The 55,949-nt window shown below is 34.7% G+C and overlaps 1 protein-coding gene and 1 pseudogene across 6 annotated transcripts; both read right to left on the reverse strand.

Moving 5' to 3' along the window:
* Positions 1-613: 613 nt before the first annotated feature.
* Positions 614-11,417, reverse strand: LOC131409247 (UDP-glucuronosyltransferase 2B31-like; annotated as a pseudogene).
* Positions 11,418-22,762: 11,345 nt separating this feature from the next.
* On the reverse strand, positions 22,763-48,515 carry LOC131409325 (UDP-glucuronosyltransferase 2B31-like). Of its 6 annotated transcripts, XM_058546416.1 has the most exons (7): positions 48,171-48,515; positions 47,792-47,825; positions 45,989-46,137; positions 29,989-30,120; positions 27,956-28,043; positions 26,847-27,066; positions 22,763-23,042 (listed from the first exon to the last, which is right to left on the reverse strand). In XM_058546416.1, exons 1-7 carry the CDS (start codon positions 48,513-48,515, stop codon positions 22,763-22,765), a joined length of 1,248 nt encoding a protein of 415 aa, XP_058402399.1. The 6 variants fall into 6 exon arrangements, with proteins under 6 accessions (XP_058402399.1, XP_058402398.1, XP_058402394.1 ...); XM_058546415.1 differs by lacking the exon at positions 47,792-47,825 and having other exon boundaries at positions 48,044-48,515; XM_058546411.1 differs by having other exon boundaries at positions 47,792-48,515.
* Between the last annotated feature and the right edge of the window lie 7,434 nt (positions 48,516-55,949).

A 55,949-nucleotide genomic window follows, 5' to 3' on the forward strand; every position in this document is an offset into this window, starting at 1 on the left:
GTTGTTATATTTCTAAATCCATGTACATTCCACTGAGAAATGAGTTAATTTGGCTGATGGCAAAGATCTTGCCTTGTCTTTAGGTAAGGAGTGGTGCCAAGGCTGGATGCACAGTAAAAGCCAAGTAGCGTTAGTGGTGTCCCAAAAGAAAATGAAAGGGTGAATCATTTTACACAATTCTAACTATTGAATAGTTTCTTCAGGAAAGAGAAAACCACAAAATCTGCACCAATATGAAGTTAAATTATTCTGAGTATTTGCACACAAATATTGATATTGTGAATAGATAACTTAATGTTATTGTGTCCATGTGCAATGTTGAAACACAGTTAAGTTCAATATTTTTTTTTTTGGTATAACTTTTGTTTTCGAGTAATAAATTTCAATATACCCATATAGTTTTGTTTTTATTTTTTCACCTCTTTTTCTTTTTGGCATGATATATTTCTAACTCTTAAGTAGGCAAAAAAATCAATTGAAAACACATTTTGATCTGAGATGCTAAGTATGAAAGTTTGTTTCGTCACAAAAGAGAGAGATCTTTACAACACAACTTATTTTTACTGAAATTAACCGGAGGAGTCCCAATTATGAAGCATACCAGCTTCAGTCCTCAGATACAACTACTCCCTTTTTCCTTTCTTCCTGTTTTAGAAAACTTCTGGTAACAAAACAGACAGCATTTTGTGCTGACAAATATAGCAGTTCCCACACAGGCCGGCAGGAATCCAGGCACATCCAAAGAGTGGTACTGGAACCAGGTAAGATCATGGGAGGCTGGCCGCAGGTGTTTGGCTCCTTTGTGGCACGTGACAAACTCACTCCAGAAAACAGCTCGATCTAGAGGCTTCACTGGTTGATCATGATGAATTCTTGATAATTTCATAGCATTCTGTTTATATCTAAAGGAGAAACACAAAGATAGCAACAATGAAAGGAAGTTAATTTGCCTAAGTATATAATTTCCATGAAAAGTTTTTGAAGTGTCATAATATGTTTTGAATTATATGTCCTAGAATTGCAGAAGAAGTATATTTTTGTTTACTTCTTCATAGATAGTTTGGTTTTTAAATTGGAATTTTCTGATGACAAATATTTTACAAAGTGAAGAAGAAGATAAGGTGAGAAAGTTAAATCTTTTCTTCGGGGGAAATGATAAGAACCATTCAAAGGCTATAAGTCAGATGATGGATGCAATTTTAGGATGATGCTCTTGAAGTTTTTGAAGAGGAATTGTGTCAACCTGGGTAAAATGCCTCCTAACCAGTCCCTGTGCTTGTACTCTCCTCTTCTTAACTCTACTGTCTATTTTCCATCCAGTAGCCAGAATAATTTTTTTCAGACACAGGTAGCTTATAACCCTTCCCGCTTAAAATTTCCATCCCTGCTTAAAATTTCCATCTGTCTTCTCATCCCACGTAGAATAAATTCCAAATCATCACTTTGGCCTCAGGACCTACATGCAGAGACTCCTGGCAACCTCCTTTCCAAGCATTTTGTCCCCGGCACACTCTGTTGTAGCCACATTGGCCACGTAGCTGTTTGTTGAAGCTGCCAAATGTGTCCCCACTTCAGCACCTTTGCACTTCCCGCCCCTCTGTCCGTGTCCTGGAGTGCCATTCCCTGTGACACCCCAAGGCTGCTTCTAACCCCCGATGGAGGCTTTGGCTTCAGAGTCACTTCGCAGAGAGGCTTTTCCTGGCCATACTAATACCACCCCTCAACATTGCTTCTACAGTTTTAATTTGTTTTTTGTATTTGATTTCTAGATTTATAAATACAATACATTTTGTAAAATATTTCTTTTTTTTTTTGTGAGGAAGATCAGCCCTGAGCTAACATCTGATGCCAATCCTTCTCTCTCTCTCTCTCTTTTTTTTTTTTTTGCTGAGGAAGATTGGCCCTGAGCTAACATCTGTGCCCAGCTTCCTCTACTTTATATGGGACGCCGCCACAGCATAGCTCGACAAGCAGTGCATCGGTGCACACCTGGAATCTGGACCGGCTAACCCCGGGCCACTGCAGCAGAGTGCGCGCAATTAACTGCTTGCACCACCAGGCCAGCCCTAATATATATCTTTTATTTAAGTATAAATACGTTAGAAAGATGCACATGTCCTAAGGGAACAGCTCAAAATTTCATAATCAGCTAGAAAATTGTCATGAAGTGAATATACCAACGTACCTACTACCTACATATTGATATAGGATCTCACAAGCTACTAGGAGCTCCCCATTTTCCTGGACCTTTTAGTCACTAATCCCTTCTAGAAATTAACTACTATCATTACTTTTAACAACATAGATTGTTTTTCTGGTTCATATATTGGAATCGTATAGTAATACTCATTAGTATTTCTCCTTTCTGTAGCAGTTGTTTGGGAATTACATTGCTGTATAGTATCCAATGTAAGAGAGGACCACAGATTATAGCTTCATAATAATAGATGGACATATGGATTATTAATAACATTTTGGCCATTTATACTAATGCTGATGTAAATATTCTTGTAAATGTCTTATTGTTTACATTTCTGTTGTGTAATACCCAGAAGAGAATTGTTGAGAAGACAGCGCCTGTACGATTATGATTTCTTTGTTGACTCTGAATTATTTAGAAATGTATTGTATTTAGAGATTTTATTAGTTCATCTTTTTGATGATTTATAACTTAATTCTTGTCTGGCCAGATAATATGCTCTTTATAATTTGAAAATTTTCAAATGTTAAGTTTTAGTTTTGCCCCAGCATGCATGGTCAATTTCATTAATTATTCTATATGCTTTTGAAAAATGTGTTTTCACCATTGTTATACATATAGAATACATATATCAAAAAGGTTAAATTTTAAAATTGTGTTCTTCAAACCTTTTATGTACTTATGTATTTTGTCATCTTTTTCTATGTTATAGAAAACAGTCTTTAAAAACATCATATTATGATTATAGATTTGTGTTTCCTTTTTTTCTACTTTTACTTTGTTTATTTGGAGGATTCATTAGTAGATGCACATTAATAGTCTGTATTGTTGCAAAAAACATTTATTATTATGAAGTATTTGTCTTTTATTTCAGTAGTGTTTCTGGTCTACTGTGTCTGATATTAGAATGGCTACATATATCTTTCTGTGGTTACTGTTGTAATAGAGTTTTTCCTACTTTTGTGCTTACAAATTCTTGTATCTTCTATTTAAGCATGGCTTATAGGTTGTATATATAGTTAGTTTTAAAATCCATTCTGACAATCTTTGTCTTTAAATTATTTATTCTCTTTAGACACTGTATTGACATCTTTATATATATTCACACAAAAACATATATAGCAATATTCATAATAGCCAAACATGGAACAACCAAAATATCCATGAACTGATAAATGGGTAAATAAAATGTGCTATGTCCTCATCATAGAATAATATTCAGCAATAGCAAGCTACAATAGGGACGAAAGTCAAAAACATTATCTTATGTGAAAGAAGTCAGTTGCCAAAGACCATACATTGTATGATTCTGTGTATATGAAATGTCCAGAAGGTCTAATCTATGAAGACAGAAAGTTGATTAATAGTTATTTGGCCAGGGATGAATGGAAAGTGACTTCCAAGGCATGTCAGGTTTCTTTTTTGTGGTGATAAAAATGTCCTAAATTTATATTATTTTGCTGGTTTCAAAGCCCTGTAAACATACTACATGTATTGGAATTTATAATTTTAAAGTATATAAATTATATTTCATCATAAAATCTGCTAAAATAATGATAATAATAAAATTAATTTTTCATATAAAAAGATTTATAGTTTCAGAGATGTAGGGACTTAATTGAAAGAATTTATATTTCTTCTAGTTCATCATTCTTTTGTTCTCTGGTTCTATCATGCTTTTAAAAATGTGTCCGCAATTACCTATGAAACTTTACATTATTTGAGGAAAAATTGTTGCACCAGTAGGTTATCCATTAAATCTTTGGGGTTAAATTACAGCTTTGAAATAAATGTCTGGGTGAAAATAAAAGTGAATTTAAGAATGATTAAATCATTTTAACAATTTCATAATTAGCTTCTTAAGAATGGAGTGAAGTTCATATTCACCATTGGCAAAAGAACCTATCTGTAAATAGCATCTATTAAAAAAATTGTGATACTCATGATGGGTCATTAATGACTATCTTCAATGCATTGAGCAAATCAATACTTGACACTGTATTGAAGTCCAATCTAACAGCTGCTCCCTTGGGCTTCATGTGAGCAATATTATCAGGTTGATCTACAAACAAAGGAATGCCCACTATAGGGATCTCATGGTGGATTGCCTCATAGACACCATTGACTCCACCATGAGTTATAAAGGCTTTAGCTTTCAGATGACCTAGGATTGGGTGAATTTCAGCAAATTAGGTATATCTTAGAACAAAGTGAGACTAGAGCAATATAAGACACTGAAAGAGGCATTGTTTTCTAGATAACAGGTTATTGTACACATGAAACTACATTAAAATGTCTTTAAGAACTGAAAGGAAGAAGCACCTAAGTGTGTTCTAGAGGTAAGTGAAGGCAACATAGAAGATTGATGTATGACTTGAGAGTTGAAAAATGAATACAAGTTTGCCAGGTTGACAATACCAAAAGAGAAAATGCTGTATAAAAAAATAATGTGTGGAGGGGCCGGCCGGTGGGGTAGCAGTTAAGTTTGCAGGCTCTGCTTAGGCCTCCCTGGTTCGCAGGTTCAGATCCCAGGCACGGACCATCACACCACTTGTCAAGCCATGCTGTGGTGGCATCACATATAAAGTAGAGGAAGATGGGCATGAACGTTAACCCAGGGCCTATCTTTCTCAGCAAAAAGAGGAGGATTGGCGTCGGACGTTAGCTCAGAGCTAATCTTCCTCACACACACACAAAAAAATTGTGTGGAAAATAAGAGGGAGGGGATATGTTAGAATATTTCTCTTAATGAAATAGTGAAGTCATTGAGTCTGATAAGTAGTGTTTCAAGGCAGCAGGAAGTTGGTGATGATGCAGGAATCAGAAAAAGGAAAAGTTACACTTATCATTTCCCCTTAGGGCTGGGAAATATAGGAAAGTTAATTTTTATTTTTGAGATTTCCAATAATAAATGTTCAATAAAATTGTTTCCTGGTCAACTATTATCATCTGGTTGGAGATAATTTCATTTCAGTGTTTGTTTTCCAGAGTCTTACCAAGAAGGTCATTCTGGGGGATCCACTTGTAGAGCCGAGTATTTGGCCCTGAGGTATCTGGCTTCTTGCCATTAAATCTCCATATAATCTGTTAGAGTAAAGAAAATACCTTATTCTCAGAGTAAAACTTAAGATATAACATGTTCAAGTCTAAACAAACTAAGAGACATCTAGTTAAACCCGTTCAGTATGACAGATGAGGAAATGAGGACCAGAGAGGCTAAGTAACGAGAACTACTAAAACACTGATGTAATAGGAATACTCATCTTCCATGTACTTATGTTATATTCAGTTAAGTGTGAATGCAGTCATGATGTTTCACACTTTGACTAGACAAATGGCATTTTCAATGACCAATTCAAGTGCATAAGATGTTTTTAGGCAGTCGTTATAATTCTAGAGTGAAAAAAATTGCAAGTTACTAATGATCTGCTAATTTATTTAACTATTTATTATTCTAGCTCTCAGCTTCCAAATTTCATATTAGCCTGCTTTTTTGTTTTTGAGTGTTGGGAGAAATGGCTTACTTATATCCACTTGTTCCATAGGTTATTTCACTAGAGTTTTACATCTTTTGATTGACAAAGAGGGAAATGTATGCAATCAGCTATTTGTGAGAACAAAATAATTCTGATTATTAACAATTTATTATTAATTATAAGTAATTTCTGCTTGGTAAGTATGTTTAGCTTCTTTTAAATTACTAATTATTAATCACTACTTCCAAGAAAAATTTCAAATAGTAATTTTTTTACATGAATCCAGAGTATTACCACTATTGCTTGGTTTGAAAATTCTTTAAATGTTGAAAAGACATTTGATACTCTTGGTACTTCATAAGTAACAGTAAAGCTGTGGAAAAAAATTGAATATTGTGGTGATGCTAAATTTTATTCAGCTGACTGTTAACACTTTAGAGATACACTCCAAACATTGGCAGCATTGATTAATATGGTTTCTTATAGCCAATCCATTTCCAAGTCCAGTATCAAGATTAGATACAGATTTTGGAATTCTCAAGCAATCTTTGTAAGCGAGAGTCTAATTTACCAGTGTTATCATCTATTTTCAATGTGATTCTTAAAGTAACTTTAGTTCTCAGCAAATTAGCATAGAAGATAAGCAGAAAACTATATCAGTTAGAAGACTAAAAAGTAGTTCAAAAGTACCCAGAGACTCCAGGTATGTTCCATATATTAGAAATAATTTCCTGCCATATTTTATGGAGAAGGGGCATCTGAAACTTTCCCATGCTAGCCTTGCTTCTAGTAGACTGCTTTTTATATTCCCTTTTCCTTCAATCAGGAGGAGTTGTTTTTCGCATGGATTAGAAGCAGAGTCTTTGCAGGGCCACATTTTATTAAATACCTTAAAGGTTGACCCATCTCCACCCTTTCACTTAAATGTTTTCCTGTTTCAGACTTCAGCAGGGCGTAGTCCACAAGGACCATTTTTTCTCTTTTTTTCAGTTTGGTTTTTCTCTCTCTCTAACTCATTGTGGCTAGATAGGTACCTGGATGCAGCTTGGTGAGCCCTGGCCATCCTTTGTCCATGTAGCACCTCTAAAAGCACATTGAACAGACCTATTCCCAAATTTAGGGGAAGTAAAAGTGGCCTGGATTCCCTGGCAAGCCTAAACTTCAGGATGCCTTTCAGACTGTTATCATTTCTTGCTTAATATTACTGCTAAAATTTAACTCCTTTCTGTGAACATCTCTATCGTGTACAGTGCCCTTAGGAATCCTGCAAGGAAAAGGAGCAAATGATAGGGCAGAATTTAATGATATTTTTACATGCCCACTATACCATTATAATACCAAAACTTCATGCTGCACTTCTTAAATATATTTATTTCTGACCTCAATGTTAAAGCAAAAGTTATTGTCAATCAAAAACACCCTTTGCCTTGTTGACACCTGCCATACATACTTTGGTTTTTAAAGGGATATATGAGATAAATTGGATCTATCATAATACAGTGTAGATTACCTTTCATGCAGGAAATTTCTGTAATCAGACCCTTTTCAAAATTTAAAAGATGAAGTAAATAGTTGTTCACTGTAAGTACTTTATCTAACCTTTTGTGGAATCTGGGCAAGGGCTGGTGTGATCACCCTGGCTCTTTCTTCTGTCATATTACTGACCATTGACCCCAGAGTAAACACCACAATACCATTTTCTCCAGAGCTCTGGGCAAACTCTTCCATTTCCTGTGAAGAAATAATTTACTCCATCACAAAAGAGCAACAGCATAGCAAACACTATGGAAAGGATTGCTACTAACAACTAAGGAGAGAAAATCATCTATTATCAGGAATTACTAGACTAGAGCCTATTTATTTTTAATTGTGGTAAAATGTACACAACATAAAATTTACCATGTTAATCATTCCTAAGTGTACAACTCAGTAGTGTGTACCTTCTCGTTGTTGTACAATCAATCTCTAGGACTTTTAATCTTGCAAATGGAAACTATACCCACTATATAATAATTCCCTGGCAACTGTCATTCTACGTTCTGTTTCTATGAATTTGACCAGTCTAGACAAATTACATAAGTGAATCATACAGTATTATTTGTTTCATGAGTGGCCCATTTCACTTGGCATAATGTCCTTAAGGTTCAGCCATGTTGTAGCATGAAATACAATTTCCTTCCATTTTAAGGCTAAGTAATAGTCCATTGTGTGTAAATACCATATTTTGTTTATTAATTCATCTGTCAATTGACAGTTGGGTTGCTCCCACATTTTGTCTCTTGTGAATAGTGCTGCTATGCAAATGCATGTGCATAAATCTCATTGGGATCCTAATGTCAATTGTTTTGGATAAATACCAAGAAGTGGAATTGGTGGACCTTATGGTAATTCTATTTTTAATTTTTTGAGGAACCTCCATTCTGTTTTCCTCAGTGGCTGTTTATAACATATCTAATCCCATGGTTCCTTTCGAATGATATAATTGATATAAGATAGATTTATTTTATTTTGTTTATTTATGCAAGTATGTGCATGTGTGTATGTGTAAACAAGAAGTGAAACAGAGTCAATACACAGTAGTGTAGAGGAAATGCTCTTAGACAATATTATACCTAGACTCTGCATTTACACTCATTAATTACTAATATAGATTTTTGGAAGGAGGTCGCAGAACAGGATCTTAACTTGCCTTTGTTTCTTTATCATTATAGTTTTACTAAATCCCTTGTGTTTATTCCAGGCAGGATTTATGGGGAATTATTTTAGTTTAGTCATTAGTATTTTATTTCTCTGACTATGAGCACTAAGAAAAAGCTTGCTATGATTTAAATGATTTTACGTCTTTTTTCTCTTAGCTCTATAATAAATGATTCCTCACCTTAATCTTTGTCAGTATTTCCCAAGCACCCCCACAAATCACTCTTTAAAGCCTGCAGAATTGCTGTCATTCATGAGTCTAGTATTACTGTTTGGAGTTTCCATGAGATAGCCCTAAGATCCCCATTTATAATCCAGAAATATACATGTATGTTACTTATTAGAGTGACCATATTTCTGGTTTGTTTATGTATGATACCTTTTACCTATATCGTAAAAAGGATGTCTAGTAGAATGTACTATGTGTAACTGGCTGTGAGGGACCCTCATCCTCACCTGACTGAGTCCCCCAGGGAGCAGCTGCCCCACGTTGGGAGAGGTACAGCAGAGTATTTTGCAGCAGGTTTCGGGTGAGTCTTTTGCCTGGAATTGTTTCAGAATTATTCTGATTTGTAGACCCATATTCTTGCCAATTTACATTCAATTTATTCCTTTCTGTACTGGAATATTTTCTTATTGCTCAATATAGTCTCTTACCAAAAAAAAGAAAGTAAAAGAGCCAAATTTTTCCTGGATATCTCATCAAAAATGCATACTCATCCTTTTTCCTTTGGCCTTTCTGTTTTAAATTTATTATTTGTTCTTTTCTCTTTGGAAAATAATGACAGGACCCTTCCAAGATAAAGAGTATACTTTCTAATCCTAATCATTCTTATTCGATGATCCCCACTGGATGTTCTTTAGCATTGTGGTTTTTCCTTATTATTATACTGTTCACACAGTTTTAATTGCATACCTCTATTCTATCTTTCCAAGTAGAATGTTAGGTGCGTTTGGGGGGATATTGGGTCTACATTGCTTCTCTGCATATCCAGCGCTTATCTCTGGACTATGCTAAGTGCCCATCAAGGGACAGATGGATAAAGAAGCTGTGGTATATATATACAATGGAATACTACTCAGCCATAAGAAACGATCAAATCCAGCCATTTGTGACAACATGGATGGACATTGAGGGTATAATGGAAAGTGAAATAAGTCAGAGGGAGAAGGTCAAATACCGTATGATTTCCTTCATTAAGTAGTAGATAATAACAACAATAAACAAACACATAGGGACAGAGATTGGATTGGTGGTTACCAGAGGGGAAGGGGGGAGGGAGGAGGGTGAAAGGGATAATTCGGTACATGTGTGTGGTGATGGGTTGTAATTAGTATTTTGGTGGTGAACATGATGTAATCTATGCAGAAATAGAAGTACAATGATGTACACCTGAAATTTTTACAATGTTATAAACAAATGTTACTGCAATAAACAAAAAATTAAAAAAAAAAAAAAAGAATATTCTTTAAATGAGTGACTGACACTATCTTATGTGCTAAATAACAAGGTTTTCATTTTACTGACCCTATTCCCAAGGTCTTCTAGGTATAATACTTTATTCTGTGACGACAATGAAATTCAAATTCTTGTAATGGTATTGAAATATATGTGTTTCTAATTGGCAGGTCACTTTACCCAGCTTCCCATAACTCTCTCACTGTAATCAAACATTCTGAATGAAGAACACAGAATCATTTCTATTGAAAATGCAAAGTAAACAAATCAAAGAAACAGAAACAGGTCACCTTAGGCAGGGGTCTGGCAGGTTTGCAGTGATATCCTCCAATATATTCAAAATGTTGCAAGAGTGGGCTAGGAAATTCAAAATCCCAATAGGTTCGAATGAGCCACATTTCAGCATTCCTCATTAACTCAGATACGTAGTGGGTCTTCCTGAAGGGAAAAAAAACGAAGTAAAGTAGACAAAATGAGAGTATTTTAAAGTGAATATATCAACTAATTTTCTGAAAGGAGGTTGGAATGACATAGCCAAAGATGTTTAAAAGGGTCTGTGGTTTCATAATACAAATATGTGTGTGTATATATATAGTATACATATTTTATATATGTATAAGTGCTTTAAGTTTTGGTTTATGATTTCCTGGAGTGTCCTGTTCTAGTGATGGGCCACAGGATTCTAACTGACCCTATAATTTAACCATTTCAAAAATATTTGTGAGAGTGAGATCATTTTGTACTTTTATTTCAACGTTTTACTTATAAAAAGACAAATTCCTCTGACTTGATGCAAACTCACCTTCCAAAGCACTAGGAAAGTTAGGACTTAAAGCTACCAGCTAAAAACATGACTTACCTTATGTACTTCAGTGTAAAACTGATCCCACCTCTTCTCATTAAATGCTTGGAACCAAAAGTCAAAATAAAGCACATATATCATATTTTTGACTCTCTCCAGGAGTGTCATATGATCACTTAATTCTGACATAACAACAGGTATGTAGGACGGAAGGAATGGAAGTCCTCCACTGTATGTTTCAATTTTATGGCCTAGAGTGAAGCGGACACTGTACCCTAAAGGTATTTTCAGTAACTCAGCCAGCAGCTCACCACAGGGTCCAATGGGGTCTGCAAGAATGAGATCAAATCTTGATTCTTGCAGTTTTATTATAAGTTTCTTGTTCAAGACCCTATCTTTACAGAGCTTTTCAATAAAATCAGAATATTCCTAAAAGATTTCTTGCATTAGTGAAAAATATGTCCATAATGTAACTCTTGGCAGATCATATGTACATATGTTGATAAGTTTTCCGAAAAGAAACTGAAAATCGTGTCTTGTTAATGATGTAGGGAAAATCTCAAATTTAATAGCAGATGGTTTGTTGGGATCAACAAGAATGGAAGCTGAAGATGTCAGAACACTCGCTTCGTGACCTCTCTGGACAAATTCTTCCAGGATTATCTTCATATTCATCCAATGGCTATATGCTGTGGGCCACACCAGCACCTTTCCACCACTCCCAGGGCTAAAGTTACAGCTCAGCTGTAGCAGCAGCAGAACTGAAATCCATTTCATAGACATCCTCGTGGGACACAGTGCTTCTTTTCAAATTGCTGATCCCTTCTACCATTGCTCAGGCTTATATTCAAGGAGAAATCAATCAGGATGTTACAATATAACTCCTACACCTCAGAATAAATAGATTATATGAACAGTCAAAGCATTTGGATAGCAAGTGAAAAAAGCAAAATGTAGATGACCTGGTTTGCATACATGTGTTCAATGTCTGTTTTAAGATTAAAAGTGCTATCATCCCCGAAGAGGTGATGCCCTTATATGAGTATGTTACTTCTATTTGGAAAACTGTAACAAACAGTGGCAAAGGAGAAGCAACTGCATCTGCAATCTTCTTGAACTTTAAAATATACAGTTCAATAGTTCATAGCATATTCACAGAATTGTGCAATCGCCACAACAATCAATTTAAGAGCATTTTCATCACCTATAAAGAAACGTTTACATTCTAGACAGAGCTCCCTGATCTCTGCTTCCCCCAGGCCCTATCTAACCATTAATCTAGTTTCTGTCTTTGGATTAGCTTATTATGAGTATTTTCTGTAAATAGAATGATGAGATATGTGATCTTTTGTGACTGGCTCCTTTCACTTAGCATAATGTTTTAAAGTTTCATCCATGTTGCAACATGTCAGGGCTTCATACCTTCATTGGCAAATAATATTCCATAGTATGGATATCCCATATTTTGTTTATTCATTCATCAGTTATCAACGTTTTTTGGCTATCGTGAATAATGTTGTTTATTAATAATCTTGTAAAAGGTTTGAGTGAACATGTTTTTATTTCTCTCACCTATATACCTAGAAGTAGAATTGCTGGGTCATATAGTAACTCTATGTTTCACGTTTTAGGATATGGCATGCTGTTTTCCAAAGTGACTGCACCATTTTCCATTCCCACTAGCAACATATTATGGTTTCAAAATCTCTGTATCATTGCCAACACTTGTTATTGTTTGTCTCTGTAATTATAGGTATGCTAGTGGGAGTGAAGTCATATTTCATTGTGGTTTGAGTTATCTTTCCCTGATCTTAATAATGTTCAAACCTTTGCACATGCTTGTTCAACACCTGTATGTCTTCTTTGGAAAAATATCTATTCAGAAGCTTTGTTAATTTTTTAATCGAAGTATTTGTCTTATTATTCAATTGTAAGAGTTTTTAAAAATATGTTTTTGATATAAGTCTCTTATCAGATATATGATTTCTAAATATATTCTTCAGTTATGTGGGTTGTCTTTTCACTTTCTTGATGGTGTCCTTTACAGAACAAAAGTTTTAAATTTTGATGAAGTCCAGTTTCTCTTTTTTTAAATTTGGTTGCTGTGCTCTTGGTGTCGTATCTGAGAAACCATTGCCAAATCCAATATCACAAAGTTTTACCTATGTTTTTCCTTAAGAGTCTTATAGTTCTGTTGTTACATTTAGGTTTTTGATCCCTTTTGAATAATTTTTGCATATGGTTTGAGCTAGGCGTTCCAACTTCATTCTATTACATAAGGATAATCAGTTTCTCCAGAAGCATTTATTTAAGAGTGCTCATTACCTTGTCAAAAATCAATTGGCCATCAATGTGTTAGTATATTCCTGGATTCTAGTAGCTATTTTATTGATTTATATGCTTATCTTTATGCCTCTATCACACTCTCTTGATTACTGTAGTTTGTACTTATCTTTGAAATCAGTTAGTATAGTTCCTCCAAATTGGTTCTTTTTTTTCAAGACTGTTGGACTATTTTTAGCTCCCTTGAATATCTATGTGAATTTTAGGAATATTTTATCAATTCATGAAAAGAAGTCAGCTTTGATTATGATAGAGATTGTGTTGAATCTGTATATCAATTTGTGGAGAATTGCCGTTACAACAATATTAAGTGTTTTAATCCTAGAATATGATGTTTTTCCTTTTATGTAGAACTTTTTAAATATAGTTCCACAATGTTTTGTAGTTTCCACAGCCTAAATTTTGCAATTTTCTCATTAAATTTGTTCCTAAGTATTTTGTTCTTTTTGTGCTATGCACAGCCATGCACTGCATGTTGATGTTTCAGTCAACGATGGACTGCATATATGATGGTGACCCCATAAAATTAATATCATATATTAATGTGTGTAGTAGCCTATTCCATCTAGGTTTGTGTAAGTACACTCTATGGTGTTTGCAAAATGACAAAATTGCCCAATGACATATTTCTCAGAATGTACCCTTACATTGTTTTCTTAATTTTCTTGGTGGGATTGTTTTCTTAATTTCATTTTGGACTGCTTATTGCAATTTCATATTGTATATTTTCTAGTGAATTCCCAAATATTTTCTCTCTATATAATCATTTCATCTGCTAGTAGAGGTATTTGATGTCTTCCTTTGCAACGTGTATTTTTTAATTTTATGTTCTTGCCAAATGTCTTGGCTTGAAACTCCAATAAAATGTTGATTAGAAGTGATGAGAGTGGACCTCCTCATCTTGTTCCTTATCTTAGGAACAAAAACACTTAGTTTCACTATTAAATATGATGTCAGCTGTGGATTTTTTGTAGATACCTTTTATCCATTTAATGATGTTTCCCAATACCCTTAGTTTGCTGAGTATTTTTATCACGACAGGTACTGGATTTTGTAGAAAGATTTTTCTGCATTAATTGAAATGATGATGCAGTTTTTGATCATTATTTTATTGATAATGGTGTATTGTATTAATGATTTTCCAGTTGTTAGAGCAACTTTGCATTCCTGGGATAAGTTCAAGTTTTTCTTGGTTCATAATACCTTTTATATATTCCTGATTTTGATTTGCTCACATATTGTGAGGACTTTTGTGTCTACATTCATTGGAGATATTGGTCTGTAGTTTTCTTTTCTTGTGATGTCTTTGTCTTACTATCAGAGCCTTATTTAATATCTTGACAAGTGTTTCTTCCTTTTGTGTTTTTTTGGAGGATCTTTTTGCAGAATTTTTATTAATTCTTGGTCAAAATCATCAGTGAAGCCATCTTGGCTTGAGCTCTTCTTTGTAGGTAGTTTTTTGATTGCTAATTCAGTGTTTTATTTTTGTAGTCCTGTTCTGATTTTCTCTTTCTTTTTGAGTTTATTTAATAGTTGTTCTTGTACACACCTACCAGTACTGGAGCTTCTTTTTTTTGTTTTTTAATTGAAGTATAATTGACATACAATATCGTGTTAGTTCAGGTTTACATTGTAGTGATTTGATATTTATGTATTTTATTGAATGATCACAACGATGAGTCTAGTTACCATCTGTTATCATACAAAGTTAATACAGTATTATTGACTATATTCCCTGTATTGCTCACTACATCCCCGTGATTTATTTTATAACTAGATGTTTGTACCTCTTATTTCACTCAACCTATTTCGCTTGCCCCCAAACATTAATCCCTTCTGGCAACAGCCAACTTGTCTTCTGTATCTGTGAATCTGTTTCCGTTTTTTGTTGTTGTTATCATTCATTTGTTTTGTTGTTTAAATACCAAAAATTAGTGAAATCATATAGTAATCGTCTTTATTTGCCTGACATTTCGTTTACAATGATACACTTTTCCATCCATGTTGTTGCAAATGGCAAGAATGTATTCTTTTTTATGGCTGAATAATATTCATTGTTTATATATATCACATCTTTTCCACTCATCTATTAATGGTCACTATGGTTGCATCCATATTTTGCCTATTGTAAATAAGGCTGGAATGAACTTAGAGGTGCATATATCTTCTCAAGTTAATGTTTTCATTTCTTTGGGATAAATACCCAGAACTGGAATTTCTGGATCGTATGTAGTTCTATTTTTAATTTTTTGAGGAACCTTCATACTGTTTTCTATCGCTCCTGCACTAATTTACATTCCCACCAACAATGGAGGAGGGTTCCCTTTTTTCCACATCCTCACTTACACCTTATTTCTTGTCTTGTCTTGTTAATTATAGCCATTTTGACAGGTGTGAGGTGAAAGCTCATTGTAGCTTTAATTTGCATTTCCCTAGTTATTAATGATGTTGAATTTCTTTTCAGGTGCCTTTTGTCCATCTGTATATCTTCTTTGAAAAAATGCCTATTCTTATCCTTTATCCATTTTTTGATTGGGTTGTTAATTTTTTGTTGTTGAGTTGTATAACTTCTCTTTATATTTTGGAAATTAACCGTTTATTGGACATATGATTTGCAAATATTTTATCCCTGTTGCGTTGTCCTTTCGTTTTGTTGATGGTTTCCTTTGCAGTGCAGAAGGTTTTTAGTCTGATATAGTCCCATTTGTTTATTTTTTCTTTTGTTGCCCTTGCCTAAAGAGACATGGTATTTGAAAAGATACCACGAAGACTAACGTCAAAGAGCATACTGCCTATGTTTTCTTCTAGGGGTTTTATAGTTTCAGATGTTACATTCAAGTTTTTAATCCATTTTGAGTTAATTTTTGTGTATGGTGTAAGACAATGGCCTGCTTTCATGCTTTTGCATGTGGCTGTCCAGTTTTCCCAAAACCATTTATTGAAGAGACATTCCTTTCTCCATTTCATGTTCTTTGCTCCCTTGTCAAAGATTAGCTGTCCATAGATGTGTGGTTTATTTTCTTGGTTCTCAATTCCATTCCATTGATCTGTATGTCTGTTTTTGTGCCAATACCATGCTGTTTTGATTACTATAGCTTTGTAGTATATTTTGAAATCAGGGAATGTGATACTTCCAGCTTTGTTCTTTTTTCTCAAGATTGCTTTAGCTAATCTGGGTCATTTTTTGTTTCATATAAATTTTAGGATTCTTTGTTCTATTTCTGGGAAAATTTTGTTAGGACTTTGATAGGGTTTGCATTGAATCTATAGATTGCTTTAGGAAGTATGGACATTTTAACTATGTTAATTCTCCTAATCCATAAGCATGCATTATCTTTTCATTTCTTTGTCTTTGATTTCTTTCCACATTTTTTTACAGTTTTCAGTGTACAGGTCTTTCACCACTTTGGTTAAATTTATTCCTAGGTACTTTGTTCTTTTTGTTTCAATTGTAAATAGGATTGTATTCTTAATTTCTTTTTCTGCTATTTTGTTGTTAGTGTTCAGAAATGCAACTGATTTTTTATGTTGATTTTGTACCTTACAACTTTACTGTATTAGTTTAATATTTCTATTAATTTTTTGGTGGCTTCTTTAGAGTTTTCTGTATATAAAATCATGTCATCTGCAAATAGTGATAGTTTTACTTCTTCCTTTCCAATTTGGAACAGTTTAATTTATTTATCTTACCTGATTGCTTTGGCTTGAATTTCCAGTACTATGTTAAGTAAGAGTAGTGAAAGTAGGCATCCTTGCCTGGTTCCTGTTCTTAAAGGGATAGCTTTAGATTTTTCACCATTGAGTGTGATGTTAACCGTGGGTTTGTCATATATGGCCTTTATTATGTTGAGGTTCTTTCCTTCTGGGCCTGTTTTCTCCAGAGTTTTTGTCATAAATGGATGCTGTATCTTGTCAAATGTTTTCTCTGCATCTCATGAGATGATCATGTGATTTTTATCTTCATTTTGTTAATGTGGTGTATCACATTGATTGATTTCCATATGTCAAACCATCCCCACATCCTGAAATAAATACCACTTGATTATGGTGTATGATCTTTTTAATGTGGTGTTGTATTCTATTTGCTAGCATTTTATTTAGGATCTTTCCATCTATGTTCATCAGTGATATTGGTATTTAATTTTCTTTTTTTATGTTGTCCTCTTGTTTTGGTATCAGGGTAACATTGGCCTTGTAGAACGACTTAGGACACGTCTCTTCTTCTTCAATTTTTTGGAAGAGTTTGAGAAGGCTAGGTATTAAGTCTTCTTTGACTATTTGGTAGCATTTATGAGGGAAGCCATCTGGTCCTGGGCTTTAGTTTTTTAGGAGATTTTTGACTAGTGTTTTGATCTCCTTACTAGTGATTGGTCTATTCAGATTCTCTATTTCTTCTTGATTCAGTTTCAGAAGGTTGCATGATTCTAAGATTTTATCCATTTCTTCTAGATTATCCTCTTTGGTGACGTATAGCTTTTTGTAGTATTCTTGTAATTGTTTGTATTTCTGTGATGTTAGTTGTAATTTATCCTCTTTCATTTCTGATTTTATTTGTTTGTCATTCTCTCTTTTCTTCTCGGTGAGTCTAGCTAATGGTTTATCAATTTTGTTTATCTTTTCAAAGAAATTTGTCATCATTTCATTGATTTTTTCTATTATTCTTTATGTCTCTATTTCATTTATTTCTGTTCTTATTTTTATTATTTTCTTCCTTCTGATTTGGGCTTTGTTTGTTCTTCTTTTTCTCATTCCTTTATGGTATTGTGAGATTGTTCATTTGATATTTTTCTTATTTCTTGAGGTACGCCTGTATTGCTATAAACTTCCCTCTTAGTACTGCTTTTTAGGAGCCCACAAATTTTGGCATGTCGTATTTTCATTTTCATTTGTCTCCAGGTATTTTTTCATTTCCTTATTGATTTCTTCATTGACTCAGTTGTTGGATAGTGGCAAGTTGTTTATTCTCCATGTGTTCGTATTTCTTCCAGTTTTCTATTTATAGTGATTTCTAGTTTCACACTGTGACGGTTAGAAATGATGCTTGATATAATTTCGATCTGCTTAAATTGTTGAGGTTTTGTCTGTGGCCTAATATCGTAATCTATCTCAGAGAATGTTCCATGTGCACTTGAAAAGTATGTGTATTCTGCTATTTATGGATGGAATATTCCGTATATATCTATTAAGCCCATCTGGTCTAGTGTTTCATTTAAGGTCAATGTTTCCTTACTGATTTTCTGTCTGAATTACCTATCCATTGATCTAAGTGGGGTATTAAAGTTTCCTACTATTATTGTATTCCTGTCAATTTGTCACTCTTTGGTTGTTAATATTTGTATTAAATATTTAGGTACTCCTATGTGGGTGTGTAAATATTTACACATGTTTTATTTCTTCTTGGATTGACCCCTAATTACTATGTAATATCCTTCCATGTCCTTTGTTACAGTCATTGTTTTAAAGTGTATTTTTTCTGATATGAGTATTACTACTCCGGCTTTCTTTTCATTTCCATTTGCATGGAATATCTTTTTCTATCCCTTACTTTCCCTCTATCTGTGTCTTTACATTCGAAGTGAGTTCTTAGAGGCAGCTTATAGATAGTTCTTTTTTTATCCATTCAGCCACCCTATGTCTTTGGATTGGAGCATTTAGTCCATTTACATTTAAAGTAATTATTGCTAGGTATGTACTGATTTCCATTTGTTAATTTATTTCTGGTTATCTTTGCAGTTCTCTGTTTCTTTTTTCTCTGCTTGGTCACATCCCTGGTGGTTTGATGCATTTTTTTATCACTATGCTTTGGTTTCTTTCTACCTATTTTTCTTTGGATGGATCGTATGTTTCTGGTTTGTGATTACCATGAGGTACATATATATCAACTTGTCTATATAGCAGTCTATTTTCAGGTGATAATTGCTTAAGTTTGAATATATTCTAAAAGCACTTCATTTTTATTCCTGCCATGTTTTAAGTTTTTGAAGTTTTATATCTTTTTATTTTGTGTATCCCTGAACTACTTATTTTAGTTACAATTAATTTTACTACTTTTATCTTTTGATGTTCATAATATCTTTTTAAGTTCCTGATCCATGGTCTTTACTAAATATTTACCTTTACCATTGAAATTTTTTTTCTCTCACATATTTTCTTATTTCTAGTTATGACCTTCCTCAAAGAAGACTTTGTAACATAAATTGTAAGGCTGTTTTAGTGGTGATGATCTCCTTTAGTTTTTGCTTATCTGAGAAGCTCTTTATCTCTCCTCCAATTCTGAATGATAACCTTGCTGGGTAGAGTATTCTTGTTTGTAAATTTTGTCCTTTCATCACTTTTACTAAAACCTGCCACATCTTTCTGTCCTGAAAAATCAGCTTATAGTCTGTGGGGGTTCTCTTGTATGTGACTTTTTCTCTTGTTGCCTTTAAGATTTTCTCTTTAGCTGTTGCCATTTTAATTATAATATGTTGTAGTGAGTATCTACATGGATTCTTATTTGAGACTCTGTGTTTCCTGGACCTGAATGTCTTTTTCCTTCCCCAAGTTCTGGAATTTCTCAGCAATTAATTTTTCAAATAAATTTTCTTTCCCTTTCTCTCTCTCTTCTCCTTCTGGGACACCTATAGTGCAAATGTTAGTATGTTTGATGTTCTCCCACAGGTTCCTCAAGCTATCCTCATTTTTAAAATTCTTTTTTCTTTTTGCTGTCTACTAGAGTGATTTTGAATATTTCGCCTTTCAGATTGCTAATCCGTTCTTCTGTATCATCCAGTTTGGTGTTAATTCCCTCTAGTGTATTTTTCACTTCAGTTATTGTATTCTTCAGTTCTGATTGGGTCTTTCTTGTATTTTCTAACTCTTTATTGAAGTTTTCACTGTGCTCCTAAAATCTTCTCCTGAATTTTTTGACCATTTTTATGACCATTGTTTTGAACACTTTATCAGGTAAATTACCTATCTCCATTTCTTCAGAGTTTCTGGAGTTTTATTGGAACATATTTCTTTGTCTCTTCATTTTTTTTTACTTTCTATGATAGTTTCTATATATTAAATGAAAGAGCTACCTCTCCTAGTCTTGAAAGATTGGCCCTGTGTTGGAGAGACGCCTGTGTAGACTGCATGTGTCAGATGGCTTTGGCAGGCAGGCTGGAGCTGGTAAGGTCATGGAGCAGGGAATTCCTGAAGCACGCTGAGTCTAGGCTACCTTGGAATGCCAGCTGAAGGTGTAATGGATGCATGCAGGGAGAGTCTTTTGTCGATGCACCTAGGGCATCTTGGCAGAACGGCTGTGGTATGGTTGGGTGTGTGACGGGTGTTAATTGGGACTAGCCATGCCTGACCAACTTTGGGGGGATGCCTGGAACTGGATGAGGCATGGGCTGGAGGCACACCATACCAGGGCTGCACATGGGGACAGCTGGAGCTGGAGTGATCATGCATCACTGTGTTCCCAGAGATCATCATTCCGGGGCCACTGCTGGTGAACAGCTGAATCAAAAGCAAGTGTGGTCTGTATGGTGCCCAGAATTTCCTGGCCAAGGCCCACCTTGGCGGGATGGCTGGAGCCCAAGTAGACACTGACTTAGTGAGTCCCAGGGCTTGCCTTGCTGGCGCTGCCCTTAGCGTTGGCTGGAGCTGGTGTAGACAAGTGGCCCCTGGCCTATTGGAGCAGCCTTAACAAACTGGTTAGAGCATCTAAATGCTATTCTGTCCTGTGCTATCCGGTGGAGGGGAATGCAAAAAATGATGCTTGCCAGCACCACTCACCATGGAGAGAGTTCCAGCAGCTCCCTGCCTGTTTTAAGGTGCTCTGGGGCTAGTAAATTGGATTTCCTTCCCAGGTAGGATAGGTGCTTTCTACTTTGTTTTTTGTTTTTTGTTTTTTGGGTTTTTTTTTGCTGTTATCCAGGGCAGGAAAACCTGTGCAACCCTTCTGTGATATCCCTCCCTGTTGCCAGTTGCCACACCAGAGGTGGAGTTCCCCTTGATACTATGTCTCCATCTCTCTTATCCTTCTCTAAGACTTTCCTCTGTTTTCTGTGCAGCAGCTATTCAGTCATACCTCAGTTATTCTTCATGAGGAATTTGCTCTATATGTATGTGTAAATTCAGTGTGTCTGTGGGAGCAGTTGAGTTCAGGGTCTTCCTATGCTGTCGTCTTAAACTACTGCTATAGTCACAGCTTAAATCACCACAAATATAATCTTTTGAAATAAGCCAGCAGAGGTCAGTAAGCTACTACAAAATTCATTAAATAATGACAAAAAAACAGCAAAATCAATAAGAATTGTGTTAGAATTTTACTACTGTTGAAATTTTTAATAAATATTGAAATATATTTATTTCTAGATATCTGAAACATAAAATTCGTGTCCTAAATAGGGCTCCAATTTAATAAAAATATATATTACACCAGATTTCTGGTCAATTCAAGTATTCTGAATGACACTTATGAATTGATAATATAATATCAAAATCTTGGAACTTGTTATCTTGAATCAATATAATTTTTTAACTAATGAATTTTTTTTTCAAAATACATAATTAATACCTGCAAACGCTATTGTGAAAAGTCCACAATGGAGACATATATAAGCATTTAAATTCCCATCATTGGAAATTCCGTGTTCTTCCAAATGATTTCCTTGGGGTATATACAAATTTATACATTTTTAATTTTTTTACCAAAGACATGCATAATGCTTATTTTTTAACCTGGAACATTTTTTTATTTATTTAGCCATGTGACGTGGAGAGCATTCAATAATAAAGCTTGTAATCTACCTGTTCTCTGTCATTGTTGTATAACATATAACTTTCATAGGAGGTGAGTATGTTCATTCATGGATAGCTATTTAAGTGCTTGAAGGAACTTCCTGCACATAATGTGTGGATGCACAAGTATTTCAGCAGACAGTTTCCCAGATGTTGAATCACAAGGTTAAATGGTATATTTAAATTTTATTTAAAAGCTTTATTCCACATTACACTCCCTGAAAAATAATTTTATCAGACTCCTATGTTTGATAAATTTTCTCTGGGAAAATAATTTAATGATTTAATTTATATCTCCTGAAGCATCACTGCTTTTGCTATCTCTTATACATTATAGGCCATTTTTACTTCTGTGAATTGCCTGTTCAAACTTCCATTTATTTTCATATTGGAGTGTTTTCATATTGTCTTTTTGTTAGTGAATTGCAAGATTTCTCATCATACAATGAATACCAATCCTTTTCCTCTTTTATGTTTTGCAGGATATATTTGAGGAAAAACTAATTAAGCCTATGTGCATGATTTAACAATATTATTTACTATGACACTTCATTTTTTATTAATTTATTTTATTATGGCACTATTATTTTATTAATTTATTTTGTATTAATATTATTTAATATGACTTTTCTTTTGAATGTGTCAATTACTAAAGTAGTTGTATGGGAAAATCAGTGATAAATTTATGCTATAATTCCCTCAGCAGCAAAGTTTTAACTTGTTTTTAAAATAAATTCATGGCACAGACAGGTGAATGATTTTTTGTGAGATTTTCATGATGGTTTGTTAACCAATAAATACATATATATTTTCTCAACCTGGACCACTTTGATCATAAAGTGAATCCCTGTTGTGTAGGATTCAAGAAGACCTTCAGAATCTTTGTGGTTTGATTTAGATATTTTCAAAAATTTACATAATTTTTGTATTCTTTACATCACAACTTCTTGCTGGAATTAACTGAAGGAGTCCCTTCAATGAGGCATACCAGCTTCAGGCCTCAGATGCAACTACTCCCTTTTTTCTTTCTTTCCTGTTTTAGCAAACTTCCAACAACAAAACAGACAACATTTTGTGATGACAAATATAGTAGTTGCCACACAGGCCAGCAGGAACCCCATAACATCCAAAGAGTGGTACTGGAACCAGGTGAGGTCATGGGAGGCTGGCCAGAGGTGTTTGGCTCCTTTGTGGCGCATGACAAACTCAATCCAGAAGACTGCTCGATCTAGAGGCTTCACTGGCTGATCATGATGGATTCTTGACATTTTTAAAGCATTTTCTTTATATCTAAAGGTGAAACACAAAGACAGCAACACTGAAAGAAGTTAACTTGCCAAAGCATATCACTCCCATGAAAAGTTTTTGAAGTATCATACATATGTTTCAAAATCAATGTCATAGAGTTGCAGACAAAGTATATTTCTTTTTGGGTCTTCATAGATAGTTTGACTTTCAAACTGAATTTTCTGATGACCAATATTTTAAAAAGTGATGATGAAAGATAAGGTGGGAAAGATAAATCTTTTCTAGTGCAGGAAATGATAGGAGCCATTCTCCACGGTATATGTTGGTTGGTGGAAATGCTTATTTAGAATGATGTTTTTAAGTTTTTAAAGATGAGTTGTATCATAGTGGATGAAATGCCTCCTCACCAGTCCCTGTGCTTCCACTCTTTTCTTTGTATCTCTACTGTCTATTTTCCACCCAGTAACCAGAATGATTTTTTTCAAACACATGTCAGATTATAACACCTCCCTGTTCAAAATATCCATCTGGTTTCTCATCCCATTTAGAATAAATTCCAACTCTGTTCTTTGCCCTCCAGGACCTACATGGACAGACCCCTGGCAACCTCTTTTCCTATCACTTTCACCCCATGAACACTCTGTTGTAGGCACATTGGCCTTCTAGCTGTTCACTGAAGGTATCAAACGTGTTCTCACCTCATCACCTCTGTACTTTCTGTCTCCTCTGTCCGTGTCCTGGAGCACTCTTCCCTTCAACACCCCAAGGCTTGTTTCTACCACTTTCTGGTAGAGGTAGTCATATGTCAGAAAGGCTTTTCTTCGCAATGCTAGTATAGAATACCTAAGCATTTCTTCATTTTTTTCACTATTTCCTTCCCAGAATTTCTAAATATACATTTAGAAATGTCATTTCTAATTATAAGACATTTTACATTTCATGAAATATTCTTTTTTGTTGAGTGTGAGATACATAAGAAAAATGCACAAATTAAGTGATCAACTCAAAATTTCAAAATTAGCTATAAAATAGTGAAATGAACATACCAATGTCCCCACTACCCAGATATTGATATAGGATTCCACAAGCTAAATCGAAGCACCCCATTTTACTGGACCCTTTCACTACTCCCTTTTCTGAATTAACTACTGTCTTGACTTTAAATACCATAGTGTAGTTTTTCTTCTTGAGATTGGAAACAAGAAACTATAAGGATTGGAATCGTATAGTATGCACTCATTTGTTTTGGTTAAATATTTTGCTGTATTATATTTCATTGTATGACAATACCATCAATTATCTCTTCATTTATTGATCGATGGACATTTGGATTGTTAATAATATATTGTCCATTAATACTAATGCTGTTATAAACATTCTTGTATATGTCTTTTGGTTTACATATTTACCCATTTCTGTTGCATATATAACTAGCAGTGGATTTGATGAGAAGAAGGTACGTGAATGATTATGATTTCTTTGTTGACTCTGAATTATTTAGAAATGCATTGCTTAATTTTCAAAATCAGAGATTTTTTGGGTTTTTTTTGGTGATTTCTACTTAATTTTAATCTGGCTTGATAATATATTGTATATGATATGAAAATTTTCAAGTACTGCATTTTGGTTTATGCCATCGCATATATAGTCAATTTCACTAATTATCCTGTATGCTCTTGAAAAATGTGTTTTCCTCATTGTTATATTTATATGTATATGAAATACATTACATTATTAAAATGTGTAGTTCACATTTTTCTTGTATCTATTCATTATTTTCATGTTTTTCTATATTATTGTGAAAAGTCTTAAAAATGTCCTATTATGACAATAGAATTTATGTATTTTGGTTTTTCTCTTTATCTACATTTACTTTGTTTATTTCGAGGGTTTATTTGTAAATGTTACCAATTAAAATTTGTATTGTTTTGAAAGATTAACCTATTTGTCATTATGAAGTATTTACCTTTATTTTCAATACTGCTTCTAGTCTACTGTGTATGATACTAGTATAGGTACAGCATCATTCTTTGGTTACCACTGAAAAAGAGTTTTTCTTACTTTTGTACTTACACTCTTCTTGTACACTTCTATGTAAGCATTTCTTGTAAATAGTATATATAATTAGGTTTTGAAATTTAGTCTGATAGTCTTTGTGTTTAAATGATTTAGTCTGTTTAGATTTACTGTAAATATCGACAGCTTTACATTTGTATCTACTACCTTATCCTGTATTTTATTTTCTCTTTGTCCAACCTGCTTTCTGTTTCATTTTCTATTCTTTCTAGCCTCCTTTAAAAGTGTTTTCTAAATTCAGTTGTACTACTGTTTTCATTTTGATAACACATGTTTAAAGTATTCTTAGGTGATACCCTCTTAATATAATAGTAATGCTGATAGTAGTAATAAATACTAAATTGATGGTTGCTGTGGTAGGTACTACAAATTGAACAATATTATTCTCCTTTGGAGTATGGAAAAACTTATTTTATCAAAATTAAAAAGTTTTCTGCTTGAAAAGAGGCCACTCAGAGAGTGAAAAATCAACCATCCAGAATGGGAAAAAATATTTGCAAATCAAATATCTAATAAGGTACTTATATCCATAGTATATAAAAATTCTTACAGTCCAATAATAGAAGACAAATAACCCAATAAAAAAATTGGCAAAGGATTGAAATAGACATTCTCTGAGTAAGATAGATGAATGGTCAATAAGCATAAGAAAAGCTGCTCAACATCTTTGGCTATAAGGGAAAAAATGCTAATCAAGACCACAAAGAGAGACCAGTTCACACCCACTAGGATGGTCATAATAAAAAAGACTAATGATAATAAGTGTTCACAATGATGTGGAGATTGGAACCCTCATACACTGCTTTAAAATGGTGCAGCCTCTTTGGATATCAATTTGGCAGTTCCTCATAAAGTTCCATATGACCCAGCATCCGCTTTTGGAAAGCTACCCAAAACAAATGAAAACATAGGTTCACACAAAAACATAATAGTGATATTCATAATAGTCAAGTATGGTAATAAGCAAAATGTCCATGAACTGATAAATGGATGAATAAAGTGTTCTATATTCATATCATAGAATATTATTTAGTAAAACAAAGCTACAACAGGGAAGAAACTCAAAATTATTACACTATGTGAAAGAAGCCAGTTGCAAAAGACCATAAATTACATGATTCTGTTTATGTGAAATGTCCAGAAAGGATAATCTATAGAGACAGAAATTTGATTAACAGTTCCTTGTGCAGAGGAGAATGGAAAGTGATTTCTAAAAGCATGTCTGGTTTATTTTTGCAGTGATGAATATGTCCTAAATTTATATTATGTTGATGATTTTTTAGATCTGTAAACATACTACATATATTTCAATTATATACTTTAAACAGGTGAATTTTATGGTATACAAATTTTATTTAATTATAAAATATGTTAAAATAATGATAGAAAAATCAATTTTTAAGCAAAAGAAATTTATAACTTCAGAAATTTTAGGTATTGATTGATAAAATTTATGTTATATGTGGTTCATCATATTTCCTTCCATAAGTTCTATCATATTTTTAAAAATGTGTCCATTTTACACATACTTATAGAACTTGACCTTTTTCGGGTAAAAATTATTGCACTAGTTGGTTACTCATTAAATCAATGTGTTAAAATGCACTTTGAAGTAAACTTGTGGTTAAAAATAATAGTCGATTAAAGAATGGTTAAATCTTGTTAATACTTTCAAAATTAGCTTCTTAAAAATGGGATGAAATTCACATTCACCATTTACAAGAGAATATATCTATAAATAAAATCTTTTTAAAAAATTGTGATACTCACGAAACATCATTAATGACTGTCTTCAATGCATTGAGCAAATCTGTGCTTGACATTGTATTCAAGTCCAACCTAACAGCTGCTCCCTTGGTCTTCATGTGAGCAATGTTGTCAGGTGGATCCCCAAACAAAGGAATGCCCAGCATAGGGATCCCATGGTAGATCGCCTCATAGATGCCATTGGTTCCACCATGAGTTATAAAGGCCTTGGTTTTTGGATGACCTAGGATTGGGTGAATTACAGCAAATTACTAATTATAAGTCTTAAATTAACTGACAATAGGTCAGCATAAGGAACTGTAAGAGGCAGTATATTTGGATAACAGATTATTATACAGTTGAAATTGCATTAAAATGTCTTGCAGAGCTTAAAGGAAGAAGCATCTCAGTCAGCTGGAGAAGTAAGTGAATGTTACAGAGAAGATTGGTGTGTTTTTTTGACTTGAAGAATGGATACATGTTGCTAGGCAGACAAATTGAAAGAATATTCTGGATTAAAAAAAGAGTATGTGCAAAAAACTGGGAGGGAGGGTCGTGAGAGAACATATTCTCTTAATGAAGCAGTGAAGTCACTGAGTCTGATAAGTGGTGTGACAAGGCAGCAGGAAGCATAATGATGATGGCACGAGAATCAGAGGAAGGAAAGGCTACACTTTATCAAGAAATGTATTATTACTTAATGAAAAAAAGATTGGATGTTTTCTCACAGAAAATGGAGAGTCACCTGTAATGAAAGAGGAGATGTTATTTTTTAGTAGCACCTGTTATATACCCTCACAGTGGGGCAAGTGATTTGTTTAAGGCGAGAATTAGGTTACAGAGTGACAACACAGAAAGGTGTTAAGGTGTTGACAAAATGCTCTGTGAGAGGTAATTGCACATGAACTAAAAATACTTTGATTCCAGACATAAGGAATGTGACTGTGTATAATAAAATGGCAACTGTTATATCTTATCCTTTTCCCTTAAGACTGGAAAATAAATAAGAGAAAGTTAAGTTTTATTTTTGATGTTTTCAGTAATAAGTGTTCAATTAATTTCTTTCCTGGTGAAGTATTATCACTCTGGTAGGCTTTTCCTCTCATTTCAGTGTTTGTTTTCCAGAGTCTTACCAAGAAGATCATTCTGGGGGATCCACTTATAGAGCCGAGTATTTGGCCCTAAGGTATCTGGCTTCTTGCCACCAAATCTCCATACAACCTTTCAAAGGAAGGAAAAAATGTTATTCATAGTTATAGCATGCTCAAATCCAAATAGATTAAGAGACATCTAGTTAAACCTCTTCCATATGACAAATGAGACAAGAGATGTTAGATAACGAGAACCAATGAAACACTGATGTATTAGGAATACTCATGTTATATGTTCTTATTTTTATCTTGAATCAGGTATGAATGCCATCATGTTGTTTTACGCTTAGGGCTTAGATAATGAGATTACCAATGACCAATATAAGCATATAAAATTTTTAAGAAGTCATTATAATTCTAATGTTAAAAACAGTAGCAAATTACCAATGATCTGTACATTTATTTTGTTTTAACCATTTATTAAACTAGCTCTCATCTTCCAGATTTAATATTAACCTTTTTATTTCTTTTTTGCTGATATGAGAATCATATGGTTTGGATACATCCTCTTGTTCTGTAAGTTATTTATTACTTTTACATCTTTTGACTTAAAAATCAGTGCAATAAGCTATTTATGAGAATTAAATAATTCTGACATTTGACAATGTATTAATAATAACATATAACTTCTGCTTAAGAAGTATACTTAGCATCTTTTAGATTACTAATTATTAATCACTACTTCAAAGAAAAATTTCAATTGGTAATTTTTTACATGAATCCAATATTATCACTATTGCTAGGATCAAAAATTATTTAAAAGTAGAAAAGAAGACCCCATTGGCACTTCATAAATAATAGTATTGCCATTAGAAAAGATTGAATATCATGATGATGCTAAATTTTATTCACCTGACTCTTAACACTTCAATGATGTGACACAATGCATTGACAGCATTGATTAATATTTTTTCTGGTAGCCAAGTGATTTCCAACTCCAAAATTAGGTATAGATTTTGGAATTCCCAAGCAATCCTCATAAGCTAGATTTTAATTTACAAGTGGTTAACATCTATTTGCTACATGAGTCTAGAAATAACTTCAGGTTTTCAGCAAATTAGCATAAATGATAAGGAGAAAGGTATATCAGTTAGGAAACTAAAAATTAGTTCAAAAATATCCAGAGATTCCAAGGATGTTCTATATATTAGAAATAATTTACTACTGTATTTTTTGGAAAAGGAGGCATTTGAAAATTTTTTATGCTAGGCTTGCTTCTAGTTGACTCTCTTTTTATATTTCTTTCTCCTTCTTCAATCTAGAGGAGTTGTTGTCTGATGGATTAGAAGCAGAGTCCTTGCAGGGATACATTTTATAAAGCACAGGGTCACTTTAAGGTCTGGACCCACCTCCACCCTTTGTCTTATGTTTTCCTGCTTCAGACTTTAGCAGGGCCCAGTTCACAAGGGCAGTTTTTTTCTCCTCCTTCTTTTTCAGTCCAGTTTTTTTCTTTCTCTAAATCACTGTGGCTGCATAGGTACCTGGATGCAACTTGTTGAGCCTTAGTCATCATTTCTCTGAATAGCAATCTGAAAAGCACATTGAATGGGCCTATTCCAAAGTTGAGGGGAAGTAAAAGAGGCCTTGATTACCTGGAAAGCCTAAACTTCAGGATGACTTTCAGACTATTATCAATTCCTGCTTAACATTACTGTTAAAATTTAACTTGTTTCTGAGAACATCTGTAGTGTGTACAGTGCTCTCAGAAATCCTACAAGGAAAAGGAGCAAATGACAGGGATATCTGTACAATACCAATACTTCACAGTATACCTCTTCAATATATTTCTTTTTGATTTCAATATTAATGCCAAAGTTATTGTCAGTCAAAGACACCCTCTGTACTATTTAAGCATGTGTGATGCATGTTTTGGTTTTTAAACTAATATCTGAGATAAATTCGATCTATCATAATATAGCATAGTTGACCTTTCAAGCAGAAAATTTCTATGATCACACTCTTGTCAAAATTTAACAGATGAATTAAATAGTTGTCCACTATAAGATGGATTCCACCTTTTGTGGAATCTGGGCAAGGGCTGATGCAATAACATTGGCTCTTTCTTCCGTCATGTTATTGACCATTGACCCCAGAGAAAACACCACAATACCATTTTCTCCAGAGCTCTGGGCAAACTCTTCCATTTCCTGTGGAGAAAGAATTTGCTCCATCAAAAAACAGCAATAGCATAGCAAACACTATTGAAAGGATTACTACAAATCACTAAAGAGAGATAATTTTGTATTATCAGGATTTATTAGAGTAGTGCCTGTTTTTTTTAATTGTGGTAAAATACACATAACATAAAATTTACCAACTTAAACATTCCTAAGTGTTCAGTTTAGTAGTGTTATCTATATTCACTTTGGTTTGTAACTGATCTCCAGAAACTTTTTATCTTGAAAAACTGGGACCATATCCATTATCAATAATTTCCCATTTCCCCCTTCACTAGTCCTGACAGCCATTCATTTTACTTTCTGTTTCTATGAATTTCACTAGTCTAGGTATCTCATATAAGTGGAATCATACTGTATTTGTCTGTACATATGCGGCCCATTTCACATAGCATAACATTCTTAATGTTCAGCCATGTTGTAGCATATTTTAGAAAATCCCTCAATTTCAGGCTAAGTAATATTCCATTGTGTGTAAATACCACATTTTGTTTATCGATTCATCCTTCAATGGACACTTTGGTTGCTTCTACCTTTGGCTCTTATGGATAATGCTGCTATGCAGATGGGTGTGCAAATATGTCTTCTGGATCCTAATATCAATTCATTTAGATGTATACAGAGAAGTGGAATTGCTGGGCCAAATGATGACTCATTTTTAATCTTTTGAGGAACCTCCATTTCTTTTAAATTAGTGGCTGTTTATAACATACCTAATCCCTCGTTTCCTTTGCCAGCATACAATTGATGTGAGATTGATTTCCTTTTTATGTATATTTGTGCAAATATGTGTGTGTGTCCCTGCATGTGTGTTTGTGTGCATAAGCATGAAATGAAATAGAGTCAGTTCACAGTATTGAGGAAGAAATGCTCTTAGACAATATTATATCCATATTCTTTATTTATAATGTTATTAATTACAGGCTTATCTTGAAGATATTGCAGGTTCAGTTTCAGACGACTGCAATAAAGTGAATATTGCAATAAATGAGTCACATATTTTTTGCTTTCATAATGCATATAGAAGTTATGGTTATACCATACTTTAGCCACTATTGCATTAAGTATGCAATATCATTATGTCTAAAATCAAGGTACATACCTTGATTAAAAAATACTGTATTGCTAAAAAATGGTAACCATCCTCTGACCCTCAGTGAGATGTAGTATTTTTGCTGGTGGAGGGTCTTGCCTGAAAGTTGATGGCTGCTGACTGATCAGAGTGGTGGTTGATGAAGGTTGGAGTGGCCCTGGCAATTTCTTAAAATAAGACAATAGTGAGGTTTCCTGAATTGATTGAGTCTTCTTTTCATGAACATTTCTCTGTAGCATGTGGTGCTGTTTGATAGCACTTTACCCACAGCAGAACTTCTTTTAAAATTGATGTCAATCTTCTCAAATCCTGCTGCTGCTTTATCAACTAAGTTAATGTAATACTCTGAATCCTCTGTTGTCATCTCAACAATCTTCATAACATCTTCATCAGGAGAATATCCCATCTCGAGAAACCACTTCCTTTGCTCATCAATAAAAAGCAATGCCTTATCCATTAAATTTTTTCATGAGATTGCAGCAACTCAGCCACATCTTCAGGCTCCACCTCTAATTCTAGTTCTCTTGCTATTTCCACCACATCTGTAGTTACGTCCTCCACAGAAGACTTGAACCCCTCAGTATCATCCACAGAAGTTGGAATCAACTTCTTCCAAACTCTTGATAATGTTGATATTTTCACCTCTTCCCATGAATCACAAATGTTCTTAATAGCATTTAGAATGATGAATTCCTTCCAGAAGGCTTTGAATTTACTTTGCCCAAATTCATCAGAGGAAACCCTATCTGTGGCAGCTGTAGCCTCAAAAAATGTATTTCTTAAATAATAAAACTTGAAAGTCAAAGTTATTCTTTGGTCGCTAGGATGCAAAGTGGATATTGGGTCAGCAGGTATGAAAACAACATTAATCTTGTTGTACATCTCCATCAGAGCTCTTGGGTGATCTGTTGCATTGTCAATGAGCAGTACTATTTTGAAAAGAATCTTTTTTTCTGAGCAGTAGCTCTCAACAGTGGGCTTATAATGTTCAGTAAACCATGTTGTAAACAGATGGACTGTCATCCAGGCTTTGCTGTTCCATTTATTGAGCACAAGGAGAGAATATTTAGCATAATTATTAAGGGCCCTTAGGATTTTCAAAATGGTAAATGAGCATTGGCTTCAACTTACAGTACTCAGCTACATTAGCCCCTAATAAGAGTGTCAGCTTGTGCTTTGAAGCCTTGAAGCTGGGCATTGACTTCTCCTTTCTAGCTATGAAAGTTTTAGATGACATCTTCTTCCAATATAAGGCTGTTTCATTTACATTGAAAATCTTGTCTAGTGTAACCACCTTCATGAATTATCTTAGCCAGATCTACTTGATAACTTACTGCAGCTTCTATATCAGCTCTTGTTGCTTCACCTTGGACTTTTATGTTATAGAGATGGCTTCTTTCCTTAAAACTTATGAACCAGCCTCAGGTAGCTTAAAACTTTCCTTCTGCAGCTTCCTCATCTCTCTCCACCTTCATAGAATTGAAGAGAGTTAGGCCTTTTCTCTGGATTAAGCTTTTTCTTAAGAGAGTGTTGTAACTGGCTCTATTTTTCTATCCTGCCCACTAAAACTTTCTCCACATCAGCAATAAGTCTATTATGCTTTCTTATCATTTATGTGTTCACTGGAGTAGCACTTTTAATTTCCTTCAAGAAAATTTTCTTTGAAGTTACAACTTGCTTAAACTTTTGGTGCAAAAGGTCTAGTTTTCAGCTTACCTTGGCTTTCAATGTTCATTCTTCGCTAAGCTTAATCATTTCTAGCTTTTGATTTAAAGTGAGAGATATATGACTCTTCCTTTCACTTGAACACTTAGAGGCCATTGTAGGGTTATTAATTGGCCTAATTTCAATATTGCCGTGTCTCAGGGAACAAGGAGGCCCAAGGAGAGGGAGAGAGACAGGTGGAATGGCCAGTTGGTGGATCAGTCAGAACGCACACCATTTATTCACGAAGTTCACCATCTTATATGGTGTGTGGTTTATGGCACCCCAAAACAATTACAATAGTCGTTGATCACAGATCACCATAACAAATGTAATAATGAAAAAGTTTGAAATATTGTGAGAATTTACAAAAGGTGACACAGAGACAGGAAGTGAGCAAATGCTATTGGAAAAATTGTGCTGAAGGGACTTGCTCAATGCAGGGTTGATACAAACTTTCAATTTATACAAAATGCAATATTGACAATGATGTCAGAATCATGGTGGAGTGAATTGTTCCCTTTGTCTCTCCCCTCTAAGTTACAACCAGTAGGACATCCATAGACCAACAAAAGACTCTCTGCACAGCACATCAGAACACCTGAGAGATCCATACATCTACACAACTGAAGATGGGTGAGCTGGACCTCCTGGAGGTGCTGGAACTAGGGGAGCAGTGGGGACACCTCCCAAGATGGAGATTCCTTGGGCCGGCCCCGTGGCTTAGCAGTTTAGTGTGCACGCTCCACTGCTGGCGGCCCGGGTTCGGATCCCGGGCGCGCACCGATGCACTGCTTCTCCAGCCATGCTGAGGCCGCGTCCCACATACAATGGCTGGAGGGATGTGCAGCTATGACATGCAGCTGTCTGCTGGGGCTTTGGGGGGCAAAGAAAATAAATAAATAAAATCTTTAAAAAAAAATAAAAAGATGGAGATTCCAGAAACTGTTGCCATGTCTGAGACCAGAGGCCCCAGGAACTGAGTTAATACCCGTGAACAGAGGCTCCTGGATTCAAGACAGCCCACAATACCAGGGGTGCCAGGCATCAATGGTTGGCTTGCAACCAGAGTCTCTGGGAACTTGGATGATACCTGTTACCCAGCCCCTACTTCCTCCCCTAGTGGCAGTGCTTTCAACCCTGGCCATGTCAGCAGCAGGGGCTATATCTAAGACCCTGGTGTCCCAGCACTGGCAGAGGTACCTGTGACCTGAGGTTCCAGGAATCATGCTTGTGCCAGAGACCAGAGATTGCAGGAACCGTAGTGGCACTAATGACTCAGCCCGTCCCCCTCCCCCAGCAGTGGTGGGTGGTCCACATGGCCTTAGGCTTCAGGAACCACAGTGGTACTGGTGACCCAGCCACTGTTGGTGGCCCAAAACTGGCTCTGACATAAGCACAGACTGCGTACAAAACTCTGGGCCTCCTGCAGGGCAGCAGTCTCTGTGATCTGAGGTTCCAGGATCCATGCAGGTGCTGGAGACCAGAGGCTTCAGGAACCCATCTGTGCTTGCAACCCAAATACCACTCCCCTCATGGCAATGGCAGTGTCACCTATGACCTTGGCGCACCTGGCAGCTGTGGTGACATTTGTGAGCACACTGCCTCTGGCAGTGGGGTGGCCAGTAGCCCTGGGTACCTCAACAGCAGCAGCACAGGGGGTACACATGACAGCCATGCCAAAGCCAGTGGAAAGCCTACAGAGGGCCAGGGAACAGTGATGGCTGAGTGAATGACCCTGATCTCCTCCAGCTGCAAGAATGCCCACAACTTCAGCCCCCCAATCCATAGAAGCAGTGCCTACAGATCCAATCAACCCAGATGTGGCCAGGGTGCCTGTGATCCTGGCTCCTGCCTCACTCTCCCCGTCTGTCCCACAGCAATGGTGGAACCCCCAACATAGGTGACCCCTGAAAAGACAGAAGTACTCACCAGCCTGGTGACCCTGGTGGCAACACCCATGACTGTAGCAACGTTGTAAGCAAGAAGGCACCAGCAACCTCAGAGGCAGAACTAGCACATCCATGGCGCTGATGACACCTTTGACAGAGAGAGTGGAGGGTGGAAAATGCAAGCTCTCAAATACAACCAGAAGCAGCTCAGAATCAAAATAAACAAAGCCTTATCCAAATTAGCAAGGTGTTTTTTAACACAAATGTGTCAGCATATGAACAACTCATGAAGAACTACCACACTACGGTATCACAAAAAGAAAATGACAACTCTTCAGAAATCAAGCATGAAGTAACAGAAGATTACAATTTAAATGAAAGAGAATTCAAAATAACTGTAATTTGGAAAGATATCAAAGAAGACACAAAGAAATGGGAAGATATTCTATTATCATGGATTGGAAGAATTAATGTAGTTAAAATGTCCATAGTTCCTAAGTCAATCTACAGCTTCAATGTAATTCTTATCAAAGTCCTAATGACATTATTCACAGAAATAGAACAAAGAATCTAAAATTTATATGGAACAACAAAAGACACCAAATGGCCAGAGGAATCCTGACAAAAAAGAACAAAGGTGGAGGTATCACATTCCCTGATTTCAAAATGTACTACAAGGATATAGTAATCAAAACAGCATGGTACTGGCACAAAAACAGACACACAGATCAATGGAAGAGAGCTCAGAGCCCAGAAATTAACTCACATATCAATGGTCAGCTAATTTTCTACAAGGGTGCCAAGAACATTCAATGGAGAAAAGAAAGTCTCTTCAATAAATGGTGTTGGGAAAACAGGACAGCCACACGCAAAAGAATGAAAGTAGACTATTATCTTACACCATACACAAAAATTAATTCAAATAGATTAAAGACATAAATGTGAGACCTGAAACCATAAAACTTCTGGAAGAAAATATAGGCAGTATGCTCTTCAACATCAGTCTTAGCAGCATCTTTTCAACAGCTATGTCTCAGCATTCAAAGGAAAGAAAAGAAAAAATAAACAAATAGTCTACATCAAATGAAAAACCGTCTGTACAGCAAAGTAAACCCTCAACAAAATGAAAAGACAACCTAATAATTGGGAGAAGATATTTGCAAACCATATATCTGGTAAGGGGTTAATATCCAATTATATAAAGAACTCATATCTCAAACAACAAAAAAACAAACAATCCAATTAAAAAACGGGCCGAAGATCTGAACAGATAGTTTTCCAAAGAAGATATGCAGAGTACCAATAAGCACATGAAAAGAAGTTCAATGTCAATAATTATTAAGGAAATGCAAATCAAAACCACAGTCAGATATTACCTCACACCCATCAGAATGGCTATAATTAATAATAAATAATAAATAATAAATAACAAGTGTTGGAAAAGATGTGGAGAAAAGGGAACATGCATACACCACTGGTGGGAATGTAAACTGATGCAGCCACTATGGAAAATAGTATGGTTAGTCCTCAAAAATTAAGAATAGTATTACGATATGATCCAACTATTCCATTTATGGGTATTTATCTAAGAACATGAAAACATGGATGCATAAAGATATATGCATCCTTATGTTCATTGCAGCATTATTCACAATAGCCAAGACTTGGAAACAACATAAGTGCCCATCGATGGATGATTAGATAAAGAAGATGTGGTATATATACACAATGAAATACTACTCGGCCATAAAAAAAGATGAAATCTTGCCATTTTTGAACAATATGGATGGACCTGAGGGAATTATGCTAAGTGAAAAAATTCAGATACCCTATGGTTTCACTTATAAGTAGAAGAGAAAAATAAGAACAACAACAAACAAACACATAGATACAAAGATTAGATTGGCGGTTACTAGAGATGTAGGGGGGAGGGAAGAGGGTGAAAAGGGTGATAGGGCACATGTGTATGGTGAAGGATGATAATTAGTCTTTGGGTGGTAAATATGATGTAGTCTACACAGAAATCAAAATATAATGATGTACACCAGAAATATAATGTTATAAACCATTGTTTCCTCAATAAAAAAGAAAAAATAGCTGTCATGAAGAAACTAAACAAGTTAAAAGAAAACTCAGAGAGATGGTTCAATGACCTCAGGAATAAAATAAATGAACTGAAGGAGTACTTACCAAAATAGATTGAACTCTAAAAAAAAAAAAAACAGAAATTCTGGACCTGAATAACACAATAAATGAAAGGAATAATAAAGTAGAAAGCATTGGATAAAAAACAGACCATATGGAAGAGAGAATTAGCAAGGTCAAAGATAGAAATCTAGAAATGATACAGGTGAAAGAAGAGAGAGAATCAACACTTTTAAAAAATGGAGAAATTCTATGGGAAATATCCAACTCAGTTAGGAAAAACAACATAAGCATAATGTGTATCCCAGAAGGATAAGAGAGGGAGAAGGGAGCAGATAGTATATTTAAAGAAATAATAGCTGAGAACTTCCCAAGCATGGGGAAGGAACTGGATATACAAGGACATAAAGTTAATAGAACACCTAATTATCTTGATGCATAAGGACCTTTTCCAAGGCACATTATATTAAAACTGTCAAAAGTCAATGACAAGTAATATTAAGGGCAGCCAGAAAGAAAAAGATAATAACCCTCAAAGGAGCCCCTATTATGATATCAACAGATTTCTCAGCATAAACTCTATAGGCTTGGAGAGAATGGAATGATATATTCAAAATATTGACAGATTAAAATAGTCAACTAAGAATATTCTATCCAGCAATGTTATCTTTCAAAAATCAAGTAGAAATAAAGGCTTTCTGAGACAAACAAAATCTGAGGGAGTTCATCACCACTGGACCTGCCTTAAAAGAAATCTTGAAAAGAGCTCTCTTGCCTAAATCAAAAAGACAAAGGTATAGAAAACTTTTAAGCAAGTGACAGAAAGATAGAATCAAATAATTTCAACTCTATGCTAGAATATGTTAATAAACACTTAATTATAACATGAAGGCTAAAGTAAAAGAAAGCATTAAAAATAACCATAACCATTTCAACTTTGTATGAACTTCACCGTACAAAAATGAATAATTCATGCCAACAAAAACATAGAAGGAGAATAGGAAAAGAATGGAACTTGTAAAGGTAAATGGAGATAAGATACTATCAGGAGAAAAAAGACTACCTCACCATGAGTTCTTTTGTGCAAACCTCATGGTAGCAACAAAACAAAAATTCAGAGCAGAGTCACAGAACATAAAAAAAGAGAAAACTGAGAAAAACATCACAGAAAAACACCAATTTAAAATGGTAGATAGAAACAAAAGGGAAAAGAAACAATAGGTATAGAATGACCAGAAAGCAAAACATAAAATGGCAGTATTAAACCCTCATATATCAATAATCACCCTAAATGTAAATGGATTGAAGTCATCAATTAAAAGACAGAGAGTGACTGGATGGATTAAAAAATAAGACCTGGCAATATTCTGCCTCAAGGACACCCATCTCAGCTCCAAAGACAAACATAGTCTCAGAATAAAGGAATGGAAGACGATACTCCAAGCAAATGACAACTAAAATACAGCACGTGTAGTGATACTTATTTCAGACAAAATAGACTTCAGGCCAAAAATATAAGAAGAGACAAAGATGGATATTATATAATGATAAAGGAGACAATCCAGCAAGAAGACCTAACATTTTTAATATATATGCACCTAGCATAGGACCACCAAAGTATATAAAGCAACTATTAACACACCTAAAGGGAGAAATTGACAGCAACACCATAATAGTAGGAGACTTTAATAGCACAGTAACATCAATGGATAGATCATCCAGACATACAATCAATGAGGAAATATTAGCCTTAAATGAAACACTAGATCAGATGGACTCAATAAATATATACAGAACATTCCATCCAAAAGCAGCAGAATACACATTCTTCTCAAGTGCACATGCAACATTCTCAAAGGTAGACCAAATGCTGAGATACAAAACAAGTCTCAATAAATTTAAGAAGATTGAAATCATATCAAGTGTCTTTTCTAATGACAATAGTATGCAACTAGAAATCAACTAAAAGAAGAAATCTGGAAAAGTCACAAAAATATGCAGACTAAACAACATGCTACTGAACAACTATTGGATCAATGGCAAAATCAAAAAATACCTGAAGACAAATGAAAATGAAAAGAAAACATATCAAAACAAAAGATAATCCCTTAGCTAGACTAACTGAGAAATAAAGAGAGAAGTCTCAAAAATATAAAACAGGAAATGGAAAGAAAGAAATTACAACATGTACCACAAAAATATGAAGGATTAGAAGGGAAGACAACGAAAAGCTATACACCATCAAATTGGATGACCTTGAAGAAATAGACAAATTCTTAGAATCACACTATCTCCCAAACTGAATCAAGAAGAAATAGAGAATCTGAATAGACCAATCACAAGTAACGAGATTGAAGTAGTAATCAAGAACCTCCCAAAAAACAAAAGCCCAGGACCAGATGGTTTCTCTGTTGAATTATACCAAACATTCAAAGATTTAATACCTATCCTTCTCAAATTATTCCAAAAAATTGAAGATGATGAGATGCTTCCTAACTCATTTTACAAGACCAACATTACCTTGGATACCAAAAACAGACAAAGACAACACATAAAAACAAAATTACAGATCAGTATTGCTGATGAAAATAGATGCAAAAATCATGAACAAAATATTAGTCAATTGAGTACAACAATATATTAAAAGAATTACGTACCACAATCAAGTGGGATTTATTCCAGGGATGCAGAGTTGTTTTAACATCTGCAAATCAATTAATGTGATACACCACATTAACAAAGTGAACAATAAAAATCACATAGTCATCTCAATAGAGGTAGAGAAAGCACTTGACAAGATTCAAACATGCATTTGTGATAAAAACTCTCAATAAAATGGATATAAAAGGAAAATACCTCAACGTAATAAAGGACATATATGTCAAACTCACAGCCAACATCATATTCAATGGTGAAAAACTTAAAGCTATTCTTCTAAGAACAGAAACAAGATAAGGATACCTAATCTCATCACTTTTATTCAACATAGTATTGGAAATCCTAGCCAGAGCAATTAAGCAAGATAATGAAATAAAAGACATTCAAATTGGAACAGATGAAGTAAAACTTTCACTATTTGCAGCTGACAGGATTCTATATATAGAAAACCCTGAAGAATCCACAAAAAAACTATTAGAAATAAGTTAAAAATACAGTAAAGTTACAGGATACAAAATCAACATACAAAAATCAGTTTTGTTTTTATACAATAACAACCAACTTGCAGAAAGAGAAATCAAGAATACAATCCCATTTACAATCACATCAAAAAAAAAATACCTAGGAATAAATTTAACTACAGAGGTGAAAGAATCATACACTGCAAACTATAAAACATTGTTGAAAGAAATTGAAGATGATATAAAGAAATAGGAAAAAGTTCCATGTTTACGTATTAGAAGAAATCATATTGTTAAAATGTCCATATTACCTATAGTAATCTACAGATTCAATGCAATCCCAATCAGAATCCCAATGACATTTTCGATGAAAATAGAACAAAGAATCCTAAAATTTTTATGGAACAACCAAGACCTCAAATAGCCAAAGTAATCCTGATAAAAAAGAGCAAAGTTGGAAGTATCATACTCCCTGATTTGAAAATATACTACAAAGCTACAGTTATCAAAACAGCATGTTACGGCACATAAACAGACACACAGAGCAATAGTACAGAATTGAAAGCCCAGACATAAACCTGCATATCTATGGACAGCTAATTTTTAACAAAGGAGCCAAGAACATACAATGGAAAAAGCAAGGTCTCTTCAATAAGTGGTGTTGGGAAAACTGGACTGTCACAAGCAAAAGAATGAAACTAGTCCATTATCTTATACCAAATACAAAATTAACTCAAAATGGATTAAAGAATTTAATGTAAGACCTGAAATCATAAAAATTCTAGAAGAAAACATAGGAAGTACGCTTTTTGACATTGGTTTTAGCAGGATCTTTTTGAAAATATCTCCTCAGGCAAGTGAAAAAAGAAAAAATAAACATTGGGACTACATCAAACTAAAAAACCTCTGCAAAACAAAGGAAACTATCAGCAAAACAGAAAGACAAATTACCAGTTGGGAGAAGATATTTTCAAATCATAAAACTGATAAGGCGTTAATATCCAAAATATATAAAGAACTCATACAACTCAAAAAAGTAAACCACCTGATCAAAAAATGGGCAAAGGATATGAATGGATATTTTTTCTAAAGAATATATGCAGATGGCCAAAAAGCACATGCAAAGATGTTCAACGTCAATAATTATTAAGGTAATGCAAATCAAAATTACAATGGGCTATCACTTCACACCCATTAGAATGGCTCTTATGAAAAAGACAAGAAATAACAAGTGTTGGAGAGGATCTAGAGAAAAGGGGACCCTTTTACAAGGCTTGTGGTGGGAATGAAAACTACTGCAGCTACTAGGAAAAACTATGGAGATTCCTCAAAAGAATAAAAATAGAAAGACCATATGATTCAGCAACACTGCTTATGGGTATTTATCCAAACGACGTGAAAACATGAACTCGTAAAGATATATGCACCCCTCTGTTCATTGCAGCATCATTCACAATAGGAAAGACTTGGAAACAACATAAGTGCCCATCAATGGATGAATAGATAAAGAAGATGTGATGTATATATACAATGAAATACTACTTAATCATACAAATGGTAGAATCATACCATTTGTGACAACATGGATAAAACTTGAGGGTATTATGCTAGATGAAATAACTCAGATGGAGAAATACAATTACTGTATGACTTCACTCATATGTGGAAGATAAACAAAGAAACACATAGATACAGAGAATAGATTGGTGGTTACCAGAGGGCTAAGGATGGAGGGAGGGCAAAATGGGTAAAGGGGCACTTGTGTATGGCGATGGATGACAGCTAGATATTGGTGGTGAATACATGCAGTCTATACAGAAGTCAGAATATAATGAGTGACATACACCTGAAATTTATCAACCAATGTTACCTCAATTAAAAAATAAATGCAGTATCTGCGATGTGAAATAAAGCGAGTTAAATAGAACAAAGTAGGCCTACACTCATATAGATTCTTGGAAGGAAACCACACAACAGAATCTTAACTCCTTTAATTCTTTACTGTTGTAGCTCTACTAAAACATTTGTGTTTATTCCAGGCAGATTTTCTGGATAATTATTTTTGTTTAGTCATTAGTATTTTATTTCTCATATATGAGAAATATATGACTATGAATAGTAAGAAAAAGCTCGTTATGATTAGGATGACTTTATTTTTTTTCTCTTTCAGTTCTATAATAACTTATACCTCACTTTAACCTTTGTCAGAATTCCCCAAGTTCTCTCCCTAAATGACTCTTTAAAGAATGCAGGTTAAGAATTACTGTCATTCATAAGTTTCATATTACTATTTGGAATTTCTATGAAATATCCTGAAGATCCTTAATATAATCCAGAAATATTCTTGCGTAGTGACTTGAGTGACCATATTTCTGGCTTATTTATGTATGACACATTTTGCCCTGAAATCATTTTGTAAAATTGATATCCCAGTAGAATGTGCTATGTGTAACTGGCTGTGAGGGGCCCTCACCATCACCTCACTGAGTCCCACAGGCAGTAGCTGCCCTACAGTGGGAGAGGTACAACAGGGCTTTCTACAGCAGAGGTCTGGTCACCATCTTGAGGAGTTCAGTTCAAACTATATAAAGCTCCTGGTGAATCTGTGTTTACCTGGAATTGTTACAGAATTATTCTGACTTGTACCCCCGGATTTTTGCCAATGAAAAAAAAAATACTGCTTTTTGTAGTGGAATAATTCCTCCTTGCTCAATGTACTCTCTCACCAAAAAAATAAACACAGAGGAACCAAATGTTTCCTGAATATCTCATCAAAACTGCATATTCAATTTTTTTTGTCTTTCTGTTTTAAATTCATTATCTCTTCTTTTCTCTCTGGAAAATAATGAATTGACCCTTCCAACATAAAGAGTATACTTGCTTATTCTAATAATTGTTGTAAAGCTTCTTTTCAAAGATGTTTCTTACAGAATAAAGAAAAGAGGAATGAATTTCCAAACTTTACCTTGCAGACTCTATCTCACCCAGAGAATTCTTCAAAAGTATAATGTCACTCTGAGGACATTTGTTTGATATGAAAGTCACTATACTTCCCTGTGACTAATATTGTACATCCTGGTAATCTGTGGGAGTCCAGTAATCTGTAGCAACATTTATAGTTACCTGTCTTCAATGTTTTGTCTCATTAGCTCTCTGACAATAGCTTTCTTCAACCATGCTGTGGAGGATGGTTTCCTATAGTACTATAGTAATAAAGCTCTCTTGGTAGATTAACTACTGAGTTGGACTGGTCACCTTCATTCTGTGACATCCTTACAAAAATAACACGTGGCTTAGTGGTTAAGTGTGCTTGATCCGCTGCTAGTGGCCGGAGTTCCGACCCGGGGCGCGCACCGACGCACCGCTTCTCCGGTCATGCTGAGGCCGCGTCCCACATACAACAACTAGAAGGATGTGCAGCTATGACATACAGCTATCTACTGGGGCTTTGGGGGGAAAATAAATAAATAAATAAAAATAACACGTTATTGAAATAACATTTGGAAATGTATGAAAAAGAATCTAAAAGGAAGTAAGATTCACCACTACTCTCCATCCAGGTATATCCTCAGTGTGAATTTACATGTATTTTTGCACATCTTAATTATTTTTCTCTGTATAGTTTCATAAGAGTATATTGTGAAATTAAAGCCTATAACCATTTTTACAAATCTTGTTGCAATTTGTCAAACGACTTATTTCTTAAAGGAAAGTACAAGTATTACCTGGGATCCTAATAATTAATGGAAAGCAAGTAGTTTGGGGAACAATTTGCTTTGTATATTATAGAATAGGGACAGGCTTCACATTCATTGACTTAGAGTCACGTCTTGCTTCTGCAACTTAATAACAACAGCTCCAGTTACTAGTTATTATGATTGCACTGCTATTCTTCCTTCTCCTTGTCTTCCACTCTCCTCCTCCTCTTTTTTCACTTCTACTGACTTTGCCACTTTCCCTTAATGTGAAGGGGGACAGACATCTTTCAAGAATAGGTTTAGATTGACTAGAGATTTCACTTATCTTACCTTGGCCTTTACCCTTGTGAAAGTTTTCATATGAGCCTAAATAATTTGCAATCAAAAGAGATATTGCATTAACCCCTGAATAAGATCTGTTTTCTGCTGTTGCCAATCAAATGGTAGACAAAAAGTATTTCTTAATAGATCATTTAATAGTTCATTGAAGATACTTGCTTTCTGCTTGTATCTTAAACATATGACATCCATTTAAAATGTATAAATTATTTCTCTCATAAAGAATGGCATCCTATATGCAAATAAAATTATTTTTTAATTTTAATCTATGGGCACTTTTCAGATCCAAGTGTTAGAAATTAGTTGGTTTTTATTAAATATGCAGAATTTATGGTCCTTAATTTATAAGCAGTGTACATTTTCTCTTTGATCATTTGACAGGCCGCTATGATGTTGAGAACTATGCTCCCTGAGGGAATTTTACTGTAATTTTTTACAGGCTCACTGTGTGATAGAACACACCTGCTCTAATTAGAAAATTCCTTTTATGTGCTAGACGGCAAACCCTGGATCTCAAGTGAGGAATTGTTTAAATGTAGTGAAGGCAAGTAAACTTTGGGTCTGGCTGCCAATATTGTTGGGGCACACATTCATATTGTTGAGGAATGGTCTTCTCTTAATGATAGAATACTGGTGAAGAACCTCTCCCCTCACAAAATTTTTAGCATTTCCATTTGCTGATCTGATTGCCAAATATACATTTACTTTAAAGTACTGCACAGAATGACTTCCGTTCTCTATGACTTTGCTAGAAAATAGAATCTTGATCTATTGGAAACCAGTTCTTATTAAATGAGAAATAATATCAAAACAAGCTGACACACAGTAGGTTATTAATCATATTCATAATAGTAATTAAAATGACAATGATGATAATACTTAAGATTATTTATGTATCACGATGTGCCAGAGACATTTTAAATGTATTAAGTAATTTTTTCCACTGAATAGAAATAGGTTATTATACTTTTAAGATTTGGCATAGCCATATCTTTATTGTCTACTTTTCCATAATCTGTTGCCTGAACTCTTGCCACAACCTCCTAAATGGTCCCCTCTACAGTCTAATCCACTGACTACACTTTAGTGCTTTGTAGAAAAAGAAATCTGATAATATCTTTCCCTTTTCACTCTCTTTTCTCCTTTTCACTGGCTCCCTAATGCCCTTACTAGATGCTTCAGCATCCTTGTAATTATTTGTCTCTAACTTACTTCTCCAGCATCATCTGCCTCTTTACTCAGTGTCTTCCCACTAGACTAACACTAAAATTCTTGGCAACCCTCATTATTACCCTTCCTGCTTTACTTTTTGCATCTTCCTCTCTCCCCAGCTCTTCCTCCTATTAGTGCACATCCTTGGGGTCTCATTTAATTATCAACAACTCTGAGACCTGCAGGGTGTTCTTTAGCATTGTGTTCTTCCTTATTGTAATACTGTTCATGAAATTTTAATTACTTATTTATATTCCACCTTTATCAGTTGAATGATAGGTGTGTATGTGTGGAAATCATTTCTACACTGTTTGCATATCCAGTACTATCCATGGCCTATGCCAAGAATATTCTTTGAATTAATGACTGATACTTTTTTATGTGTTGACTCTTGAGGGCTTAATTTAACTGATCTTGTTCCCAATGTCCTCCAGGTGTAATACTTTATTCTGTAATGACAATGAAATTCAGATAATTGAAATGGTATTGAAATATTTAAGTTTCTAATTGGCAGATAACTTTACTCAGCTTCCCATATCTCTCTCACTGTGATCAAATCTTCTAAATAAAAAGACACAAATACTTTCCTACTGAAAATACCAAATAAACTAAGCTAAACAAACAGGCATAGGTTACCTTAGGCAGGAGTTTGGCAGGTTTGCAGTGGAGTCCTCCAATAAATACAAAATGTGGTAAGAGTGGGCGAGGAAATTCAAAATCCCAGTAGGTTCGAATGAGCCACATTTCTGCTTTCCTCATTAACTCGGATAATTTAGTGGGTCTTCCTGAAGGAAAAAAAGCAACCAAAGGTAGAGGAAATAAGAATATTGTGATGTGAATATACCAGGTAAATTTCTGAAAGGATCTTGAAATGATGTATCCAAAGATGTTTAAAAGTGTCTGTGGTGTGAAAATAGAAACTTGTATATGTATACACGTGCATATATATATATATATATATAAGGGTGTATATATACGTATGTGGGTATATACATATATGTATGTATACATACACACATATGATTTATATATATATTGTTCATATATATAGACAAAAAGTGTAATAGACTTTTATCTCTAATGCCACATCAGGGTATTCAGAATCATAAACAATTGTCAAATCTAAGCCACTAAAGAATTAAATATGCATTTGTTTACTCTGCAAGCTGCAAAAGTAACAAATGCAAATATAAACAATGATTTCAACTGCTCAAACAATTAACCCTACTGTACCCCTGGAAACACATTTCCCTGGAGTACTCAGTCTAGTTTCCACAGTTTAGCAAGCTGTTCAGTTGATCCTAGATTTTCCAGGTAAACTGTGAAGTTTCTGACAGTATGGCTTGTCCGGCACTATGTTCATGTTAGGAGTTTAGTCACACAGGTGTATTAAATGAATGTATTTGCAAAAAACAGCTGGAAACTTATCATAAAGTATGGAAATACATGTGCTCATGCTTAATTTTGGCTCATTTTTTTCTTCAACGGACAGACACAGTTCTCAAAAATATAGATTAATAATGTATATGTCCAACTTGCAATAAGATCTCAGGCCTTTGGTTTGTAAGTACTTAGTGAAGGAATCTATAAGAACCCAGATTATAGATTCCTGTATCTGAGATAGAGTCATTATATCTCTCAACATTGAAGGATTCCTTCAGGTAATATGGCACAACAGTTTAATTTTTAAATGAATCTAAAGTATACAAGAGGAAACAATTTCCTCAGTGCTCCACAGACAGCTGTGCTAAATGTATGTAATTCCTCAATACACATCTGCTTTTATCAAGGTATTTAGAGAAATTTCTTATTCCTTTTATTAAAAATTAAAGAAATATATAGTGTAATTGATATGTAGGATGAATAAACAGAACAAAGATGATTTTTAGGGCAGTGAAACTACTCTGTATGATACTATAACGGTGAATAAATGACATTATAAATTTGTTCACACTCAGAGAATGTAGAACACCAAGAGTGAACCCTAATTTGAACTACGGACTTTGGATGATAATGATGTGTCAATATAGTTTGATCACTTGTAACAAATGTACATCTCTGGTGGTGGATGTTGAGAATAGGGGAGTCAACGTATGTCACAGAGAAGAGAATATATCTCTACTCAATATTGCTGTGGACCTAACGCTTCTCTATAAAATAAAGCCTATTACAAACAAACAAACAAGAATAGATATATGATTGCTTAAAGAACTCCTCGTTGCTTCAATTCATGGTTTTTGACTACCTGGGATGTCCTGTACTAGTAATGGACCTCTGGGTTCTATCTGACTCCATAATTCAAGCATTTCCATAATAATCATGACATTGAGAGATGATTTTATATTTTCATTTCATCATTTCACTTAGAAAAGAATTACAAGCTCACCTTCCAAGGCACTAGGAAAATTAGGACTTCAAGCTGTTAAAAACATGACTTACCTAGTACTTCACTGTAAAACTGATCCCACTTCTTCTCATTAAATGTTTGGAACCAAAAGTCATAATAAAACACATAAATCATATTTTTTACCCTCTGCATGAATGTCATTTGATAACTTAATTCTGACATAACAACAGGTACATAGGACGGTGGGAATGGAAGTTCTCCACTATACTTTTCAATTTTATGGCCTGGAATGTAGCGGAGACTGTACACTGAAGGTATTTTCAGTAGCTCAGCCAACAGCTCACCACAGGGTCCAAAGGCATCTGCGAGAATGACATCAAACCTTGATTCTTGCAGTATTATTATAAGTTTCTTGTTCAAAACAAGATCTTTACAGAGCTTTTCAAAACAACCAGAATATTCCCAAAGGACTTCTTGTATTAGTGAAAAATATGTCCAAAACGTATCTTTGGGCTGATCATATGTCAATTTATTGATCAGTTGCATTACTAAAACCTCAAAGTCATCTTTAATTAAAGATGTAGGATAAATCTCAAATTTAATAGCAGATGGTTTGTTGGGATCAACAAGAATGGAAGCTGAAGATGTCAAAACACTCACTTCATGACCTCTGTGGAAAAGTTCATCCAGGATTGTTTTCATATTGATCCAATGGCTATATTCTGTGGGCCACACCAGGAACTTTCCACCATGCCCAGGGCTATAGCAGCAACTCAGCTGTAGCAGCAGAAGAGCTGAAATCCATTTCATAGACATCCTTGTGGAATGCAATGCTTCTTTTCAAATTGCTTTTCATTTTGACATTACTCATGTTCACATCCAAAGAGAAATCAATCAGAAAGTTAAAATATAACTCCTACACCTCAAAGTAAATACATTTTACGAACAGTCAGAGAATTTTCATGGCAAGTGGAAAAAGTTAAAGGCAGGTGACCTCTAGTTTATACAAATGTGTTTGATGTCTGTTTTATGATTATAAGTGCTATCATTAAGCTATTGGTCAATGATCTAGCATGTGCAAGTCACCTGTGTTATGTAATATATTTTAAAAGAATGTCAGAAAGAGTGGCAATTGGGAAGTTACTGTGTCTGCCATCTCCTTGACTCAAGAAGTATAGATAAAGCTATCATAAAGTGAATCATAATTTCTTGGATATGATGATTAAAGAGATTTTTTAAAATAAAAACTTTTTTGATATGTATTACACATACCATACAATTGCAAAATTTAAAGTGTAGAATTCAGTGTTTCATAGTATATTTACAAAATTTTGCAAGCACCATGATGATCAATTTAGGAGGATTTCATCACCCCGAAAAGAAACTTTTGCCCTTTAGATGGAAGTTGCTAATATCTGTCTATCTCAAGCCCTAGCCAACCATTAATCTAGTTTCTGTGTCTAAATGTTTGCCTATTCTGAGCATTTCCTTAAATAGATTCATGCAACATGTGAACTTTTGTGAGTGAGCGGCCTCTGTTTCACTTAGCTTATGTTTTAAAGGTTCATTCATGTTGTAGCATGTGTCAGGGTTCATTACTTTTTATTGCCAAATAACATTCCATAGTATGGATATACCACTTTTTGTTTATTCATGCATCAGTTGATCGACATTTGTTATTTTTCTATTTTTGGCTAATTATGAATAATGTTTTTTAACACTCATCTAAAAGGATTGTTGTGGACTTATTTTCTTTTCTCTTTCATATATACTTAAAAGTGGAATTGTGGGGTCATATGGTAAGTCTAGTTTGACCCATGAGGATATGGCATACTGTTTTCCAAAGTGGACACACAGTTTCACATTTCCACCAGCAATGTATGATGGTTCCAGTTTTCTATATCCTTGCCCTCACTTGTTATTATTTGTCTCTTTGGTTATAGCCATGTCTGTGGGAGTGAATTCATATCTCATTTTTGTCAAACTTCAAAAACAGAAACCACTTTAAGAGGCAAAGTGTTTATTTAGAAATACAGAATTGTAATTTGAGGAGCACCGATTCAGGTAGAAACCCAAATAATGTCCAAATTATAGGGTGAAAGCTAGAGGCTTTTATGAGAAAAGGAAGGGTATAATGACATGAGTTGAAAGAGGAAAGAAAAGAAATTATGGTATTAACAAGCTAAGCTACTCTTGGTTATACTTTGGCTACTAATTCTATCTTCAGAAAGTCCACAAAAATCAGACTTTGTGATCAAGAGGTCTGTTTTCTTTCTGACTTCTCAAACAATTTCTTCTAAAACTATTGCTGTTTTGTTCCAGTCTAAAGGTTTAGCCTAGTCCAAGTTTTATGAAGCAAGAAGATCAAGGCAGTTCCCCTGAAGTGGCTGCTCCAGCTGTATTTTAAAGTGGCTCTACTTAAGTCAATTTTCATATTTTCCTCTTTTGGTCAATATCTTTCTCTGAAAAATCACTGATCAACCATTTGAAATCATTGCTAATTGACTACTGGAAAGCACCTTTGTCTCTCCTCATCAGGAAATCTTATTTCTGGTACGTCATGTCCTATGTAGGAGGGAACATGGTTTCCTTAGGAGAATTTAGGCTACATTTGAGCAACAAGAACCCCAGAGCAGAGGAAGACTTGTCATCAAGTTTTATGAAATAAACAAAAGTAAGTAAAGTTTCTTTAATTGCCCAAATGAGTATTAGAATTTAGTTTAAAATGTTGTGCTACCATGATTTACACAGAGTTTTCATAGCGTTGTGAAAAGCAGTAGAATCAGAATCTTTAACAATAACAATTCCTAGAATCACAAGCAAAACAATAATATGAATTGTAGAATGGTTCTAAACCATGAGGGTATACCTGAGGGTAGCCAATTAAAGAGGTCAAAAAAGTTTTGAGTCTTCTGTTTATTAAAAAATTGACCTTAAGTAAAGTTCATGTTGAAGAGACATATTTTGGGTGGCAACGTTTTGCCTCCCCATAGTCCTGCATTTAAAACTTCCCCATAAGTTTCACAGTCCAGAAGTTGAGTTGACAGATTGTTCCATCTCATTGACCCACTCTCTTAGACCTGACAATGGGTGAGTTTAGTCAAATATATTTCAGGAGGTGGTGATGCAGATGGGTTCCCGAATTAGGCCCATGTTGCATAAGCAAGAAATAAGGTATTTAATAAGAGGCTTTTCTATGGAAACCAAAGAAAAAGAAAAGTCAATGGTTGGAGCAAAACATAAACCAGTTTCTGACCCCATGGGATAGCCAGTCAAGATTTCTAAATTTCAGTGTTGAAGCACATTTTGGAGTTTGAATTGTCTCTAATGATATCATTGGTGTTCAGGTAAACTTTCTGTGTGGCTCATACAGCAGCAGGCATGGAAATTGTCTAACATTGGCTATTGTGATGACTTCTCTGTAGTTTATGTCAAGTCATCTACCTTCAGGTTGCAAGCTTCAGGAAGAAGGGCAGCTTGAGTTCTCAATGATTCCAAGTCAAAAGTAGGAGACAAATTGGAAACATTAGTTTTAAGAATTGTAGCCAATTATTTGAGGAAACTAGAGAAATTCAGGATCTAGCTCAGTTTACAAGTAGAAAATAAAACTTTAAAACAGTGAACAGCACTGGAATCTAATATCCACAATGGTGTATTACTGAAACATAATTTTTCTTTCTAAAATCACCCTCATTTTTGCCAAAGGCAGACAAATTGACTCATTTGTTTGCAAAATAGGTCTAATTTCAATAAAGTCTTAGTTATTTACATAAGTCCAGCAAGTATAGCAATTAATCTTATAGGGTATTTTAAATTTACTTTGCTGGAACTTTTCATAAGGAATCCAAATTGAACTTTTAAATGCCTCTCAAGGCTTGGAAGCCAAGCTAAGAACTTGTTATAAGACTTGTCTACAATACCTATAGAGTTGTGTGAATTCTTCTCTTCTCGAGGTCCTCAAAATATTTTGAGATTCTTTCACCTGTTAGGAAGTAACCTTCCCTACTTACCTGGGAAGGCTGCTGGTAACCCTGTAAACAAGGTACCAGGCTGTTTTTTTTGTTTTTGTCTTTTTTTTTCCCCAAAGGGGCTTTATTGGCTCCATAAAGTCAACCTAATTTCTTAAAGCTGTGGGGTCATATCTGAGTCTATGCATGTTCCTTTCAATAATGACATTCCAGTTAAAACCTTGGTAATATAACCAATGTTTGCAATTGTGTCCTGTCACAAGGAGAAGAGATTCTTATTGAACTTATGTAAATAAATACATTATCATGACAATAAGAATACTCACTGATAGTTTCTGAATTCTTGAAGGATCAAGCTGGGAAAAAAAAAGTCAATGTTTCATTTTTGTTCATTAATGTATATCTTACCAAATTATTAATAGCTTAAGAGAAAAGACTTCTTCTTTTTTTTTTTTTGTGGTGAGGAAGATCGGCCCTGAGCTAACATCCGTGCTAATCCTTCTCTTTTTGCTGAGGAAGACCGGCTCTGAGCTAACATCTATTGCAAATCCTCCTCCTTTTTTTTCCCCCAAAGCCCCAGTAGATAGTTGTATGTCATAGTTGCACATCCTTCTAGTTGCTGTATGTGGGATGTGGCCTCAGCATGGCTGGAGAAGCGATGTGTTGGTGTGCACCCGGGATCCGAACCCGGGCCACCGGTAGTGGAGCGCGTACACATAACCGCTAAGCCATGGTGCCGGCCCTGAGAAAAGACTTCTTTTTTTTTTTTTTTTTTTTTTTTTTAGTTTTTTGTTTATTGCAGTAACATTGGTTTATAACATTGTAAAAATTTCAGGTGTACATCATTGTACTTCTATTTCTGCATGGACTACATCATGTTCATCACCAAAATACTAATTACAACCCATCACCACACACATGTGCCGAATTATCCCTTTCACCCTCCTCCCTCCCCGCTTCCCCTCTGGTAACCACCAAACCACTCTCTGTCCCTATGTGTTTGTTTATTGTTGTTATTATCTACTACTTAATGAAGGAAATCATACGGTATTTGACCTTCTCCCTCTGACTTATTTCACTTTCCATTATACCCTCAATGTCCATCCATGTTGTCACAAATGGCTCGATTTCATTGTTTCTTATGGCTGAGTAGTATTCCATTGTGTATATATACCACAGCTTCTTTATCCATTCGTCCCTTGATGGGCACTTAGGCTGCTTCCAAGTCTTGGCTATTGTGAATAACGCTGCAATGAACACAGGGGTGCATATACCTTTGCAAATTGGTGTTTTCAAGTTCTTTGGATAAATACCCAGCAGTGGAATAGCTGGATCATATGGTAGTTCTATCCTTGATTTTTTGAGGAATCTCCATACTGTTTTCCATAGTGGCTGCACCAGTTTGCACTCCCACCAGCAGTGTATGAGAGTTCCCTTTTCTCCACATCCTCTCCAACACATATTGTTTCCTGTCTTGTTAATTATAGCCATTCTGACGGGCGTGAGGTGATATCTCATTGTAGTTTTGATTTGCATTTCCCTGATAGTTAGTGATTTTGAACATCTTTTCATGTGTCTGTTGGCCATCTGTATATTTTTGGAGAAATGTCTGTTCAGGTCTTTTGCCCATTTTTTAATTGGGTTGTTAGTTTTTTTGTTGTTGAGATGCATGGGTTCTTTATATATTTTGGAGATTAAGCCCTTATCAGATGTATGGTTTGCAAATATCTTCTCCCAATTGTTACGTTGTCTTTTCATTTTGTTGATGGTTTCCTTTGCTGTGCAGAAGCTTTTTAGTTTGATGTAGTCCCATTTGTTTATTTTTTCTATTGTTTCTCTTGCCCGGTCAGATGTGGTGTTTGAAAAGATGTTGCTAAGACCGATGTGGAAGAGCGAACTGCCTATGTTTTCTTCTAGAAGTTTGACAGTTTCAGGTCTTATATTCAAGTCTTTAATCCATTGGGAGTTAATTTTTGTGGATGGTGTAAGGTAAGGGTCTACTTTCAATTTTTTGCAGATGGCTATCCAGTTTTCCCAACACCATTTGTTGAAGAGACTTTCTTTTCCCCATTGTATGTTCTTGGCTCCTTTGTCAAAGATTAGCTGTCCATAGATGTGTGGGTTTATTTCTGGGATTTCGATTCTATTGCATTGATCTGTGTGTCTGTTTTTGTGCCAGTACCATGCTGTTTTGGTTACTATAGCTTTGTAGTATATTTTGAAATCAGGGAGTGTGATACCTCCAGCTTTGTTCTTTTTTCTCAGGATTCCTTTAGCTATTCGGAGTCTTTTGTTGTTCCATATAAATTTTAGGATTCTTTGTTCTATTTCTGTGAAAAATGTTGTTGGAACTTTGATAGGGATTGCATTGAATCTATAGATGGCTTTAGGAAGTATGGACATCTTAACTATGTTACTTCTTCTAATCCAAGAGCATGGAATATCTTTCCATTTCTTTGTGTCTTCTTCAATTTCTTTCAGAAATGTTTTATAGATTTCGGTGTACAGATCTTTCACCTCTTTGGTTAAGTTTATTCCTAGGTATTTTATTCTTTTTTTTGCAATTGTAAATGGGATGGTATTCTTAATTTCTCTTTCTGCTACTTCGTTGTTAGTGTACAGAAATGCAACTGATTTTTGTATGTTGATTTTGTATCCTGCAACTTTACCATATTCGTTTATTACTTCTAAAAGTTTTCTGGTGGATTCTTTAGGGTTTTCTATATATAAAATCATGTCATCTGCAAATAGTGACAGTTTCACTTCTTCCTATCCAATTTGGATCCTTTTTATTTCTTTCTCTTGCCTGATTGCTCTGGCTAGGACTTCCAATACTATGTTAAATAGGAGTGGTGACAGTGGGCATCCTTGTCTGGTTCCTGTTCTTAGAGGGATAGCTTTCAGTTTTTCACCATTGAGGATGATATCAGCTGTGGGTTTGTCATATATGGTCTTTATTATGTTGAGGTACTTTCCTTCTATACCCATTTTATTCAGAGTTTTTATCATAAATGGATGCTGTATCTTGTCAAATGTTTTCTCTGCATCTATTGAGATGATCATGTGATTTTTGTTCTTCATTTTATTAATGTGGTGTATTACGTTGATTGATTTGCGAATGTTAAACCATCCCTGCATACCTGGAATAAATCCCATTTGATCATGGTATATAATCTTTTTAACGTATTGTTGTATGCGATTTGCTAATATTTTGTTGAGGATTTTCTCATCGATGTTCATCAGTGATATTGGCCTGTAATTTTCTTTTTTTGTGTTGTCCTTGTCTGGTTTTGGTATCAGGGTAATGTCAGCTTCATAGAATGAGTTAGGGAGCTTCCCCCCCTCCTCAATTTTTTGGAATAGTTTGAGAAAGATAGGTATTAAGTCTTCTTTGAATGTTTGGTAGAATTCCCCAGGGAAGCCGTCTGGTCCTGGACTTTTATTTTTGGGGAGGTTTTTGATTACTGTTTCGATCTCCTTACTGGTGATTGGTGTATTCAAATTCTCTACCTCTTCTTGATCCAGTGTTGGAAGGTTGTATGATTCTAAGAATTTATCCATTTCTTCCAGATTGTCGAATTGGTTGGCATATAGCTTTTCATAGTATTCTCTCATAATCTTTTGTATTTCTGAGGTGTCTGTTGTAACCTCTCCTCTTTCATTTCTGATTTTACTTATTTGTGCCTTCTCTCTTTTTTTCTTGGTGAGTCTAGCTAAAGGTTTGTCTATTTTGTTGATCTTCTCAAAGAACCAGCTCTTGGTTTTATTAATTTTTTCTATTGTTTTTTTGGTCTCTATTTCATTTATTTCTGCTCTGATTTTTATTATTTCCCTTCTTCTACTGATTTTGGGCTTTGTTTGTTCTTCTTTTTCCAGTTCCTTTAGGTGTATTGTTAGATTGTTTATTTGAGATTTTTCTTGTTTGTTGAGATAGGCCTGTATCGCTATGAACTTCCCTCTTAGAACCGCTTTTGCTGTATCCCATAAATTCTGGCATGTCGTATTTTCATTTTCATTTGTCTCCAGGTATTTTTTGATTTCTTCTTTGATTTCTTCGTTAACCCAGTCATTGTTCAGTAGCATTTTGTTTAATCTCCATGTATTTGTGTCTTTTCTGATTTTCTTCCTATAGTTGATTTCTACTTTCATACCGTTGTGGTCAGAAAAGATGCTTGGTATTATTTCAATCTTCTTAAATTTATGGAGACTTGTTTTGTGGCCTAATATGTGATCAATCCTGGAGAATGTTCCATGTGCATTTGAAAAGAAAGTGTATTCTTCA

The sequence above is a fragment of the Diceros bicornis genome, chromosome 8, assembly GCF_020826845.1.
Source record: "Diceros bicornis minor isolate mBicDic1 chromosome 8, mDicBic1.mat.cur, whole genome shotgun sequence".
Classification (NCBI taxonomy): Eukaryota; Metazoa; Chordata; class Mammalia; order Perissodactyla; family Rhinocerotidae; genus Diceros; species Diceros bicornis.

Excerpts from the sequence above, each read along its gene's own strand:
- LOC131409325 (XM_058546411.1), bottom strand. The coding sequence starts at position 48,515 with ATGTCTATGAAATGGATTTCAGCTCTTCTGCTGCTACAGCTGAGTTGC. Across the intron at positions 27,067-27,955 it reads CCCCCAGAATGATCTTCTTG|GTCATCCAAAAACCAAGGCC; the intron begins GTAAGACTCTGG and ends ACCCAATCCTAG. Across the intron at positions 23,043-26,846 it reads ACAGTCATTAATGATGTTTC|ATATAAAGAAAATGCTTTAA; the intron begins GTGAGTATCACA and ends TTTCACCTTTAG.